At 42.2% G+C, this 72089-nt stretch overlaps 1 protein-coding gene across 1 annotated transcript; it reads left to right on the forward strand.

The window, feature by feature from the left end:
- The first annotated feature begins 18020 nt into the window (after positions 1 to 18020).
- On the forward strand, positions 18021 to 49306 carry LOC126146744 (uncharacterized). The gene is made up of 3 exons (XM_049915642.1): positions 18021 to 18034; positions 24407 to 25267; positions 48798 to 49306. The coding sequence occupies exons 2-3, from the start codon at positions 24425 to 24427 to the stop codon at positions 49212 to 49214; spliced, it is 1260 nt and encodes a 419-aa protein (XP_049771599.1). The 5' UTR covers positions 18021 to 18034; positions 24407 to 24424; the 3' UTR covers positions 49215 to 49306.
- Positions 49307 to 72089: the final 22783 nt, after the last annotated feature.

Consider the following 72089-nt stretch of genomic DNA (forward strand, 5'->3'; position numbering starts at 1 on the left):
TCAGAATCAGTTTTTACACAGAGAACAAATTAAAGAACAAAGCTATCCATAACATCAAAAATAACAGAAATCAATCAGGATTACACAAACTTGAATGCAATTCGTTTTCAGAGGTATACATTGGTCTAACAGGAAAAACTTTCAACATTGCTTTCGGGAAACACATGGATGCTCTTCCTTTAAAAAATTTAAGAAAATCCTCATTGGCCGGAAGGTAACAGGTATATCTCACGACTTGCAAATACTCCACAAGGCCAACGGAGAAAAGAAGGATGAACTAACTTGAAAAATTTGAAAGTTATTCTCACAGATCTGCATCCCGAAATGACATCCTAACCGTCCCGAGTTACCCGAAACAATTTACTAACGAGTTTCCATAATGCGCTCATACAGCCACACATCAAGTACAGCCATAAATAATCATAATCTATTATGATCTCATCCAATGCCAACAGTAAATCTACATCATATGTACCTGTGGTTTTGTCTTTGTAGCGTCCAATTTGCTGCCCATGTTTCAACGACGTATTTACTGAAGATTCAAATATGTATTAAGCTAAATGAAAGTATGTGAAAGCCCGAAACGCGTGTTAGCTTCAATAGAAATGCATAAAGAGTGACTAAATGCTCTATTTCCTGAACTAAAATAACCTACAACTATGGAGCTCGACAACCAGTAAAACGTGTAAGTTATTTATAATAATGTACGTAAACTGTAAAAGTTTTGTGCTAAGGACAACAACAACAGTCAGATCCAAGTTTACTCCGTCATCATATCGAATCTTTCTCGCTGTAATGCCCAACCTGGTGCTTATCAGTTTACAATAAACCTGGTGCTTATCAATTGTACAATATGAGCCGAATGTTAAATTATCAGGAGGCATGTGGTGGATTGCGTGAGGTACCAAATTAGCACGAAATAAATGTTTACCGCGTTAAGAACCACATGCTAATCAGGCGGTAAATCCAATGGAAACCAGATTACATTTCCAGCTAATTAGAACTTCTCAGATCTTTGCAGCTGTTATGAGCCAGATAAGTAAAGGCAGATTACGACCCAAAAGTATCCAGATAACTGTTACTGTGCTCCACCTGCTATCACGTTTCAATGAATGTCACAATACCCCCCCCCCCCTTAATAACATTGCTAACGTTAGTCACGTACCGTATCTTGAGACTGCATGCTGGTAAATCACTGTACTTAACATGCCAGATAATGCATTAGTGTCTAAAATTAAATGGAAAAATGGCAGAGCAATAACTGTAAAATACCGCCAAGACTCCTTTATATATATCTTTCCATAAATGGTCAAAATACTCCATATGGACAGGGCAGAATCCTCGGATGTTTTGGAGATCAGAAATGAACCAGATTCTCTGCAACAAGTTCCACGAAGCACGAAGCAAACTTGCTTTAAATAACGTAAAATGGCGGTTTCCCACGACTACAGCAACAGCGAGTCGCAGTTGCAGTCTGCCAATTTAGGTCCATAAAAGCACCTGGGTGTAACACTTTATAGGGGTATGAAATGAAGTGATCACGTACACTATGTGATCAAAAGTATTCGGACACTTGACTGAAAATGACTTACAAGTTCGTGGCGCCCTCCATTGGTCATGCTGGACTTCAGTACGGCATTGCCCCACGCTTAGCCTTAATGACAGCTTGCACTCTCACAGGCGTAAGTTCAATTCGGTGCTGGAAGGTTTCTTGGGGAATGGGAGCCCGTCCTTCACGGAGTGCTGCACTTAGGGGGGTATCGATGTCGCTCAGTGAGTCCTGGCACGAATTCGACGTTCCAAAACATCCCAGATGTGTTTTATAGGTTACAGGTCAGGACCCTGTGCAGGCCAGTCATTACAGGGGTGTTATTGTCGTGTAAGTACTCCATCATTGTGAACAGTTACTTGATCGTGTTGAAAGATGCATTCCCCATCCGCAAATTGCTCTTCAACAGTGGGAAGCAAGAAGGTGCTTAAAACGTCAATGTAGGCCTGTGCTGCGATAGTGCCACGCAAAACAACAAGGGGTGCAAGGCCCCTCCATGAAAAACACGACAACACCATAACATCACCGCCTCCGAATTTTACTGTTGGCATTACACAAGCTGGCAGATGACGTTCACCGGGCAGTCGCCATACCCACACCCTGCAATCGGATCGCCACATTGTGTACCGTGATTCGTTACTCCACGCAGTGTTTTTCCACTGTCCAATGCTTACGCTGCTTACACCAGGCGAGGCGTCGTTTGGCATTTGCCGGCATGATGTGTGGCTTATGAGCAGCCGCTCGACCATGAAATCCAAGTTTTTCCACCTCCCGCCTATCTGTCATAGTACTTGCAGTGGATCCTGATGCAGTTTCGAATTCCTGTATGATGGTCTGGAGAGATGTCTGCCTATTACACATTACAAACCTCTTCAACTGTCGGCGGTCTTTGTCAGTCAGCCACGCGGGGTAGCCGGGCGGTCTAGGACGCCTTGCCACCGTTCGCGAAGCTCCCCCCGGTTGGTGGTTCGAGTCCTCCATGGGGCATGTAAGTGTGAGTTGTCGTTAGTGTAAGTTAGTTTAAGTTAGATTAAGTAGTATGTAAGCCTAGAGACCGATGACCTTAGCAGTTTGGTCCCATAGGAGCTCACCACAAATTTCCAATTTCTATCAGATGAGGTCGGCCTGTACGCTTATGTGCTGTATGTATCCCTTCACGTTTCCACTTCACTATCACATCGGAAACAGTGGGCCCAGGGGTGATTAGGAGTGTGGAAATCTCGCGTACAGACGTATGACCCAAGTGACACCCAATCACCTGACCATGTTCGAAGTCCGTGAGTTCCGCGGAGCGCCCCATTCCGCTCTCTGACGATGTCTAATGACAACTGAGGCCGCCGCCGCTGATACGGAGTCCCTGGCAGTAGGTGTCAGCACAATGCCCCTAATGTGGGAAACGTATGTTTTTGGTGACGTCCGGATACTTCTGATCACACAGTGTAGGTTCAGACGCAAGCAGGTGAAGCAGGGGCTGTCTTCGTATCATTAGCAGAATACTAGTGAAATGCACTCCGTTTGCTAGGGATGTTGCTTACTAACACACGTGCAACCCATCCTAGAATATCGGTCAAGTGTGTGGGACCCATACCAAACAGGACTACTAGGCCGATATTGAACGTTTAAACAAAAGCGCAGCACGAATGGTCAATGATTTGTTGCGCCCATGAAACAGTGCCATGGAGAAGCTAAATTTACGAACTCCTGAACACATACGCAAACTGCCTCAAGACACCTACATAAAAAGTTTAAAGACACATCTTGAAACGATGACTCAAGGAATATGCGACAACCCGTTAACTATCGGTACCATTGGGACGTAAGGATAAAATTAGACTAATTACAGCGCTCACAGAGATGTTTAAGCAATCATTCATCCCGTGCTCCTTATGCGGATGGAACGGAAAGAAACTCTAATAATTGGTAGAATGGGAAGTAGCCCCTGCGAGGTGCATGACATGGTTTTCTGAGTAGAGCTGAAGATATAAACGAATATGAATTATTACCACAATCAAATAATATAATTTATGATACTTTTAGTTCCTTACCAAGGTGTATGTAGAATATTATGCTGTTTCTGAAGCCAAAGCACTGCGTTTGGATTTCAGTATTCTTTAAAAACTTTGTATATATCCGGTTGTTGACTGTAATATCCATACAACCATCAGAATAAATGATTGAAAGTGTTCGATACAGAATCGATAAAATTCCAGAAATTTTTGACGAATGGAATTTCAACAGCTTGTTTCTAATAAAACAATGTGTTTCCTTTTTACTCTACTTCCCTTGAGTGTCAAGTTACTTCAGTCAGATCTTTCGCAGCGGCACGAAAACGAAGATTTCGTCGACGCTCTGCACTGAGAGTCATAAATGACTAGGCTATGAGAGACGTGAAGCTGATGGAGCACTACAACAAATAACTTACAAAAGCGAGAAACGGTAGTAGCATATGCCTCATGTCTGCATTACAAGACATACAAGAAGATGAGAACTTTTAAAAGCATACATGATTTTTTCATCACATTTGCCTAGCAAACGTTCTATACAGTAGCTGTATAGGTTGCATTTTTAAGGTTAACAGAGAAATATTAATAACCAATTTCAAACTAATACAGTTAATTTTTAATCACCTACTTATGAACAATAGTTTTTAAAATGAGAAAACCCTTTTTTTTTTCAAATATAGAGGCCGATGGGCACCCCTTTGCCTTCAGCTTTTGAGCAATTTTACCTCATTGTTATATGTATAGAACAGAACGTGGAACCACAAAGAAAAAATATATTTAAAAAATGAGGGTAACCCCATTATGCATACTGAACATTCCAGTAAGAAAGATGTGATCCTGTTAACCAGAGCCTTGGCTCTGACGATTCCTCTTTCAATCCGGCATACACTTCTTGACAGGCTGCAAAACAGGCTGAAATTTCTGGAAAGTCTTACCTTATACAGAGGAGTACGAACTGTTTCGGAATTCCTGTCAGATTAAAACTCTGTGCCGTACCGGGACTCAGACCGGGAAACTTACCTTTCGCTCGTAGTAGACTTACTTTGTAGCTCAGTACGAGTATTGTCGCAGATCTGCATGAAATATCAAGGACGAATTGACATATAGCGTGTTGTTGTGGAGAAATTGATATCAGGAACAGTATTTCATGGACAACTGCAATTTCTTCACTCCAAAGTCTCTTAGAAGATCCTGAACAGTTATTAATTTACTTATACAAGACACAGGCACCTGATTAAAAACTGGGCATACTTCAGGGTAAATGAAGGTAGTTCAAAAGGAAAAATAATCATAATAATAACAACAACTTTATCTCTAAAATCATAAATATTAAATCAACATTTTATATGTATGTGTATCCTCCACCTACATTACATCGCATACAACCCATTTATTGAGAGAGAGAGAGAGGGAGAGAGAGAGAGAGAGATGACCGTATACATGATTTGCACGTTCCCTAATTTCTCTTTTCTCATAAGGTAGGCAAGATACATGTCGGTGGCATCATGTTTACTACACAGACTTTCTTTAAGGCCGGTTCTCTAAATTTATCCATCAGGGTTCGAGAGAACAATGTCATTTTCTTCCAAAGATTTCCGTTTTATTTATTGAATTTTTTTAGCAATATGCTAAAAATTCTTATATTTCCGTTTTAAATTCTCTCAAACGTTTCAGTTACACTTTCTTATCGACCATACCAGGCTGTATCCACGCTAGCAGGGCGTCTCTAAATACGTTCGATGTTTACCTTCTTCGTTACTTGGTACAGACTCCAAACATTGCAGCAGTACTCTAGACGTGGGTGCACAGGCATCTTGTATGAGATTTTCTTCGATACGCTGTGCTTTCCCAAAAGATGCCCACGAACTTTAAGCCTTCCATTCGTCTTCCCTCCTACAAGGGTTACGTGTTCGTACCGTTTCATTAAATAGTTAAATGATGTGATGTGTCCCAGACATTCAGCGCTAATCCTGCAGCGGGTTCTGTCGGTTTCCTTCTCTTTTGTTATAAGCATTACCCTGAAGATACACACTCTACTCACCATGACCAAGGTCAAGAATGCTGCAGATACCTTAGCATCTGTGTTAATAGACACATTCAGTTTTTCTCTCGTGAATGGAATATCACCATGGATAAGGAACCATAGTCTGACCTGTTCCTAAGAACGAAAACTCATAATCTCCTTATGACTTCCAACCAGTCAGCATCTTTTAAAGTGTGTTCAAAGCCCTGGATGTGTTATTGACAACCAAATTACTAAATACTTACGCAAATGCAACCTATAGGACAAATACCAGTAAGGGATTCGTAAACAACATAGCACAAACGCTATAGTAAGGTGACTGATGACCTGAAAAATTCCATCGTCAACCGTGAGGCCATAATATTGACAGTACTAGATTTTTAGGGCATTCGATATTGTCAGCTTTGACGTATTGCTCAGAAAAATGCGACAGCTAAAATATTCGGATACGATACTGAAGTGGTTTGAAAGCACAGTAGAGTGTTGTCTGAGGGAATGAAATGTCATTCTGAACATATGTTCTCTCAGCAGGGCCACAGGGCTCAGTCCTGGGCCTCTATTGTTGTCCTTGTATGCCAACGATATCTCGTTGGATCGCTTCTACAAGTATCACTTCCATATCGAAGATGTCCAGCTTTACCGAAGGACCAGAATCGAATACATCACTACTTCCCTCTAAGTCGCTAAAAATATCATACCATATTTCCACAGAACGTGAAAAGTAACGTGTGAAGTTACTCATAATAACCAAACTCCTCTATGATGATGTAATCCAACAACGCACGAGAAGTAAAAAAAAAAAAAAAAAAGAAAAAAGAATGAATGCTTGCATGCGTTACATCTACAACATCGTTGTGTAAAACCTTCTCAGCATTCAGACCGTGTCAAGTGATTTTATCTAGCGTATCGCTTACGGAATTATAGTTTATAAGTACATAAATGAGACTGATGCAAGGTTAGACAGGATAACGTGAAACATTATATGCTGCGTCCAGTGAAAGATAACACGGATTTGAGAGTACCTGTTGTATACAACTTGCGATGTGAATGTGACGGAAATTACGTAGGCCAGATAATTTGTCCAGTAGCTGAGCACTGAAATGCATATAGATTTCACATCAAGTATAGACATCTTGATAAACCAGCAGAACACAGCCTTACTGATCCCAAATATATTGAGTAACTGATATTCCATCAATGATTACAGAGTTATTTTGTGCCTTTCTGTACACAGAATGACCCAATTGTCCATCCAATGTTCGTTCAACAACACGTCCCAAAACCTACTTCCATAGTAAACGTGGTTTTCGTACGTATGGAATTCATGTAGGTCAAAAACATGAGTATTGCATCCATACCATGAGACCAATTAAATTTGTGTAACCACACACCGATAAAAACAATTTGGCCAGACAGAAGTTAGCAATAAGTAGTGATAATGGAGAGCCCAGCGCCATTCCAGCCATACCAGCAGTCATTTAGTAACAATTCCCACTGCGCAGAAAGTAAGTGATCATCAAGACCAGTTGAAAAACGTTTGGCAGTGCCAGCTGGAAAATGGGCTGCTGGAAGCTCCGAAGCATCTGCTGTCGGTATGATTGTAAATACAGACATCATGTCTAGGCTTACCATAGTGTCACTCGCGCCCTACCCCTGTACGTCTTTAATTACCTCAACGAAAACTTCCGGGTTTGAGGGCGGCAGTTGCCGACATTAGGTGCCAAGAGCTTCGTCAGAGATTTCACCAACTTGTAATTGAGAGGCCTGATGGCGCCAACGATTTGTCTAAGTGGAATGCCATCTTTATACATTTTTGCCAAATCATACAGTGTAGGTGGTGTTGTGGCACAATATATGAGGCCCTTAACCTCGTGAGCAAGGGCAGAGTTTTTCAAAATCTGTACCATTTTCTACTAATTGTTGACGTCGGATTCCTCATGGATTTGACATTTGACCGGACCTGACGTGCTTCTTATGGTCTTGGAGAACCTCTTCCGACCATTATAAAGAATGAACTTTGGTCTCAACTGTTATGATGACGACGAACGAATCGTCGCCAATGTTGACGTGACCAATGCTAAACAGAAACATATAAATCACAGCAGGTTTGTCGATAAGGTGCTGGCTGCATGGTCTGGATTTGCAACGACTTAAATAATTAGAAGTCGTTGGTAAAAAGTTACATATATTGAACTTAACTGGTTCTACAGGATTCTTCTTGGCTGCATACATATAATTATAAACAGCTATTGAGGCCTCACTTATGCAATACGTTACGAAGCGCATTGCTAGAGGTTACTTCCTATCAGCTGAAGGCTTTGCTACTTCACTACTTGACGTCCCTAGCAAGAGTTGCCGAGAGCTCGCTAGAAACTTGATACAAGCAGCGGAGCGGTGCTAGCGTCCCTGGTCGCGACTCGCGGGTCCGTACGGACCGCGGACTGCAGCCCGTAACAAGTGTGGTATCTAACGTTGATACCACATCAACACCAGAATCATAGACCACATCTCAACACCAGTTATGATGCTCTTAAGGATCATCTCGTTCTCAGATTGCGAGTTGAAGGTCTTTCTGGTCTTGACTAAAGAGCCGTTGGATGAACTTGGCGGCAACACGATGCATTCCAAGATGTTGTGTCGGGTTTTCATGACATAATCCAACTGAAATGTTACATTCTTCTTCAGTCTTTCGTACGGTCAGTCTTCAATTGACCCGCACAATTTCGTTGACGTTTCTGGCATGAGAGTCGTCGATGGGCATCCTGACCGAGGGTCATCTTTAACTTCTGTCCGGCCATTTTTAAACCGTTTGAATCATTTGTAACACCGAGTACGGCTTAATCACTCATCACCGTAGGCTTCCTGCATCATTTGATGTGTCTCTGTAAGGGTTTCCTTGAGTTTCACTCAAAGTTTAATGCTAGCGCGTTGCTCCTCTAACTCTGCCATCTCGAAATTCGCAAACCGTGCCACACTACGTTCTACTCATTGCAGCACTCAACAATAACAGACATACAACAATGAAACATCCGCCATTTATATATTAAACACAGGGGTGTACAGGGATGACAAACCTTATTTCGCGACAACACACCGTTTGCGCGAAATTACGAATATCCGGAATTTTTTGAACAGACCTCGTATATGGTTAAACCCCAACCGTCCAGAATGTAAACTGTGATGTGCGCATATGATCTGGAGAGTGAACTCAATTCCTGGCAGAAGCATAAGTAGCACAGCTGTTATTGGTAATCAGAAAACCCACCAGTTCTCTGTGTGCACCAGCATATCCCAACAGGCGCAGAGCAAGTCGTCAGTTGTCTTATTCTGAACCTTGTTTGGTAGCAAGAATGGTCTTGCTGACTTGACCTGTCTCTCAGGTTGCACCGGCAGGTCGCAGAAGGCATTGCATTGCTATGCTGAGTCGTCAGGTCTCTGATTTTACTGCAGTTGCACATGTTGTTCCAGTGTGCATTGTGATTCCAATGATAATGGTCCTGTTGGCCATGTAATCATCATGGGTGTATATATATGTGTGTAGTGTGGGAGGTAGACATGTGCAGAACGGAAATTCGTCCAAAATCACTCCAGAACCAATACCTCAATAAAGTTCAGCTCATGCGTACAAAACGCGGGAGGCTAGATTAGGGTCATTTCATGAGTTACCAGACGAACCAGTAAGACGATGAAACGGTTTGTTTTCGTTGCGATGGTGGTTTGAGCCATAGACATGACAAGGATTATCCATTGAAACCATGCTCTCTGTACTTCTCCAAATGCATGTTTGCTTCACGTAAAGCGAAAAAGCCTCCTTCAGTAGTTCTACAAACTTTTTCCTGACGTAATGTGTGTTTCATGGCGACATCTCGCATATACAGTAACACCTTTTATACTGCAAGGCAGTAAGGGTTAACTGTTTGACGTGAGTGGCCTCCAGGTGTAAAAATAATACTTACGTAATATATTACAAGTATCAGATCACAAGCCCAGGAGCGAGCGAAGTTATTGGTAACCATACAATGTAAGCTTTCACGGCCGGTATTGTCTTCACTTAAAACTTCCGGGCTGATAGGCCGTGGTCGAAGTATAAAACTCTCTCCTGACGTTTCGTCTCCGACTGCCGGAGATATCCTCGGAGGTAAAGCGGCGAACTGCGAAGAGAACTCGAGGAAGAGCTGATTATATAGGCAATACAGAGGGCGCCACTGTCGATCACGCGGCGTCGGCTATGAGATTGTCTCTGGAGAGACTGCCTATATAACCAGTGCTTCCTCGAGATCTCTTCTCCTGATTTTCAACCGCCGCCACCCTGTTGACCCGTCCCGTTCCCCTCCTCAGTCCAACCGCTGCCAGCGTTGTCTTCTGTACAATGACCACCTCACCCAAAACTGCAAGAATCCACCCACCTGCCCCCATTGTAAAGCCTCCCACTTCCTCAAACAGTGTCCCAACCTCGCCTCCCCCCCATCCTGCAACACCTGCAATGAACCTCACCCCACCTATTCCTCCAAATGCAAAGCCAAGCCCCCTCCCACCAACCCTGAACTCACTGTCCCCGTTCGCCCCATTGACCCACCCATCCACCCTAACAATTCCCTCCGCCCTCCCCCTACAGCAGAAGACATCATCCGGTTCCTCACCGTCGTCCTGCAGAACATCCACCCCTTCCAGCGCCCCCACACACTCCAGCAGATTTCCCTCGCTGCCCGCTCTGTTTTCCACTTAAACACCTACGCCACATACTCCCACAACCAGGCCCACTTTACCTTCACCCGCCTAGACACCCTCGTTTAAGCCCCTCTCTCCCCTTCCCGCACCCTTCCCACACCCGACTCATGGCTCGTCAACAGTATCGTCTCCTCTACCTCAACATTCGCTCCCTCCCTGCAAACAAATACCTCTTCATGCATACCCTCTCCCAGCACCAGGTTGACTCCTTCATCCTTAATGAAACCTTCCTCCAACCCCACCATGTGGTCCGCATCTCCCCTTATCTCCTTCACCGCACTGACAATCCCCTTCCCCTAGCTCGAGGCGGGGTCGCTATAGGCCACCTCAGGCATCTCCCTGTCTGGCCACAACCCTTCCTTAATGACCCAACTGAACACCTTCTCCTCAGCCTCTTTTTTCCCTCCCTCACCGTCACCTGTGCCACTATCTACATTCGCCCCGCAGCTCCTCTCCCCTTTGACTTCATTTCCCATGTTGACCGTACCTTCTCCACCTATGTGATCGCCGCTGACCTCAACATCCACAGCCGTGACCCTGCCACCCTTCGGCGGTGGCATCAGTTCCTTGCCACCCTCCATGGTGACCTTGTTCCTCTCCCACAGCACACCCGTCCTGAAAGTAACTCCACCCCTGATGTTATCCTTGCTTCCCCCAACCTCCTTGGTCGCATTGCCGTTGATGTCCTTGATCCCATCGGTAGTGACCATCTTCCTGTCCTTCTCACCATCTCCTCTACACGTCCCACCACTGCAGCCATCCGCCCAACTGCCCCTCCAAAGTCTGTCCATGACTGCCACCGTGCCAATTGGGATGCCTACAGGGAATCCATTGCCTTACAGGTCGAACGCCACCCCCTCACTTTCCGCCACCCTCATGACATCACCTATGTCTCTTCCTTCCTTCAGAAGACCATCACTGACGCTGTGGAGGATCATGTCCCTACCAAACTCATCCACCCTCACCGCCCTACGCTTCCTCCACAGGCCGTCCTTCTTCTGCGTGAATCCTGCAGGCTCTACCGCTCCTTCCTCCGCACTCGTGACCGGGATACTCTCACCCACCACCGGCAATTACAGCGCCATATCCAGAATCTCCTTCAGCAAAGAAACGCTGGGACTGGCGTCAGACATGCACACGCCTCAACTCCACCCTCCCTGTCAACTCCTCCAAGTACTGGTCAGCCTTCCACCGCCTTACTGGTAGCCATCCCACCCCGCATTACCCCATCCTCCATGAAGATCGCCCCTTTCCTGAAAACCTCAGTAAGGCTAACCATTTTGCTTCCCACCTATCTGAGGTCTTCTCCATTCCTGACGATCCCCATTTTGATTACTCCCTCTTCCCCACCGTCCTTGACCGCACTGACACCTCTGTCCCCCCACTCGCCCCTAGCTTCCAGTACTTGAATCGGTTATCCCCCTCCGACAACAACACTCCCATCACCACGCAAGACATCACACTCGTCCTCCGCTCCAAACGCAACACTGCCCCTGGTCATGATGGCGTCACCTACCGTCGCCTCAAGGAATCCCCTCCATCCTTCCTCTCTGTCCTTGCTACCCTGTACAATGTCCTCCTCTCCACTGGATTTTACCCTGACCTGTGGAAGACTTCCCGTGTCCTGCTGTTCCCTAAGCCTAACAAACCCCCCTCTGCTACCTCTTCCTATCGTCCCATCTGCCTCACCTCCGTGTTCAGTAAGGTCTTTGAGGCCATCCTCTCTCGCTGTATCCACCACCACCTTAACCAGCACCGCCTCCTTCCTCTTACCCAATGTGGCTTCCTGCCTTCCTTCTCTGCTGACGACCAGCTCCTTAACCTTACCCATCTTCTTTCCCTCCAACTTACCTCCCGTCGCTCTGCTATCTTTGTTTCCCTTGATCTCCAGAACGCCTATGACCATGTCTGGCATCCCGGGCTCCTTTTCAAACTCCAGACCTATGCTCTCCCCATCAACTTCGTCCGTCTCGTTGCTTCCTTCCTCTCCCATCGTCCCTCCTATGTGACTATCCACAATTCCAACTCCCGTACTTTCTACCCCTCTGCCGGCGTGCCCCAAGGTTCTGTCCTTTCCCCTCTCCTCTATCTCCTGTACACTGCTGATATGCCCAAACCTCCCCCTACTGTTCATCTTCTCCAGTTCGCTGATGACACCGCCTTCCTAGCCCTTTATCCTACCCTTCAACGGTCCCAACGTACCCTCCAAACCCACCTTGACCAATTCACCGCTTGGTGCAACCAGTGGTTCCTCTGTGTTAATCCCTCCAAAACACAGGCGATCATCATAGGCCACACCACCCGCTCCTTCCGCCTCCATGATTTCTACCTCACCATTTATGGCCGTCCTATCCACCTCACTCCTACCCTCAAATACCTTGGCCTCACATTCGACCGCCACCTCACCTGGACTCCCCATCTCCTTACCATCCAAAACAAAGCTCACAACCGCCTCCGCCTCCTGAAACTCCTGTCCGGCCGGACATGGGGTCTGCATCCTTCCACCATCCTTCACACCTACAAATCCATGTTCCGCCCCATCCTTTGTTATGCCAGCATCGCTTGGATTTCCGCCCCTCTCCAGTTCTATGAAGCCCTCCAAATCCTCGAACGCCATACACTCCGCCTCGCCTTCCGCATCCGCCTTCCGTCCCCCACGCGCATCCTCTATGACCTCATCCCCTTCCCCCACCTTCTCCTTTTCCTTGAACACATCCGCACACTATATATTGTCCGCTGTCTTGATCCCCCCCCCTCACCCCCTGGTGTCTCCCTTCCTCTCCGCTCCCAACCAGTTGCCGCGCCTTTACCATTGTGTCCCTCCCTCTCTCCATCTCCACACCCTCCATCTCCTTTCCCAAAACAACTTCCATCGTCTACCCCTTCCGGATGATGAGCTTCGCCCTGACATCTACCCTTCCTACCAACTCTAACCCCCTCTTCCTGCCTCCTCCTCAGGGCTCCCTCTCCCCCCTCCCTCCTGAGCGGATTTCCCCTCCTACTCCCCCTCCATCTCTTGTGCCTTCTTTCAGTGTCTCTGCGCTCCCTCCTGCCCTGTCTTCCCTTTTCCTCTGCCGCCCCATGTGCCTCCTGCCTCTTCGTGAACCCACGGTTGCCCCTCCTCTCTTCATCCCGCCGCTTCCCCAGCTGCCCCATGCTCTCACCTCCTTTTCCATCCTCTCTGACCTTTCCCTCGGCAGGCCCCACCTGGTAGTTTTATTCTTCGTCGTGTGTGCTCCAAGTGGGTTTTAAGTGTGTTGTTTCGGAGTGTTCGTAATACTGTGGCCAACTTTTAACCTGTGCATGCGCATTCCCCTGTCTTCTCTGTGTTTTAAGAATCGCCAACTGTGTTTTTTAACTTTCTGGTGACTTTTTTAACTGTCCCCAATGAACGTCTACGTGTCAGTGTATTTTTACCTCCATTTTCTCCCCTTACTCTGTTTTATGTTCCCCTTTTTATCTCCTTATGTATGTATTATTTTATTCTTGTTTTAGTTGCCATGTCACTCGGCTGAAGAGCGGCGGATTGTGCTGCTGACAGCCCTCCCCTGCCCATATGGGGCAGGGGAATGAAATTACAATAAAGAAAAAAAAAAGAGTTCTCTTCGCAATTCGCCGCTTTACCTCTGAGGATGTCTCCTGCAGTCGGAGACGGAAACGTCAGCAGAGAGTTTTATACTTCGACCACGGCCTATCAGCCCGGAAGTTTTAAGTTATTGGTAACCCCCTTATAGATATTACGAAGTGACCACACAAGTACTACAAGAAACCCTTTACGTTCACTTTCTCTAAAGAACGTGATGTTACCAGGCTGGAGACCACTACAGCATGGATCGATCACTGTGCAAGACTGTTCCGGTCTGTACACAATAAGTTGTATCTTTATTTTCTTCTACTCTGTTGTGAAATATAATTACGTCACTTTGGGAGTTATTGGTAATCCCTCACCACTTTTGCAGGTGTAATCACATTATGTCGTCCTTGTTTTTTATGCCCGCATCTCGTGGTCGTGCGGTAGCGTTCTCGCTTCCCACGCCCGGGTTCCCGGGTTCGATTCCCGGCGGGGTCAGGGATTTTCTCTACCTCGTGATGGCTGAGTGTTGTGTGCTGTCCATAGGTTAGTTAGGTTTAAGTAGTTCTAAGTTCTAGGGGACTGATGACCATAGATGTTAAGTCCCATAGTGCTCAGAGCCATTTGAACCAATTTCAACCTTGTTTTTTATGTATTACTTATCATTCTATTTGTTAAACATTTTCAGCGGAAAAAGTTGACGGCTGGAGCTTTAAATTCTGTAAACATGCATTTTTGTATTTTTTTTCCACAATTATGTATTCTATGTAAATACGTGTTCTCTAAGCCCACATAGGGTGCAAACTTTGGAGGCCAAAAAAACAAAAAAACAAACAAACAATTCATGTATTACGACGCAGGTATTTTCGTTCCTGAAGACGGGCACTGTCAAGCTGTCACACAGCAATCTTAAGACACCATACGTCGTAATATTTGGAGACATTTTGTTTAAGCTTTGCTTATTCGAGGTGTGAACGTGAACGGCTTGGTTCAGGACGTGATATTAAAAGTACATTTGAGCTGGGACAGCATCATGGCTTGGTAGAATCTCTAATGTCATATTTGATTGTGACCAAATTTTTTAGCTCGCGACCACTCCCACATCAATGTCTACATATCTGTACGTTACAGTGAATAACATCACCTTAATACATGTTGCGGCATTTCTTGAGCATTTATAGCAATGGAAGGTGGTCATATACTGTCTTGCATTAGGTGCTAGGCGTATTATGCTGTGTCTTCATGACTGCAAGGCATATGAAATCGAATTCTCTTAGCGACTTGGGTTGTAGTACGATAAACATATATTTTAATGAGATATACACACAATTTAGATGGGAAAATATTTAATTTGTCATTGCAAAGTGTGAGGCATCTCACAATACATGGTAAGTCGTTTTTCCGAGATACCGACTCTGATATTGTCTTTGTAAGTGTCACATCTCATGCATTTCCATGTTTGGTCGTGTGTTTAAAAGCAGTGAATATTCTTCTGTAGTCTAAGTAATATTTGGTAACGAAAACACCTATTTCCTTCCTTCCTTCCCTAATAAACCAATCTTGTTGTGTGTCTATTTGTGGGGTTGTAATTGGTTACAGGTTTTATTTTCGTGAGCCGTAGTTTCCGGAATTCGAGCTGCACAGATGGAATACACGAGGGTTGGAATTTTAATAATGGCAACTACTTATTTACACCTCTTACAAAGTAGATACGTGTTTCAAAGCTTTACTGACCTTGAAAGTAGTCACCAGCATTGTGTATAACCCGCTGGCAGCTATGTGGAAGTCATAGGATACTCTTAGTAGTGCCAGTTGTGTTGACAGTTCGAGCGGCGCGATCTATTGCCTGACGATTGTTTTGTTACGTCGTGATACAGTCCCACAGTTTACTGACACGTTAGTCATCGCTTAGATTAGCCGTTGTGGAATTTAAGGGACGTGCTGAAATGTGTCACCACAACATTTAAAGCATCGAATAACAATTCGCAGAATCAAGTGCAGTATTCAATCGAAGAAATTAAGCAAAGCTAAGTTGATACCAGCAACGACGGGAACGTTTGATTTAATAAGGAATTCACACGCACTAGCTGCCCTCACAGGACGAGGTGGAGGGCCGGAGGTCTTTGAGGCCACTCCAGATGGTCAGTTGAAACATCCCCTTAGGAAATTTTATATTTTACTGTGCTAGTAAAGCCCTTACGTTATTTGATTTTCAGACAGCTGAGCAAAACTGAACGTACTCAGACATTTCTCTCTTTACTAATTCTGATCATCACTAAACTGACACACAATATTTTTAGCGCCAGCTAAATGAAATATTCTAACTACTGAAGGTACTAACTACTGATAGGCATAGTTAGCAAATGAAAGATTTTGATAGAGAACAAACAATGTATTTACCTTAATAATGTTCAAAAGTCGTTTACATATATATCAGTTCATGATATCCAGTATTACAAATTTACTCTTTCTGATTGACACACGTCAAGATCGTCCGCTCTCAAAATTCTGCCATCTCTCTCCCCACATCCACCACTGCTGGCCACTCACCTCCAACTGCCCAACGCTACGCGCTGTTCACATCCAACTGCCCAACACTACAATAGCAAATATTCCAACAATGCAAACCAGCCACAGACTGCACACAGTACAGTCAGTGGTTTTCATACAGAGCGCTACGTGGCGTTAGCAACATAAAAACCTAAACAACATACTTACACAGTTTGTATAATCAGTCACTTCTCTAACGCGGTTGTCAAATGAACCCTCACATCAGTGGTAGAAAGCGATCAAATGTGGTGGAAATACCTTCTTCATATAATACCAAACAGCACAGAGTCGAGCAGTTCGAGGAACAGGTCCGTCGATTCGAAAAACCAATGAGCCACTAACCCCCTCCGCGCCGGCCGCGGTGGTCTAGCGGTTCTGGCGCTGCAGTCCGGAACCGCGGGATTGCTACGGTCGCAGGTTCGAATCCTGCCTCGGGCATGGGTGTGTGTGATGTCCTTAGGTTAGTTAGGTTTAAGTAGTTCTAAGTTCTAGGGGACTTATGACCTGAGATGTTGAGTCCCATAGTGCTCAGAGCCATTTTTTTGAACCCCCTCCGCCTGCTTCCTGCTCCTCTCCTCCCCCCCCCCTCTCCGCACTATTCATTGCACTGATAGGAGAACTTTTTATGTTTAAATCTGAAAGTTGTTTCGCTCACAGTCAAACACAGACCTATAGGACTGACATCATAAAGTATGTTTACTTGTTGGTCAAGCGTCTTATTTCTTTAATTAGTATTTCAGTTAGCATCACGAGGGTAATATGTATAGGTTTTTGATTTTCCCACGTCACCTAAACACTTTGTAGTACAGAGGTGCCAGCAGGTAGCTTCTGGCGCTGCCTACCAGCCCTGATGAGCATTGGGACATTTAATTCGTGATGTGAAAGACGCATTTGGAACTATGCGTCCGTTGTTTGCCAGCCTCGTCAACCGAGAAGTAGGTGAAGAGGCCCGGTGTCCCCAAAAGCTGACTTCAGTGATCACATGATCCAAGCTTTCCCAGATACTTTTCACTTAGTGTCCTGTATCTCTTGTTACCAATTTGAAGGTGCATCACTTGTATCAATTGATCATACGATCTCATAGATGAAAAACTGAACGCTCTTCAACAAGCATTACATACTTCTACCATGCCAGTGACCCTCTAGAATTTTCCACGACATCGCAATAACTAGTTGAAGATCGTTCGAAAGCTTGCTAATGAAAAATTAATTTCACTTTTAATTATGTGAACGGTCACAATGTCAATATAAGGCAATTTAAACTACAGTCGCAGGTTCAGTATCAGGTCAGACAGCAGTCTTATCATATCGAACAGAATGTAAATTGTCGCAATAGCTTTCTTCACTACTGTTGCGCACTACGCTTTATCTTAATCTTACGACACTGATGGAACTTGGGTGGCATGAAATTCCGAACATAATACAAGATCGGCAGTCAGTATCCCAGGAGGTGTTGCTAAGGAATAAATAACCTTTGTAATGTAGCTGATATTCAGGAAATCCAGATAACACATCAGAAGCGAGATAAGTGTGCTGCGAGCTATATATACGTAGTTGCAGAAAGCATTCGAGATTCGTGAACGAATGTTCCAGCATATCTAATCTGTCAGGTAAGTAACGCTGCACCTTAATTCTACAAATCAAACTGTTTGCCAGAGGAAGATTTTCATAATGTAAGCTAAAGTGATAAGGCTATTACAAAGATATAATTTTCACTATAAATTTAGAACGTGAATCCTGTGACCCAGGCAGATATTTAGTGAAAACATCTAAGATATAAAGGCAGTAATACAGTGCCAAAAGTTCGCAACATTATTTATTTTACTTCAGCTGCAACCATAACAGAAGTGACAAATATTACTTTAAGGAGTAGTGCGAGGTAGGGAGCGAGTTGAATCGCTTGCTAATACTGAGGAATTCCCGAACATCCCTATTACAATTCTAACTAAAATGACACTACGTTAGGTTGTTACCCCACTCCTGATGCTTGTGAACTTTTAGCGCGGATACCAGTACAACTGACAAGAGACATAGGCTTACTATCTGAGATTATTATCTGTAAAAATATCAAAGTCTAGCTCCAGACATTTTCAGTTTCGTGTTTGCACCACACAGCTGTGTCAAACATTGTTCATCAAGTCTCTCATGTGACACCCACTGTAGACGGGGAGCTTCGGTTCATTTCCCATTACAAAGAATGATTCTCAAAGCGGAATTAATACGTCGATAAAAAGTGTTTGAGTTGTTGCAGACAGATTTCTACGTTCACTTTCCTTAAATCTTGTGAACTTGATTTTTTTTTTCTTATAGTTCGTGCGTAAGCTGTCTTGTAACTAAAGGGTAAATTTGGGATTTCTACAGTGCGCATATATATTGGATTTGGAGTCGCAATATTAACGTTCCGAGTTCTATACATTTTTTGCGTATTATACCTGCATGCCTATATTGTCATTATATGAGCTTAGCATCTGTAACACTTTCTTCTTTAAAATCTGTAATTCTATTTCTGCAGTGTGATTATATATACTGTACCTGAATTTGATACATTACTACTTCAACAGAAACTTTCAAAATAAAATTGACTTTATCGTTTATTTGCAGTAAATTCCAACTTATACTACGCCACGTTGGGCTGCTAAACAAACAAATCTTGAAAATTCGGAAAGGAAGCAGTAAGCCAAAATCTTCAACAGGTGAGACGGGAAACAAAAAGAATGGAATTTTGGTATTTGAACGTCGTTTATTGCTAAATAATTCTGGAATTATTAATACTAATATGTTACGATGCCATAAATTATGATGGGCAAGTTTACAACTGACGTTAAATTGTAGTTAGTAAGCATTAGATTTGTATACAAAAGTAGCTTCACGAATATGAGAAATAAGCTAAAAAGTCTTAATAATCACGTCGAAAACATCTAGCTACGACTATCAGACTCGGTGTTAGTCCCTATCTACTTGCACACGCCTCAATGCGATACATTTTCTCAGCGACTGACAAGTGATGGTGACCTTGGCTGTACAGGTCTGCATTTTGGCTGTTGACGAAACGTTCTGTCTCTAAAATCACCTCGTGTCACACTGCAAATGCACGTCACGCTATAACTGGTTTCTTTGTCCGAAGAAAGAGTCAAGATTTGGCAACCCAAAGAAGCAGGATGAGTGGCTGCGCCCTGTGCATAATGAGGTGGAGTGTTGTCGTGGAGCAAAAAGAAAAAGAAACCATTTGTACAGCTTCCCCCGACATTTGTTCTTGACAGCCCCCCGTAACATCATTAGGAGATTTCAATTAACTCCTCCCGTGCACATTTTCTTAACTTCACAACATGACAGTCCCCCCCCCCAAAAAAAAAAAAAACATTCAGGTTCGCTTTGTCCGATGATAATGAGTGTACGTCTTTTCCGGCTATGGTGAATACACTTGTTTACACTGCTCGCTTTGCTGCCTTGACTTGGATTCATAGCGACGTACCTAGCACTCGTAATTCGGCGACTAAAGAAGTCTTTATGATTGACACAGCTGCAACATTTACGCTGATTCGTCTGTTCGAAGTGCTTTTGGAACAGGTGTGAGTAGTTGTGGAACACGGCGTGCAGCGAACTTTGTCATACTGAGAATGTCATCCAGGTGCTAAAATCGACCCGAGAGTAGTTTCAACTTTTTCCACTACCACTTAAACACAGGTCTTCGAGTACCAGCGAGACGACTCCTTTTGCGATCCCCGTTTCTTCATCGACCCATGGACTGCCACTTCCTTCTTTGTCATCGAGATTTGTTTGAGCACCCACGAGCGTGTGGGCCACCTAACAACGGTGTCATATGACGGTGCACTGTAGCCAACCCTTCCGCTACCACTCATACCACCATAAGTTCTGAAAATGTTCTGTAATCAAATAAGTATCTTTCACTATCATGACATATATGGTACATTTGTAGAATTACAATGCGTACTGTCAGTCGTAGATTATGTTCCTGAGCCTTCCTTTTAATAATCAATTCCCAATAATTCCTTTGCTTTAGCATCCAAATAGAAGACTCACTTGCTTAAAAAAGGCCTGTAATGCCATCATTTTACTGAAACACCGAACGCCTGTGGGTTCTTTGCGTCTTAATTTTATAACTTCCCACTTATTTTCTATATTATTTTCTCCATCCGTTGAGGTTTAGGTTTTCGCTCTATTTCCGTGTAACCAGTCATCACCCCACTTGCCTGGTTCGCTTTAGTCCCTTTTCTTACTGCGCTACACTGAACCTATTACCTCCATCATTTGTATGTACTGTTATAAACCTCTCTCATTTGCGAAGATTTGGTTGAGCACTGGACTCTAATCTGACTACTTCTGTTATGTAGATGATAGTTTAGTTAACGCTGGTACTATATGCCATACATTAAACAAACATGTTTCCCGTATTTCATCTGTAACATGAGTAGTAACGCAAACTGTTACGTGCATTTTCATTATGAGAGCATGCTGAGCGGTAAAGCCTCCGAACATTTTTATGAAAACTCTTAAACCTTTTTAAATAAAACAAAACTTTACTAATATCCTACACTTGTTTTCTTCATGTCTACATAAACTACTGCTACACAACGAAGATGACGTGTTACAGTTGCGAAATTTAACCGAAAGAAAGAAGATGCTGTGATATGCAAATGATTAGCTTTTCAGAGCTTTCACACAAGGTTGGCGCCGGTGGCGACAATTACAAAGTGCTGACATGAGGAAAGTTTCCAACCAGTTTCTCATACACATACAGCAGTTGACCGGCGTTGCCTGGTGAAACGTTGTTGTGATGCCTCGTGTAAGAAGGAGAAATGCATACCATCACGTTTCCGGCTTTGATAAAGGTCGGATTGTAGGCTATCGCGATTGTGGTTTATCGTATCGCGACATTGCTACTCGCGCTGGTCGAGATCCAATGACTGTTAGCAGAATATGGAACCGGTGGGTTCGGGAGGGTAATACGGAACGCCGTACTGGATCCCAACGACCTCGTATCACTAGCAGTCGTGATGACAGGCATCTTATCCGCATGGCTGTAACGGATCGTGCACCCACGTCTCGATCCCTGAGTCAATAGATGGGGACGTTTGCAAGACAACAACCATCTGCACGAACAGTTCGACGACGTTTGCAGCAGCATGGACTATCAGCTCGGAGACCATGGCTGCGGCTACCCTTGGCGCTGCATCACAGACAGGAGCGCCTGCGATGGTGTACTCAACGACGAATCTGGGGGCATGAATGGCACAACGTCATATTTCGGATGAATCCAGGTTCTGTTTACAGCATCATGATGGTCGCATCCGTGTTTGGCGACATCGCGGTGAACGCATATTGGAAGCGCGTATTCGTCATCGCCATACTGGCGTATCACCCGGCGTGATGGTATGGGGTACCATTGGTTACACGTCTCGGTCACCTCTTGTTCTCATTGACGGCACTTTGAACAGTGGGCGTTACATTTCAGATGTGTTACGACCCGTGGCTCTACCTTTCATTCGATCCTTGCCAAACGATAAATTTCAGCTGGATAATGCACGATCGCAAGTTGCAGGTCCTGTAGGGACCTTTCTGGATACAAAAAGTTTTCGACTTCTGCCCTGGCCAGCACATTCTCCAGATCTCTCACCAATTGAAAACGTCTGGTCAATGGTGACCGAGCAACTGGCTCGTCACAATGCATAAGTCACTACTCTTGATGAACTGTGGTATCGTGTTGAAGCTGCATGGGCAGCTGTACCTGTACACGCCGTCCAAGCTCTGTTTGACTCAATGCCCAGGCGTATCAAGGCTGTTATTAGGGCCAGAGGTGGTTGTTCTGGGTACTGATTTCTCAGGATCTATGCACCCAAATTGCGTGAAAATGTAATCACATGTCAGTTCTAGTATAATATATTTGTCCAATGCATACCCGTTTATCATCTGCATTTCTTCTTGGTGTAGCAGTTTTAATGGCCAGTAGTGTAGAATGTTAATGACGCTTCTTTTATTTAAAATGTATTAAGAGCTTTCACATAAAAATTCGAGGCATTACTTTCCAGCACGCCACGGTAAAATTGAACCACTGTGCTTTTTGGTTATCTTGATATGATCACTGTTAGACATCGACAATAGAAGAGGACGGGAATTAGTAATAACCTACTCATAGAACATGAAGGAATAGTGTGCAGATACCATGTAAACTAACTCATTCCACATCATGTCACGATTATGATACGCGAATTGAGGTGGCAATCATGAAAACAAAGGCGTTTTTCCTTGCGGCGAGATCTTTCCACGAAATTTCCATCTCCAGCATTCTCCTCCGCAACGCGAAAATATTTTGTTGACACCCACCTACATAGGAAGTTTTGATCATTGTCATAAAATAAGAGAAATCAGAGCTCGCGCGGAAACATTTAAGTGTTAGTTTTTCCCACAAGCTGTTACACAGTGGAATGGTAGAGAAATAGTGTGTGAAAGTGTTTCGATGAATCCTCTGGCAGGCACTTTAGTGTGAATTTCAGAGTAGTCACGCAAATGTAGGTGTCGACAGCTAGATGTACATGTCGATTGAAATCATGGAAATGATCACTGGAACATGCAGTTAACTCTAAATAAAGAAAAATGTAAGCAGATGTTCGAAAAATATTCAGTTACAGTACTAATGGTGCGCTGTTTGACACAGTCACGTCTATTAAATATCCAGGAGTAACGTTGCAAAATGGTAAGAAAGGGAACGTGCACGTAGCGTCGTTAGCAGGCAAGACCATTATTGCGAGTATTTTAGGAAAGTGTTGCTCATCTATGAAATAGACTGTGTATAGTACACTTTTCTGATCCATTGTTGAGAACTGTTGGAGAGTTTGGGGCCCTAACTGGCTCGAGTTAGGGAAAGACTCGAAACAATTCAGAGGCGTGCTGCTAGATTTATAACCGCTACTTTCGATCAACAGGTGAGTACTATGGAGATGTTCGTCGAGGGTAGACGATTAAGAAAGCTTAGAGAAGCGGCAGTTGTGACAGACAGAGAACTTTTGTATCCCGCCAGAAAGGCGGCGCGTGGGTTGGATCAGGAGAAGGTACAACACGTCGGTACTGCTGTATGAATTTAAATCCCCTTTACTCAATCAATAAGAATACATAACTTTGTACAGATTCGAAGTCTTAGTTAGACCCGTCGTATGGAGAGCAAACTGAGGCTGGCTGGCTGGCTGCACCTGATGAAAAGGGGCGAAGCAGTCGCGGAGCTCGTACAACATGACAGCACCGGCTAGAGGGCGCTGACGTCTGTGTCTCGTGGTAGTGCCAACCTTTGAAACTATGCGTTCCTATCGACACCACAGAAACAGCCACCACTAACATTTTCCTACATCTCGCATAAGGACCACGAAGATAAAATTAGAGACATCAGGGTTCGTCGGGGGGCACAAACAATCTAGTTACTCTCTTGCTCCATTTGCGAGTGGAACAGGAAACGGAGTGAGTATCAGTGGTACAAGGTACCCTGCACCATGCATCTATGTTAGCCCGTGGAGTATGTACGTAGACGTAGATGTAGAACATGTAGCCAACTGACCAACTTACCTTGTGCTTTATTAGGAACGGGATCGAAGACTACGTCTTTTCGAATTCAATAGAAACATCATTTCTACCGCGTGAGTTTTGTTCTCAGTAGGTAGGTATTGCCACAGTTTTATGTCATTTGGGGTTCAACTGGTAATTTGCATTTAAGGTTTCCTAGGCTATAGCTGTAAACCGTCGTTCATTCATTCCAGTTCAGAAACGATCTAGACTTGAGCTTATTTCTTTTGTTTTTCCTACAGTGTCGGTTTTTTTTTATCGAAGGAGGACTTGTGATTTAAGGGACAGCAAATATTTTGTTACTTACGTGATCAGCTGATATTAAGAGAATACAGTATGTTTAACCCTGTACTAACAAAAATAATACACTTCTTTGTTTCCCAGCTGTTATTTTCATTTCTCTTATTTTTTAGGCTGAAAAGTGTGGTGTTATGGAGAGTAAGACCGCCAATGACGAGTACTGGCCATCATGGGTGGACAAGAGCTTCATCGTGAACGCGCTGAAGAACGAAGATCCCGACACAGACGAGTCCAAAGTGGAGGTAGTTTTGAGGGAAAACGTGGGTGGGGGCTACCTAAGCGAGACCCTCCGAGTGGTCGTGCGGTCAAATAACGGCAGTAGAGCTTCTTCGGAGACGTCACTGATCGTGAAGGCCGCGCCGAACGTGGGCGGCACGATGCAGGACATCATAAACAGTGGCCTGTACACCAAAGAAGAGGTTGCCTACGGCCACTTCCTCCCCGCAGTGAACTCAGCGTTGAAGAAGGCCGAAGGCTCCAAGTGGCAGACGCTGGGACCCAAACTCTACGCGCTGGGGTCGCAGCCCGTCAGTTACTTGGTCATGGAGGACCTGGACGCTGCGGGTTTCCGCAAAGAAAAGATAGGCTTGGACCTGAACTTGTCACAGTGCCGAACCGTCATGCACAGCATCGCCAGGATGCACGGCGCCTCGCTTAAGGTGCTCAATGACTGGCAGTACGCCAGCAAGGTCTTCAGGCAGTCACTCATCTTCAACGACATGATGCTTGAGCACCAAGAGAGAGGAGAAGAGAACTTCAGCAAGTTTTTACAGGCCTTGGACAACTACTCGTGGTTCCACAAATATACCGACAAGATCCGCGCCTTCACTAGCAACTTATACGAGAAGTCAGTCGAGTTGGTTAAACAGTGTCACGTCGACTTCAAGGTCATGTTGCACGGTGACCTACACAAGAACAATATGGTGTTCCGTGCCGTAGGGGATGACATGCAAGTGCGCTTTTTTGACTTTCAGGTAAGTTCATGCGAGGTTCTGGCATTCTCATTAAGTTTTCACCAATACGTTATAATTTTGTAGTGTAAGGGGGCCCAACGAAATCAATGGAATACGAAGTTCGTCATGACACACGACATTTGTGGACGTCAAACTTTCCAAAAATGTAAGAGATTAACAGTACTCTTTCATTTGCCTTCTCAATGCTAATGCAACATTCTTTTTACGCTATTTTAATTTTTGTTTCCACAACACAGAATATTTTCTTCTGAGAACTAGATGTTGAGTTCTATGTTTCTCCTCTCTTCTTGTGACACACAGAACTGACCATGAAAAAGTCTTCCCAAACATAATTCTATTTATAATTTGAAAATTAATCACACTACATTGTACCTGTATTAGTAGTTGTTCTTGTTTTTGTCTACAGTCCAAAGACAGCTTTGGTGCTGTTCTCAGCGCTACTGTATCCTGTGCAAGCATCTTCATCTCTCTGTAACTACTGCCAACTACATCCATTTCAACCTGCATACCATATTCGAGCCTCGTCCGTAATTTTAACACCCCTCCTCCCCCGCTTTCCTACTTCCCTCCATTACCAAACAGACTATTCCTTGATACCTCAGCATGTTTCCTATTAATATATCAGCTTGTGCCCTAAATTTATTTTCTCCCGAATTTAATACAGGATCTCATAACTAGTTAACCAGTCTACCCAGCTAATCTTCAGGATTCTCAAGCAGCATCACATTTCAAAATCTTATATTCTTTTCTTGACTACATTATTGCTCTTACGCACATTTACTACAAATACCTCCACAAAAGACTTCTCAAAACTTTGATTTATATTAGAAGTTAAAATACTTGCCTTTTTCAGAAACTCTTTTTTTGCTGTTGCTCCTCTCTACTTCGGCCGTCATCAGTTATTTTGTTACTCAAATAGTGAAACTCTTCTATTACTTTCAGCGTCTTATTTCTCAATTTAATTTATCCGTATCGGCTGCTTTATTTCGATTACTTTCTATTACTCTTCTTTTACTTTTCTTGATGTCATCCTTAACACTCTTCCCACAACACTATCCACTCCGTTCGTCTGGTCTAAATTAAAGTATAATAGAAGTCAATTTTCTCATTGACTCATTTCTTCTTTCATTGAGTAATCCGTGCTTATGTCAGTCAAACAGTATTCTAATTTTTCTTGACTCACAGTTTGGATTAACATTAGTTTTAAACAAAATATGCAAATTTTGTTGTTGTTGTTCGTTTAGGGGGAAAATATGCAAACACCTGTACATGTAAACAATATCAGCGTAGTGCACAAAAACAATTGTTGTAAAAGACAAACGTACTATTATTCAAACAAATTAACTATGACGCAGAGCATGATGACATACCCTATCTTCAAGACATGTATGTCCATAATATTCGATACTATTGTTAGTGCCCTACCTATTCTACATACTCTACTCGTCAGGATGTTGGTTTTCACGTACACTGAAAGAGATCACGTTACAAGTACTTTCAGACAAAACAAAAAATGTAGGAAAACTTTATTTATGAATTTAGTTTTATTGGATCCTTTGGAAGCTTCTAACTATTACATTTTAAGAATCGGTTAACATTTGAGAATACACTGAGTTTAGTTCTTTCGTCTGCTTTTGGATATACTGTGATACTCTACCAACAATGAAAAATCCAGGCACTGCGTGACACACTTACCTAGAGCACCTCTATAAATGCAAGCATCCTACGGCTGCCAAAGTAAGTCTTTTACAGCCACACTTCGATCTCCTTCCTTAACCAATTTCTTTTGAGTACGTATAACCAGAGTCTTTTTGTCTACGAACACAGTGTTAATTAGTGTGTACCCCTGCATCATTGTGTCCTGTGCGTTCAGTCTCTGCTCCGAAAATTCATGATCTGAGCTCTGGTCCATATTTTACGCATTTCCAGCTATTTATTAATAATTCAGTCTGATCATCACACAAGGATGTAATTGTTGTAACGCAGTAGTTTGGTAGAGTAGGGTTGGAGCTGGGGTTATGCAGACGTAGGGCTCAGACAATGAAATATAACAATTAATACATCCTCCATACTATAAACTGAATTAACATTAAATTATTGCCAAAGAACATAACCAGAAAAAAGCAGCAACAACTGCAATAGACAGGTAATAAACAAGATGACAATTACTGAACTATGTGAAATAAAATCGTCATGACTTCTGAACGGTTTGCGTTAGGGCGTTCAAACTGCACAGTTTGTCGTGGGGCATGATGGGAATTTGTATGTGCCTACATGGATTGGTTCAGCGACGAAGCCCACGTTCATTTGGATTGGTTCGTCAATAAGCAAAACTGGCACCTTTGGGGCACTGAAAATCCGCATTTCGTGATCGAGAAGTCTCTTTACACTCACCCTGTGTGGTGTGCAATGTCCAGTCACGGAATAATCGGTGCGATATTCCTTGATGGCACGGTGTTTACCGAAGGTTTTGGAAGATGATTTCATCCCCATTACCCAAGTGACCCTGATTTCGACAAGATGTGGTTCATGCAAGACGGAGCTGGACCCCATCGAAGCAGGAGAGTGTTTGATGTCCTGGAGGAGCACTCTGGGGACCGCTTTCTGGCTCAGGGGTACCCAGTGGTGACTGACATGGGCCTCGCGATTGCCCGCCATACTCTCCTGACCTGAACAAGTGCGACTCCTTTTGTGGAGCTATATTAAAGACAAGGTGTAGAGCAATAACCCCAAAACAATTGCTGACCTGAAAAGGCACTTCAGCGGGATATGCAGAATTTCGCTATTCGTCTGCACCACACCATCGCCAGTGATGCCAGGCATATCGGTTATGTCATAACCTAAATCCGAATATCTGTAGAGACGTTTACATGTCGAATAAAGTGTGTGCAAACTGTAGTTTGTAAGTAATTTACTTCTTTTCATATAGCTCAATAAATGTCACCCTGTGACACAGCTTCTGTAATAAAGCATAAGATACGAAAACAGCTCTCAAACTTATTTATAATAATCTACATAGCACGTAATTACATAACAGTCACCAATTTGTTACTACAACAAGATACCATCATCGCCCTACCAGGCTTCCTACGTATATATAATCCAAGACAAAAAACACGAAGCCCACAAAGGAATCAGCTAAATAGCTCAAGTATCCAAGTTACTGACAAGAATAATATTGAGAAACATGGAAAAGAAAATTGAGGATCTGTTACATGACGATCAGTTTGACTTTAGGAAAGGTAAAAGCACTAGATAGGCAGTTCTGACGTTGCGGTTGTTAATGGAAGCGTGACAAGAAAAATCAAGGCAAATTCATAGGATTTGTCGACCTGGAAAAATGATCACAATTTTGGAACAATTGGATGATTTTTTCAAATAAAGAGCTTCACAAAGCAAGCAAGCCAATAAAATGTCGGTTCCCCTCTGCCTCTTATCCAAGCAGTTATCCGGCTTGGCACTGATTGATAGAGCTGTTGGATCTCCACATGAGGGATATCGTGCCAAATTCTGTCGAACTAGTGCGTTAGATCGTCAAATTCGATAGCTGATAGCTTGGCCCTGCACATAATGCAAGAAAAGTTCTCAACTGAGATGAGATCCAGCGATGTTGTCCGACAAGGTAGGTTTAGCATACAAGGAGACAAGCAGTAGAAACCTTCATTGTGTGGGAACGAGTATTGAGCCCTGACGACGAGCGAAGATGTGTCTGGAGACGTCCTGGACAGCGGTGGGGTACCAACCCAACTGTCTGCCGCCATAGGGTCTGACGACCTGGAGATCCTACCCCTTCTTCTTGTCAATATTTTGTCTTGTCAGTGTTTTTCATATATTTCTTTAATCACCGATTCTCTGGAGAAGCTCCTCATTTCTCACCGTGTCAGTCCACCTGATTTTCAACATTCTTCTGTAGCACCACACCTAAAATGCTTCCATTCTCTTTCGCTCCCGTTTCTCTACAGATCATGTTTCACTGCCACACAGTGCTGTGCTCCAAATGTACGTCCTCAGAAATTTCTGCTTCAAATTAAGGTCTGTGTTTGGTACTAGAAGACTTCTCTTGGACAGGAATGCTCTTTTTGCAACTGCTTGTCTGCTTTTTACATCATCATTCCTCCATCCATCATGGTTTATTTTACAGCCTAGGTGGCAGAAAACCTTAAAATCTTCTTCTTGATCACCAATTCTGATGTTAACCTTCTCGCTGTTCTCATTTCTGTAAATTCTCATTACTTTCTTCTTTCTTCGATTTACTCTCAGTTCGAATTTTATATTAATTACACCGTTCATTTCAGTTAATAAATATTGTAATTCTTCTTCACTGCCTCCGAGGATAGCAAAGTAATCAGCAAATGTCATCATTGATATCCTTTCACCCTGAATTTTAATCTCACTCTTACACGTTTCTTTTATTTCTGTCATTGTTTCTTTGATGTGTAGATTGAATAGTGGGAGCATAAGAATAGACCCCCGTCTTATACTATTTTTAATCCAAGCAGTTCCTTCTTGATATTCCACTCTTATTGTTCACTCTTAGTCCTGGTACAAATTGTACATCATCTGTCTTTCCCTAGAACTTACCCGTATTTTTCTCAGAGTTTCGAACGTTTTGCACCATTCTACACTCTCGACCGCTTTTTCCAAGTCAACAAATCCTATGAATTTGCCTTGATTTTTCTTGTCACGTTTCCATTAACAACCGCAACGTCAGAACTGCCTATCTAGTGCTTTTACCTTTCCTGAAGCCAAACTGATCGTCATGTAACAGATCCAAAAGTTTCTTTTCCATTTTTTCAATATTATTCTTGTCAGCAAGTTGGATGCATGAGCTATTTAGCTGACTGTGTGATAATTCTTGCATTTGTCGGCTCTTGCAATCTTCGGAATTGTGTGGATGATGTTTCTCCGAACGTCCGATGGTATATCGCCAGTCTAATAGATTCTACACGTCAACATGTATAGTCATTTTGTTGCCACTTCCACCAATGATTTTATAAATTCTGATTGAATGTTGCCTATTCCTTCTGCCTTATTTGGATCTAAATGTTTCAAAGCTCAAGACTGGGTCCCCTATCTGTTCCCGATCGACTTCTGTCTCATCTTCTATCAAGTCATCAGAACAAGTCCTCCCCATTATAGAAGTCTTCAGTGTGCTCCTTCCACCTATTCGCTCTCTCCCATTGCGCTCTTATTGTTATCGCTCTTGCTTTCATTTTACTGAATGTTTTGACGGTTCTGGACGCTGAGTCAGTTCTTCCAACAATAATTTCTTTTTCGATCTCTTCTCATTTTTCATGTAGCCATGTCGCCTAAGCTTCCCTGATCTTCGTACTTACTTCATTCCTAAGTTACTCATATTTCTGTATTCTTGTACTTCCCTGAACATTTTAGTACTTCCTTCTTTCGACGACCAAGTGAAGTATTTCTTCTATTATCCATGGTTTCTTTGCACTTATATCCCTAGCACCTATGTTTTTCTTTCCAACTACTGTGACTGGCCTTTTCAGAGATGTCCATTCCTCTTCAGCTGAAATTCCTGCTGAGCCACTCATTATCGCAGCAACTACAGCCTCAACGGACTTCAAGCGTATTTCTTCATTCCTTAGTACTTCCGTATCCAGTTTCTTTGTGCAATGATTTACCTTGATTAGTTTTTAAACTTCAGCCTACTCTTCATCATAACCAAATTGTGATCTCAGTCTATATCTGCTCCTTGGTATGCCTTGCAGTACAATATCTGATAACTGATTTCGATACATCGATGATAACGTACGCTTGCCCTTCATGGCAAGCCATCCTGGACTTTCATTTCAGCAAGATAATACCCATCCACACATGACGAGAGCTTCTAATACTTCAAATGGTTCAAAAGACTCTGAGCACTATGGGACTTAACATCTGAGGTCATCAGTCCCCTAGAACTCAGAACTACTTTAACTAACCTAAGGACATCACACACATCCATGCCCGAGGCAGGATTCGAATCTGCGACCGTAGCAGTCGCGTTTTCCGGACTGAAGTGCCTAGAACCGCAGGGCCACCGCGGCCGGCTTCTAATGCTTGTCTTCGTGCTTGCTAAACCCTGTCTTGGTCCGCAAGATCGCCGTATCTCTCCCCAATTGAGGAAGTTAGGAACGGTATGGGAGGGCCTTCCAACTAGGTCGGAATTTTGACGATCGAACGTGCCATTTATCCCTGAGGAGGATATCGAATCAATAACCAAACCGAATAACTGCTTGCGTAAAGACCAGAGGTGGACAAAGGCGTTTCTTACTCATTTTGTGAAACCCTTTCCTTTGAATAAATCATCCAATTTTTCTGAAATTGTACTCATTTGTTTACTGATTTCCATCTCATTCGGTTAATTCCTTCGTTGTTTTTTTATATCTACTTATTTATTTGTACTGTATCTCAGTACCTAAACAATAACACGTACAACTGATCACCTACACAACACAGATAGAATGAGATTTTCTTAGCAGCTTAAAAATAAAATTGCTCTCGCTCTCAGAGAACTCATCTGCACGTGCAGCGTGCCATCAGTCAACCACTAAAATTTCTCAAAAATTTTATACGAAAAAAAGTCTGGACCACATATAATAATTTTGTTTCTAAAAAAGTGAGCGGTTTCGGCCAGCGTTAGTTCGTCTTCAGAACTTTACTGTTTCTTGACTGCAGGAAATGGTGGTACGGAGCATTAATCGCTCTAAGATGGCGTAAAGTAAGAACCATTTTCAGGTGTATGAGCCTGTTGTCATCAAAGCCAATAAAAAGTTTATGAAAAAATTTGGGAAACATATTATGTGTGATATGCTTGTGAAAAAAGTCATCTCTGACAGTGCGATTGCGACGTAGCAGAACTCATTACACTAAGCATCAAATAAAAGAAAAATGAGCGTGAAATGCTGTCAGTAACGCAGAAAACGGAAAATTTCTCATTCTACACCTCTACAAAACTCTGTACTGAGCTGCACACCAAAGAAAAGTCTTGTGTAATTTCCAATAAGTCTTTAAAATACAGTCTTTCAGCCAAGCAGAAATATTGGCGATTGCTTCAGTAACGAACACTCTTATCTGTGATTGCCCTCGCTCCAGTCTCTCCCTCCGTACTTCATAACTGCACTTCTCTGTCTGATGTTGATCTCTTCCAGATCGTTTCGAAGCCCTTACTTCTATCCTAATCTTCTACTCGTAATAGGTTTCTGCTGATTTCACGGTTAAGTTTGTTGAAAATATCGCAGAGTAATATGCAATGCGTGCCGGTTTCTCCACTAATATAAATGTTGTTGACACAAAGTTAACGTAAGGAAAAGCACGCCAAGGACACAAAAGCAACATTAATGTAAAACTTATTTTTATTATGCTTCTTATTAAGTTTGATGGAAGATTTAAACGACTCCCACAACCGGGGCCAGCTTTCGGAGTCACCTGAAAAGGGCTCCACTTTTAGTTGTAGTAGAATCAGTGCATGCAGCCACAAACCGATGCATGGTCTACATAGGAGCCATCCGCGCGGGCCGATTGTGCTCCAAAGCTCGGCCTACCTTGGCTTCACTCGTTCCTTCCAGGAAGTATTCAATACGGCGCGATAATTCGTTTATTACTGCTGTGTGTTGCATTTTTCGGTCGAAAGAGCTTTTTTGCATTTCGGCAGAATCGTGGTGTCAGCGCCGCTTACCCCTGGCTGTTTGTTCGCGGTATGAAGGACGATCAGAGGTCCAGTGGCGGCTTGCGCAAAAACAGGCAGTCTAGCGATCAATTATCACAAGCCTTTAAAAAAGAAGGGGCATGATAGAAGCGAAGGATCCGAATTCTTAGTGTCTGTTATGCAGTCCCATAATAAACATTTAATATTTTTTGTGGGATTTGAAATTTAAAAACCTGTCTCAGACCAGCCTGATTTAGCTTCACTGATCACGATAGTAAAAAACATGCGTGTATTAAGGTAATTTTCATTCACAAAGCAGGCTTATCACGTTCACACAGTTCAATACTATTCTATCCTGATTAAATTGAGCTTAACTTAAATTTCATAAGGCAGTGAAGCAATTTCGAAGTCTCGGTGCGACGAAAATTGTCAGTCGATCTCCTTAAAACATTTGTAATAATTATTAACTTTCGGTGATCCCATGGGGAAGACCGGAGATCTTCTGGTAAGGCCGTGTTAGCCCATTTATTGAAATAAATGAACTGGATATCTTGAGCGTACAAAACGGCAGGTTCTTCCAGTGTAAATCAGACGCTGCCCACTGATCCCGTGCAACACAGCGTAGTAAGCAGACACTGTCAATAATAATCAGTTAAATAATACGCGAACTCAAAAACTTTAGTTTAGTTCATGCATTAAATTCCTTCTCATACAGAATCTCATCAAGATGGCGACTAGCTCAACAATACATACATATACATCTTCGTTCTTTCACGGCTAGGCGGCAAGATCTGAATCATTCTTTTCATAAGAGAAAACATAGATAGCAGAGAAGCTATTCCATAGAGTAAATGCACGCTCCAAGGAATAATAGGGCTTGAAACTACTTTGCATTGATAATCATCGTATATTAAACTTTAGGAATCGGTAAGATAAGAAGAGACATTTCGAGATATGTACTGAGTTTTATAATTTATAAAAATTTCTGAAAATATCGCGGAGAGACCGCTGCAAGAGACATTACATCGCCCCTCGCAGCGAGCAAAGTTGATATGTATCCACTTTGCGAGCTAACTATTGGCTTAGCTAACTCATTAGAATTTGTGGAACATATGTTCCTATAAATTTTAAGAAGTTAGTAAGATTTTTTGATTACAAGAACTGAAAGAGATTTGGTATAGGTAACACCGATCTTCGTTACCTAGATACCTAGTTGTTGCTTTCACGTGTACTGGGGCATACCCGCATCCCATGTACACAACCAGGGAAGATAGACTTATATAGTTGTTAATCAAGTCTACCTATTCAGGAACTGGCCTTCACAGGGAAACCCCGGAAAACCTGGAGGCTTAGACCCCAACTAGGTATCACAGATTATAGGAAAGACAGAATAATTTAGAAATTTGAGAGATGTTCTAGAATTCATAGGAAAGATAAAATCTGCCTCATAGCCAAAAAAAAATCTTTACATATGCAAATTTTTACAATCTTCTGAAAAATTTTCTTCATCGATGTCATTCTGAACTGCGGTGAAACTGATCGAACAGGAACATGGGACACGGCACGGAGGACGGGCGTCGCATTGGCGTACCGGACAGGACACGTAACGGATTTGAGAGACCAGAAGGAACCTCAGGAACAGGTACTCAGGATTGTGGCATGAAACAATCGAAATTCGTCTAAGGAATGGTCAACTATTAAAGATTTCTGGAAGAGAAGAGTTAGTCGAATTTCTCCAGATTCATTTTGAACTCAGATATGGACCTGATCCATCCCATCTTCCATCTGAAGAATGGGAAAATCCATTCGTCGTATACTTTCCACACCTAGGTGTCTTAAGCGATACTGTAGTTGCACAATATCACAACTCCAGATCGGAAAACAATTTTGAAAACATGGATAATTTCATCCATCTTCTTGAGTAGGCCGAAAGGTTCTAATCCTGGTTTTAAATTATTATTATTATTATTATTATTATTATTATTATTATTATTTGTTTCGTTGGCTTTTCCAGGTGGAAGTAGATCTGAATCTTTCCTAATTTGGTTTCAAGTACGAATGTGGATAGCATGTCAGAATATTAAAAACTTTATTATTTGAGACAATTTAAAAAAAAAATTATGTCTTATTCATACATGATTACAATGAAATTTTGCTGAAAGTGAACGTTTAATTAAGTCTTGCTGCATGACCTCTCCAGCTGAAATTAAGCTTTGTTAGTAGTGATTGACGATCAAATTTTTCTCTTTTATACTCCGATTGCCGCATTTTCTCATGAACATATATGAATGCAATATAACAATAAACAAATCCAACTGGAAAATGACACATTATTATAAATTCAATGAAGAACTTTCTTATTAACTCTAATTTTATAAACACACACTAAGTTAGTTAATTAGATTCTCTTGAATAGAATTTAGCTCGCGCCAAAAAAAACAGCGAGTCTTTATATCTGTGGACAGTTGCAATCGATTCTAATTTCCTAACGCGGTTCATTTGTTCTCCTGTGAACTGTCAGTTAACAAACACTAACTTCACACGCAAGCGCCGTATTCGATCATATAGTTTCAGTAAACTTATTATCACTGGAGATTAACACTCCCTGAATGTATATTATTTCACACGCACAAGCTTCTTTGGTGATCATCGCGTAGACAGATAACCCGTAAGTCTTCACAGCAGCAATAGCTACAGTTCCACTTACTTTTCTAAATATTCCTATACTATCACAGAAGCACTGTTCATTAAACTATCACAGATGCTTGGCATGCTGTCATTTAACCTATCACAGTAGCTGAGGCATACTGTCCTTCGCACTTCAATTTTTTTTCGACACCCAAATACTTCATACAGACTTTTCATTTAATTTGAAACACTTTCCTTAAAAGTACCTCTTTAGTTCTACATGGGGAAATGATCCTTTTATTCTTCCAGAATCCGGATATGCACCAGGATTCGGTATACCAACTATTATATATGGACCTGTATAAATTACATTCCATTTTCTGATGGTCTTCTTCAACCTTGATGACTTGATGTGTCTTCTTAAAAGAATTTTCTGTCCCATATTGAAAGTCTGAATCCGTTTGATGTTTCTATAATGGACTTCCTTCCGCTGTATTGCTGTCTCCGTATTAATAATGAGAGCATTGTGAAGTTTTTCTTTGCATGTCATTTTGGTGTCATCGAGTTTAGGCAAGTTATCTACCCAAAAGTTTCTTTCGTTATCTCTGAACATCAGTTCATTCGGGGTAAAGTTTGTAGAACTATGTGGTAAATTATTATAAATCTGCTCAAACTCGGTCAAATAGTTTATCCAGGTAGTTTGTTTATCATGACAGTACGTTCTCATGAATCTGTTTAGTTCTCGGAAAACCCGTTCAATTAAATTCCCTTGTGGATGGTAGCAAAATGTAAATATCTGTTTTATTCCTAGTTGTCATACTAATTTTCTCCATAAATATCCAGTAAATAACTTCGCATTGTCAGAGATTATAGATTTTGGAATTCCCGCATGAGGAATGTAGTCTACAAACTTTACTGTGGCAACTCTTGCAGTTGCTGATTTTATAGGATATAGTTTAACATATTTTGTAAACACATCACAGAATCCAATAATGTACTTAACACCACCTCTGGCTCTAGGAAGTGGTCCACAAATATCACATGATATAAGTGATCTTGGTGCTTCAGGTATTATTGAGTGAAGCGCAATTTTATTTCCCTTGTTGTCCGGCTTAGCCTTTTGACAGAGAACACATTTCTGTATGACTTTGTGCACTTTTCGCCTTATATTTGGGAAGTAACAATAATATCTAATCTAACAAGCACAGTTTACAACACCAACATGACCCCAGGTCAAATGTGTAAACCAAATTAATCGTTCTTCATATTCTTCGGGTATGCAGACACACCACTTTGGATTCTCAGTCTTCCCAGATTTAAAAAATAAAATATTATTCACAAGCCGGTAGTATTCCTAATTGACCGTAGGATTTTGTTGATTGAATTGTCGTATTATGGCGTTCCATCGCCGATCCTTCTTCTGAAGCTGAGCCATTGTCTTACATAAATGAATATACTGTAACTTGTAATTATTTTCTTGAAGAAGAAGCACTGGAAATTCTGCCTTATTATTTACATCCATTTCAGGTGTTCTTCCTTCTGGAGATCTTGACAACGCGTCAGCTATAGTATTTTCTTTTCCGGCTACATGAATAATTTGAAACTGATATTCTTGCAGCGCCAGCGTCCACCTTGACAAGCGAGGATGCAGCAACTTACAAGTTTGCCAAAAGACTAGTGATTTGTGGTCACAATAAACGGTTATCCTTGAGCCATATACATAATAATTAAACCTTTTCAAAGACCAAATAACTGTTAAAGATTCCAATTCCGTAGTTGTATATGCTCTTTCACAAGTGGATAATACTCTGCTAGCAAATGCAATTGGACAAAAGGTTTTTACACCATCGATATACCTAATTTGAAATAAACAAGATCCTAATCCCACATCTGATGAATCAGTTGCTAAACAGAATCCGACGTTCAAATCAGGGTGGTATAATAACGGAGCATTTATCAGTTGATCCTTAATTTCACAAAAGCCTTTTCACAATTATTAGACCATTGCCATGGTACATCTTTCCTCAGGAGCCGGTTTAGTGCTTCAGAGTTCATTGCTTGAGTTTTAATAAATCGACGAAAAAATGAAGCCAAGCCTATAAAGCCTTTCAGTTGTCTTCTGTTTCTTAGAGTTGGAAAATATTTTATCGCACTAATCTTCGCTTCTGTTGGAAGAATGCCTTTTGCATTAATCATATGTCCTAAGAATTTAATTCTCTGTAGAGAAAATTGGGATTTTTTTAGATTTGAAGTTATACCAGTTTGTTTGAACACAGCAAAAATCCTCATAATAAGTTGTACATGTTCCTCCCAAGTTTTAGAGGCAATTAATGAATCGTCCACAAAAATTGTTATTCGACTTCGTAGTTCTAGTCCAAGGGCATAGTCCAACGTAGAAATAAAAACTCCAGAGCTGATATTGAGACCAAACGGGACTACCTTGAACTGATAGCTTCTCCCTCCATATATAAAAGCAGTATATTTTCTTGAGTCCTTGTCTAACTGGACTTGCCAGAACGAACTTCTCAAATCAATACTGGTTAAATAGGATACATATTGAAATTTCTGTATTAACTCGTCGATGTTCTCCGAATGTGTGCGCACAGGTTGTTAATTTCCCTTGCATCTAATACCAATCGAACTTTTCCTCCTGGCTTTGGTACAACAAGCAACGGAGAACAGTATGGGCTGTTCGACGGTTCAATAAGATTCCAGTTTAACATTTTTTGTATCTCTTCCTCAACTGGTTGTTTTAATCGCCAGGGAATGGGACAGTGTGTGCGGCAAAACGTCTTATGGGGCTTAATCTGTAATATACAAACATATCCTCTAATAATTCCGGGCTTTTCATCGAAAACTGACTCATATTCTGTTAATATGTTGAATAATTGTTCTCTCTGACATTCCGTTAGGCAATCTGACTCAGCAATCTTCTGTTCGACTGTTTGTCTGAAATCTTCTACTTGAATTGACTTGATCGGTAGTCGGTACATATTATTATTTTCAGCACAAATCAACTGCACAGCAGCACCACGGAAGTATCGCTCATACACTGCCTCCTTTCTCAGTAAGATCAGTGTAACAAATTGATCTTCGATTTTAAAATGCACCTTTCCTTCTACCAAGTCCAACTTGCAATTGCAGGCTTGCAAAGTTCCAATGCCAAGAATACAATCTTCTAACAACTTTTCCACTAGAAGGAATGTGCAGTGTTTAGCTACATTTCCCAATTTTATTTCTATAAGCGTTTGTATCATGGCGTTCAGGGATTTTGCTCCAATTGCACTTATAACTCGGCAATTTTGTACTGGTAGGACAGGGATTTTCTTAATTTTACTGATTCTGCGAAACAAAGTTCCTGATACTACGTCTGTAGATGAAGCTGTGTCAAATACAACATTGGTTAAAATTCCTCCCACTTCTGTGATGATCTCAGACAAAGGAACCCTTTTATCTTCGACTACATAGGCCTATAAGTCTCTCGTCAATTCATCTGTCATTAATTCGCCTTCATTATATCTCAACATTGCCACGGAATTAATTTCGTTTGAAACAGGTTTGCCCCTTTTGAATTCCCCGGCCGACTTTACGGAGCATAAAGCTGCCCTCTTCTGTTTAAATGTCGATTATTATTTCCTCTTGAATCATATACTACTTCTGTTATGATTGGTTGTTGATAACTGGTTGTGTTACTTGCTTCAAATCGAGGGTCAGAATTTCTGTACGCATTATTATTGTTTGAAAACTGCTGGTTCTGATAATCTCTTGCATTTCCAAACATTGGGTTGTATCTGCGGCCTGTTCGATTGTCTCTGAACCTACCCCTCACAGCACTGTTATTGAAATTTGCATTTCCGATGCAATTGTTTCTGTTGAATCTCTAAGTATTCCTAGTATAATAATTATTAATTCCGTTTCCGTTCCGGTTTGCGTTTGGCGCCTCAATCGCTCTCCTCTGCATAACCGGTTGTCTTCGCCGATGTTCATCTTCCTCGATCATATCTATAGTGTCAAGCGTAGTCATGAGAGAGTCAAGGTCATGCTCATTAATATACAGCATTCTATTTCTGATGCTGGCCGGAAGTCGAGATTTTAATATGCCAATCACGTCTTGTAGAGGCATAGGCTTATCCCAATACCGCGATTTGTTTATATATTTCTCAAAGTATTTCTTTAAAGACCCACGTGAAAAGGAAAAAGGTTCCGGGTATAATACCTCCTGCCTTAAACGTTCTTGTACTCCTTCGGACCAGTATTTGGATAAAAATGCTCGTTCAAAGTCTTCATATGTGTCCCATACGTCAAGCAAATAATTGAGGACGTAGGTTGCAAGTGCTACTCTGAGATGAAGAGGTTAGCACAGGAAAGGAATTCGTGGCGGGCCGCATCAAACCAGTCACTAGACTGATGACCAAAAAAAAAAAAAAAGTCCCAACTTGATATCATATCAGATGCCTATATAGCTCCTGACCCCTGAATATAACCGGTCACGAAACTAACCTTTTGCCACTCACTCCAATTTTTTGGCAGTACTCCCCTAAAATATTTTATAAACACTACGGGATGAACATTTTTCTTGTCTGGGTTGTAGATCTGGAATAGACGTTGTTTCAGCATTTTCTCCTCAGTATTGCTTTTACAATTACACTCATTATGACTACCCTCATAGTGTTGTGATTGATGTTGATTGCAAAACCGAACGTGTGCATTACTGTCCCTTTCTGTACTTGATCGGTTAAATAATGTAGCTTCATTGATAGATCTTGTTAGGGGTTCATTTCCTTGCGTGGAACGCAAATCTTCTCGAGATGGATTTGAAGATCTCTCAATGTTTTCTTTTCATTGTTTAAGTTCTTCGCCTAGTTGTACTCTGGCTTCTCGCAAACCTTAATTAAATAAATTTTCTTCAGAACTCTCGGTCAGAGATTGTATAGCTCTTTCCAAACATAACTGCGAGAATTTTCCTGCAAGAATGTTTACCTTATGATCAACCTCGTCTTGTCTCTCCTTTATGTTATTTATGGATTTATCCAAATTTTTGATGTCCTTCGGAATCTTGTCTTGTGATTATCTCAAATCCTGCATGTCTGCTGATATCTCATTTACTTGTTACCTTAATTCATCTTGAACTTCAACTAATACTGGAATTACCGCCATAGAACATTGCATCTGTTCTTGTGCTTGAACTATCTGTGGGATTGACTGGACCTGCTCTTTAATAGTATCAAGCTTAGTAGCAACATACTCGGTTAGCTCTAGGCGTAACTTCTTCGCATTTTCATTACACTGTTGAGTGACTTGCTCAATTTGCGCAGTTAATTTTAATTCGGTCTTTTCATTCTGAATTTTCAAATCTTCCGCAGTTTTATTTAATTTATCATCAAGTTTCTGAAAACTCTCTACTAATGTATTATTTAATTCCGCTTGATTAGCTTCTAATTGCTCATTCAACTTTGTTTGATTAGCTAGTAATTGCTCCTGGACTTTCATTTGATAGGTTGCTAATTGTTCCACTTTCACTTGATTGGCTGCTAATTATTCATTCATTTCCCTTTTAGTCTCTATTTGCGCTTAAGTTAATTCCCTTTTAGTCTCTATTTGCGCTTTAGTTAGGTCTGTTACATTTTTGGCTAACAATGTTAACTGCTGGATGATTACAGTCAATGGGTTTATTTCGTCCTGCTCAGATGACATCGAAACACATAAGCTTTGTTGTGGGGCCTGAATAATGCTGCCGTCAGGCACTACTTCAGTTAAGCTAGCGTCTAATGTTTCACTAACCTCAGAAACAGCTGAGGGCTGTTGTGATTCGGTCTGCTGTTGCATTGCCATTTTATAACCCGCCCTAGTAAGAAAAATTAATACACAGAACAATAAATATATATAGTCACTCGCATCTGAGATAATAATGTCACTGACCTAAACTTTGCATAATATTCACTTATAATAAACACTTCCTATCTAAAGTTCAACCCAACAGTCACTCAATCAATCTGATTCAAAAAATATTCAAAGTCCACCGATTGACATTTAAAAAGTTATTCTAAATTTCTATCTACAAAAATTTAATTCTATATTGTCTGGCCTGAACGACGTTCTCGTAGATTGTGGCGAAATTGTGACTTCTGAAACGGGCCTCGTCTTCTTTTCGCTCGTGCACATGCAACATAAAATTCACACAATGTTTAAGTAATGCTCAAAAATGTGTCCTGTCACAGTGAAGCCATATTTCAAATTTTTTGTGGGATCTGAAATTTAAAAACCTCTCTCACACCGGCCTGATTTAGCTTCACTGATCAGAATAGTAAAAAACATGCCTATATTAAGGGAATTTTCATTCACAAAGCAGGCTTATCACGTTCACACAGTTCAATACTATTCTATCCTGATTAAATTGAGCTTAACTTAAATTTCATAAGGCAGTGAAGCAATTTCGAAGTCTCGGTGCGACGAAAATTGTCAGTCGATCTCCTTAAAACATTTGTAATAATTATTAACTTTCGGTGATCCCATGGGGAAGACCGGAGATCTGCTGGTAAGACCGTGTTAGCCCATTTATTGAAATTAATGAACTGTATATCTTGAGCGTACAAAACGGCAGGTTCTTCCAGTGTAAATCAGACGCTGCCCACTGATCCCGTGCAACACAGCGTAGTAAGCAGACACTGTCAATAATAATACGCGAACACAAAAACTTTAGTTTAGTTCATTTATTAAATTCCTTCTCAAACAGAATCTCATCAAGATGGCGACTAGCTCAACAACGCATACATATACATCTTCGTTCTTTCACGGCTAGTCGGCAAGATCTGAATCATTCTTTTCATAAGAGAAAACATAGAGAAGCTATTCCATGGAGTAAATGCACGCTCCAAGGAATAATGGGGCTTGAAACTACTTTGCATTGATAATCATCGTATATTAAACTTTAGGAATCGGTAAGATAAGAAGAGATATTTGGAGATCAGTACTAAGTTATATAATTTATAAAAATTTCTGGAAATATCGCGGAGAGACCGCTGCAAGAGACATTACAAACAGATATTGAAAGTTTACAATGAAACGGCAGTAAAATACCATAGGAATTTAGAGATTTACTTGACAATGGCAAAGCAAAAAATTACAATGATTGACACATAGGATTCATTGTTCTGTTCATCAAGAAGCACTTAGTGTACAATATTCAGTCATGCACAAGTGAAGAAACTGGTAGTGTTGTTGTTGTTGTGGTCTTCAGTCCGGAGACTGGTTTGATGCAGCTCTCCATGCTACTCTATCCTGTGCAAGCTTCTTCATCTCCCAGTACATACTGCAACCTACATCCTTCTGAATCTGCTTAGTGTATTCATCTCTTGGTCTCCCTCTACGATTTTTACCCTCCATGCTGCCCTCCAATGCTAAATTTGTGATCCCCTGATGCCTCAGAGCATGTCCTACCAACCGGTCCATTCTTCTTGTCAAGTTGTGCCACAAACTCCTCTTCTCCCCAATTCTATTCGATACCTCCTCATTAGTTATGTGATCTACCCATCTAATCTTCAGCATTCTTCTGTAGCACCACATTTCGAAAGCTTCTATTCTCTTGTTGTCCAAACTATTTATCGTCCATGTTTCACTTCCATACATGACTACACTCCAAACAAATACTTTCAGAAACGACTTCCTGACACCTAAATCTATACTCGATGTTAACAAATTTCTCTTCTTCAGAAACGCTTTCCTTACCATTTTTAATCTACATTTTAGATCCTCTCTACTTCGACCATCATCAGTTATTTTGCTACCCAAATAGCAAAACTCCTTTACTACTTTATGTGTGCCATTTCCTAATGTAATTCCCTCAGCATCACCCGACTTAATTCGACTACATTCCATTATCCTCGGTTTGCTTTTATTGATGTTCATCTTATATCCTCCTTTCAAGACACTGCCCATTCCGTTGAACTGCTCTTCCAAGTCCTTTGCTGTCTCTGACAGAATTACAATGGCATCGGCGAACCACAAAGTTTTTATTTCTTCTCCATGGGTTTTAATACCTACTCCGAATTTTTCTGTTGTTTCCTTTACTGCTTGCTCAATATACAGATTGAATTACATCTGGGATAGGCTACAACCCTGTCTCATTCCCTTCCCAACCACTGCTTCCCTTTCATGTTCTTCGACTCTTATAACTGCCATCTGGTTTCTGTACAAATTGTAAATAGCCTTTCGCTCCCTGTATTTTACTCCTGCCACCTTTAGAATGTGAAAGAGAGTATACCAGTCAACATTGTCAAAAGCTTTATCTAAGTCTACAAATGCTAGAAACGTAGGTTTGCCTTTCCTTAATCTTTCTTCTAAGATAAGTCGTAAGGTCAGTATTGCCTCACGTATTCCACCATTTCTAAGGAATCCAAACTGATCTTCCCCGAGGTCGGCTTCTACCAGTTTTTCCATTCGTCTGTAAAGAATTCGCGTTAGTATTTTGCAGCTGTGACTTATTAAACTGATAGTTCGGTAATTTTCACATCTGTCAACACCTGCTTTCTTTGATACTGGAATTATTATATTCTTCTTGAAATCTGAGGGTATTTCGCCTGTCTCATACATCTTGCTCACCAGATCGTAGAGTTTTGTCAGGACTGGCTCTCCCAAGGCCGTCAGTAGTTCTAAAGGAATGTCGTCTACTCCTGGGGCCTTGTTTCGACTCAGGTCTTTCACAGCTCTGTCAAACTCTTCCAGGAGTATCGTATCTCCCATTTCATCTTCATCTACTTCTTCTACCATTTTTATAATATTGTCCTCAAGTACATCGCCCTTGTATAGACTCTTTATATACTCCTTCTACCTTTCTGCTTTCCCTTCTTTGCTTGGAACTGGGTTTCCATCTGTGCTCTTGATATTCATACAAGTGGTTCTCTTTTCTCCGAAGGTTTCTTTAATTTTCCTGTAGGCAGTATCTATCTTGCCCCTAGTGAGATAAGCCTCTACATCCTTACATTTGTCCTCTGGCCATCCCTGCTTGGCCACTTTGCACTTCCTGTTGAGCTCATTTTTGAGACGTTTATATTCCTTTTTGCCTGTTTCATTTACTGCATTTTCATACTTTCTCCTTTCATCAATTAAATTTAATACTTCTTCTGTTACCCAAGGATTTCTACTAGCCGTCGTCTTTTTACCTACTTGATCCTCTGCTGCCTTCACTAGTCCACCCCTCAGAGCTACCCATTCTTCTTCTACTGTATTTCTTTTCCCCATTCCTGTCAATTGCTCCCTTATGCTCTCCCTGAAACACTCTACAACCTCTGGTTCTTTCAGTTTATCCAATCCAGGTCCCATCTCCTTAAATTCCCATCTTTTTGCAGTTTCTTTAGTTTTAATCTACAGTTCATAACCAATAGGTTGTGGTCAGAGACCACATCTGCCCCTGGAAATGTCTTACAATTTAAAACCTGGTTCCTAAATCTCTCTCTTACCATTATATAATCTATCTGATACCTACTAGTATCTCCAGGATTCTTCCATGTTTACAACCTTCTTTCATGATTCTTGAACCAAGCGTTAGCTATGATTAAGCCATGCTCTGTGCAAAATTCTACCAGGCAGCTTCCTCTTTCATTTCTTATCCCCAGTCCATATTCACCTACTTAGTTTCGTTCTCTCCCTTTTCCTACTCTCGAATTCCAGTCACCCATGACTATTAAATCTCCATCTCCCTTCACTACCTGAATAATTTCTTTTATCTCATCATACATTACATCAATTTCGTCATCCTGTGCAGAGCTAGTTGGCATATGAACTTGTACTACATGAATAGTATGAATAGTAAAACTTTCGAAGTCGGCCGCAGAATTCCAGTGTCAGTTGCTACAATTTCCGATGTAACTGAAGTCTGGAGACTACATATTACTGCAACGTGCGTTGATTAAGTAAGGTTGCATGCCTGGAAAGATTTCTGTATTTAAAACCCGTTGCTGTTGAATTTATGAAGGAAAATTAGAAAATTCGGAATGGATTGCAGACCTCGCATCTTAAGTGGACTGGACTCCACGCTGCCCACAGTAACACACTGCAAGGTGAGAAACAACTTCTTTCTGGTCTGATGGGGATCTATTTAAAAAGAAAATTGAATTTTCTAAAGTTGCCAAATTACATGGAGTGACTTTATAAATTCTTCTTCATTTGTGACAAGGGGCTTCGACAGATGCAGCCGTCATTTTCTGGTCTTCAAAAGAAAAATAGTTTTACAAAACATTCAAGTTCGTTATGGCATCAGATTCTAACTTACAGTGAAAGCGCTTTGTAACAAGAAAATTTTTGAAGATCAGAAAATAGTTATATTTGTTAAAACCGTTTGTCGAAAATAAAGAAGAATTTTTGCTATCTTGGCTGTAGAAAGTTTTTTATCATTTAAAAATGATATAGCATTATAGAAGGGACATATTCTGACAAACACACCTGCCATGGTAGCCGAGAGCGCTAACGCGCTGCTTCCTGGACTCGGGTAGGCGCGCCGGCCCCAGATCGAATCCGCCCGGCAGATTAACGACGAGGGCCGGTGTGCTCGCCAGCCTGGATGTGGTTTTTAGGCGGTTTTCCACATCCTACCAAGTGAATACCGGGCTGGTCCCCACATTCAGCCTCAGTTACACGCGTCGCAGAAACACATTCGCACTATTTCACGATTTACTCTAGATGCAGAGAGCTGGGGTACACTGATTCCATCCCTGGGAGTACGGGGTGGCGGCAGGAAGGGCATCCGGCCATCCCTCAAACAAACTTTGCCAAATCTGTTCTAACCACGCCGACCCTGCAATCGCTGTGGGACTATGATGTAAGCGAAAGAAAGAAAGAAAGAAAGATTCTGACAAACACAGTCCACCTGCTTAAACTCACTGCCACTAAAGAATACGTGAGGTCTGAAAAATTCATTGTGGCCTTGAACGAATTACAAGGATAGTTTCCTAAACGCTTTGAGGACACTGTCAGTCTTACATCCGGTTCCGAGCTGTCCGAGATCGTTTCCCATTACAGTTGAAAGCACTACTGTGTCGGTGGAGAAGTAACTCATTGGCTTGCAGGGTGATTCCCGTTTTAATGGCCAATCCTTTTACGTTAAAACTGCCAAAGTCGTCTACATGAAATAGCAAAAGAGTCACAATATTTTATACTATGAAATTAAATAAGTCACGATTGCGTGGCAACCTGGGTGCGAAAATCTATGAAACTGTGTAAGTGAGATGGTCGCTGACTGTTTGTACTAGATAAAAATTGTATTACGTATTCAGCGCGCCAAAGACAAATAAAACTGAAAATTTGTTTCGATTGTGATCTATGTTGTGGCAAAGTGTGAGATATAGAACCAGATCATATATATTGCTAGTGTACTGCCTTTTAAATGGGGCATGTTCCTCAGGTTCAGACTGCGTGGCATGACGACGAGGAAAATATGAAGCAAGGCTGGGCCCTATTACACTCGTGCCCGTGACCTGAACTCTTGATCGCCGCTGTGCTGTATGATTAACAGTGGAACAGACGTAGAGAGTTTGCTTCCAGTTCCCTTAGGCGCCTTGTAAATAGCAAGCTTGTAAGAAGGCTGTTTAGGTTTTGAAGTTCGTAACGCGACGTTCCGCTCTGTATGAAAATCACTGACTCTGCTGTGTGCAGTCTGTGGCTGGTTGGCATTGTTGGAATATTAGCTTGTGTAGTGTTGGGCAGTTGGATGTGAACAGTGCGTAGCGTTGCGCAGTTGGAGGTGAGTCGCCAGGAGTGGTGGGTGTGGGGACAGAGATGCCAGAGTTTTGTGAGCGGACGGTATGGACGTGTGTCCGTTAGAAACAGGAAATTTGTAAGACCGGATATCATGAACTGGTATATAGATGTTGACTTTTGAACATTATTAAGGTAAATACATTGTTTGTTCTCTATCAAAATTTTTCATTTGCTAACTATGTCTATCAGTAGTTAGTGCCTTCCGTAGTCAGAATCCTTTATTTAGCTGGCAGTATTGGCGCTCGCTTTATTGCAGTAGTTCGAGTAACGAAGATTTTTGTCAGGTGAGTGATTCATGAAAAATATAGGTTATTGTTAGTCAGGACCATTCTTTTGTAGGGATTACTGAGTCAGATTGCGTTGCGCTAAAAATATTGTGCGTCAGTTTATTGACGATCAGAATAAGTAAAGAGAGAAATGTCTGAGTATGTTCAGTTTTACTCAGCTGTCTCTCTTTCAAATAAAGTAGAAACTTACCAGCACAGTAATTGATAATTTTTCTGAGGGGACGTTTCAAGCTTCTCTTTGTCTATACATTTATAGCAAGCTTCGCTTTATCAGCGTACTCTTAGCATGTGACAATACTGGTGTCATAATCATCGACCGGCAAGAGTTCATGAACGGCCCTACCCACATCGCTCCAAACGTTGCCAACGGGTACAGATCCGTCTACCTTGTTGGTCGAGGTAAAGTTTGGCAAGCACAAAGAGAAGCACGAGAAACACTTACTGTGTGCGGGCGGGCGTTATCTTGCTCATGATGGCTTGGAAAGAAGGGCAACAAGATGCAGCGTAGAATATAGTCGACGTACTGATGCGCTGTAATGGTGCAGCGGATTGTAACCGAAGGGGTCCTAATATGAAAAGAGATGGCTCCCCTGGCCATCACTCTCATTTGTCGAGCAGTATGGCGGGCGACCGTCGGGTAGGTATGGTATCCAACCATTGTCTGTATGCCTTCAGACAATTCTTCAAGTGGTCACTGGAGCGGATCATAGAAGAAAACTGTACTTCAGTCAATGAGATTTCGAACCGAGAGTTTCTACTGCTTGCCAAACCTTGCTAGGGGATCAAGACCGCCGGACCTCTCCCCAACTGAGAAAGTTTCCAGGATTATGGTCAGGATCCTTCAACCAGCTTGGAATTTTGAAGATTGGACGTGCCAGCTGGACAGAGTACGGCATGATACTCCTCAGGATGAAATCAATACCAAGCCGAATTACTGCTTGCATAATGGCCAGAGGTAGACCAAGGCGTTATTGACTAGCACATTTTGTAAAGCTCTTTCTCTTGAATAATTAATCCATTTTTTTTCTGAAATTGTAAACTTTTGTTTTTCTGCACATGTAGATCACATCTCCCGATTTGCGTCCCATTCGGATAAGTCATTCATGGTGCATCGTTTTTTCTGTCTTAATGTGTTCATTTTCCATAGCCGAGCAGCAGTTAGCAGGCATCAGGAGACTATGAATGTTTTATCTAATGTGTGCGCTGTGTGTTGCAGGGCATGCACATCGGGTCTCCAGCGGAGGACTTGCTTTACTTTTTGCACACGAGCGCCAGCGCGGAGCTGCTGCAACAGCACATGGACTTGCTGCTGTCCGAGTACCACAGCACGCTGCAGCAAACGCTGCGAGCCCTGGGGCTCCAGCAGCAGGCGGACGCCTACCCACTGGAGCAGCTGCGCCGGGACATGGACCACTTCGCGCTGATCGCTGTCTTCATCACTTTCGGCGTGCTGCCAGTTATTGTCTGCACGAACCAAAAAGATGTACCTATAGACATTACAGCTGAAGATTACGACGAAAGGCTCGAGAGATTTCGTCAGAAGACCTGCAAGAATAAGAAGTTTCTAAAACATGTTGAATACCTCCTTCGTACTTTCGACTCCAGGGGACTTTTAGAGACACAAGTTGCTTGAAGTTTCCTTTTCTCCTAAGTTGACTTTCCTCTGCCACATTCTAAAACGCCTGTGCTCTGAGTGCGGTTGCGAGAGATCTGAATTCGTAATAATAAAATCTTCGTCTTAAATCTTATGATATCGTCACTTTTTCTCTTAATTCTCGTTTCTTATATATTTCAAGTATACTGTAATATTTGAAGTATTTACAGAAACTTTCACTTATGATGGTGGAAAAACTACACTACTGGCCATTATAATTGCTACACCAAGAAGATGACGTGCTACAGACGCGAAATTTAACCGACAGGAAGAAGATGCTTTGATATGCAAAGGGTTAGCTAGAGCATTCACACAATGTTGGCGCCGGTGGCGGCACCTGCAACGTGCTGACATGACGAAAGTTTCCAGCCAATTTCTCATACACAAACAGCACTTGACCGGCGTTGCCTGGTGAAACGTTGTTGTGATGCCTCGTGTAAGGAGGAGAAATGCGTGCCATCACGTTTCCGACTTTGATAAAGGTCGGATTGTAGACTATCGTGATTGCGGTTTATCGTATCGTGACATTGCTGCTCGCGTTGGTCGAGATCCAATGACTTTTAGCATAATATGGAATCGTGGGTTCAGGAGGGTATTACGGAACTCTGTGCTGGATCCCAACGGCCTCGTATCACTAGCAGTCGAGATGACAGGCATCTTATCCGTTTGGCTGTAACGGATCGTTCAGCCACGTCTCGATCCCTGAGTCACAGATGGAGACGTTTGCAAGACAACAACCATCTGCACGAACAGTTCGACGACGTTTGCAGCAGCATGAACTATCAGCTCGGGGACAATGGCTGCGGTTACCCTTGACACTGCATTACAGACAGGAGCGCCTGCGATGGTGTACTCAACGACGAACCTGGGTGCACGAATTGCAAAACGTCATTTTTTCGGATGAATCCAGATTCTGTTTACAGCATCACGATGGTCGCATTCGTGTTTGGCGACATCGCAGTGAACGCACATTGGAAGCGCGTATTCGTCATCGCCATATTGGCGTATCACCCGCCGTGGTGGTATGGGGTGCCATTGGCTACACGTCTCGGTCCCTTCTTTTTCGCATTGACGGAACTTTGAACAGTGGATGTTACATTTCAGATGTGTTGCGACCCGTGGCGAAACCCTACTTTTCAGCAAGATAATTCACGACCGTATTTTGCAGGTCCTGTACCGGCCTTTCTGGATAAAAAAAATGTTCGACTGCTGCCCAGGTCAGCACATTCTCCAGATATCTCACCAACTGAAAACGTCTGCTCAATGGTGCCCGAGCAAGTGGCTCGTCACAATATGCCAGTCACTAGTCTTGATGAACTGTGGTATCGTGTTAAAGCTGCATGGGCACCTGTACCTGTACACGCCTTCCAATGCGTATCAAGTCCGTTATTACGGCCAGAGGTGGTTGTTCTGGGTACTGATTTCTCAGGGTCTATGCACCGAAATTGCGTGAAAATGTAATCACATGTCAGTTCTAGTATAATATATTTGTCCAATGAATACCCGTTTATCATCTGCATTTTTTCTCGGTGTATCAATATTAATGGCCAGTAGTGTATTTGCCTCCCTCCTGTTAATGTAATTAATAGTGGCTGTGCGAGAAGCCTGGACGTTAGTGTTTAAAAGAGTGGTGAAACTGTGCCCAGCTTCCCTAAGAGATCTTTCACGACGGGCAAGATGACTTATGCTGGTCCCTACCACCACAGATCTAGCGAAGCACGGAATTCGATTAAGCTGATGGTTACCGTGCGGTTGAACAATGTGCATTGGATAACAGCCCCATTGCATGTGCTGTGGCTGTCACACATCGGCTTGTGGCTCAGATTACTCGTTACTAATAATTCCGAATGTGAAACTTTTAGCTACTAAATGAGATAATTTGGTCTGACAAAAGTGCAGTTTGTATTGAATTGTACTGTATTTTTAACCGGGGACCTAGAAACGACGGAGAGGCTCCGTCCCCGCCGCAGCCGCGGTGGTCCACAACCCCACGACGACTACTGCAGTCCACTTCACCCCTCCGTCGCCCCACACCGAACCCAGGGTTATTGTGCGGTTCGGTTCCCGGTGGAGCCCCCAGGGAACGTCTCACACCAAACGCACCAAACGGGTGTAACCCGTATGTTTGCGTGGTAGAGTAATGGTGGTGTACGCGTTGAGAACTTGTTTGCGCTGCAATCGCCGACATAGTGTAACTGCGGCGGAATAAGAGGAAGCATCCCGAGACAGATGGAAAACCGCCTAAAAACCATCCACAGACTGGCCGGTTCACCGGACCTCGACACAAATCCGCCGGGCGGATTCGTGCCGGGTACGAGGTGCTCCTTCCCGCCCGGAAAGCCGGAAAGCCGGAAAGCACGGCCAACCGGGCGGGCAAAAAAAGTGCAGTTTACTAACGCTTATCCAAGAAATAATCAACGAAACTGCAATTTACACTACATTAATTTTAAAATAAAAAGGATAACATTTGGATAGGCAACAGCGATGTATAACTGGAAAATAATGTATGCTGAATTAAAATTCTGCGATCACAGATATCACCATTTACCAAAACATTAACTCAGTCTCGTCATCAATTTTTTTCTTCTTGCTATTATATGCTTCACAAAGCTGTCTCAAAATAGAAAGTTTAAACATACATTGCACTACAGTGGGTCTCGGGACACTCTTAACAGATAAAGGAAAACGAACTCATAACCAACTGATATGACCAGGCAGCAAACTCAACACCAATACACGTCTTGAAAACACAATATGTAGTAAGAAATACTAGACTCATATAACTACACCTTCGTCGATCAGTATGTAATTATGGGTTAGTAAAGCTTTTCCTTCCTTGAAAGCAGTCATGGACTTTATCACCACTTTACTTCATGTTTTTCAGAACAAAACAGTTATTAGCCTGCAACAAATGCTCATGCGATGCACTAGTTCTTCTAAAGAAATAAGGAACTGACTTTCAATTTCCGCACCACGAAATTTCTCAGTATCAAGTATGACCGTGCATACTCTCTCTCTCTCTCTCTCTCTCTCTCTCTCTCTCTCTCTCTACAAATGCAAGATGGAAAGAATATATATATATTCCATCTTGCATTTATACTACAGATCGCGCCTTATGTAGCTCCTTTCTTTGGGCAACACGTATTTTACATGTTACTGAATTTGTATTTTATATAAATCGCTGTTTTACGAAAAATTTGTGCGAATTTCTAAGGAACCAAACAGCAGACGCAATCGGTCCCTAGACTTACACACTACTTAAACTAACTTATGCTAAGAACAACACACACAACCATGCTCGAGGGAGGACTCAAACCTCCGGCGGGAAATGCCGCACGAACCGTGACGTGGCGCCTCTAACCGCACAGCCACTCCGTGTGGCGCTGTGTCACAAAAATGTTGTGATTTCATAGGATTAAAAAAAATTATATCATTCTTTCCACTTAGCTGCACTCCATAAAAGGAATTAAAGCCTGAAGTTGGCACTGTTACTAACCCACCTATATATTCGTAAAAGAGTCACACACATGAACTCGAGTAAATACGGGGTGACAATTATTGAAGTATATTAAATAAAGTCCTCATAGCTTCTGAGGGGTTTGTGTTAGGACGTTCAAACTGCACGGTTGGCCGAGGAGTATGATGGGAATTAGTAAATGAATATGGTTTGGCTTAGTGACGGAGCCCCCATTCCTTCGGATGGGTTCGTCAATAAGTAAAAGTAGAGCAATTGGGGAACCGGAAATCCGCATTTTGCGATCGACAAGTCTCTTTTCCTTCAAAGGGTGACTGTGTGGTGTGCAGCGTCCAGTCACGGAATAATCGGTGCGATATCCCTTGATGACAAGTTGACTACCGAACGCTACGTGAAGGTTTTGGAAGATGATTTCATTCTCTCATCCAAAGTGACGCTGGTTTCGAGAAGATGTGGTTCATGCAAGACGGAGCTCGACGCCATCGATGCAGGAGAATGTTTGATGTCCTGGAGGAGCACTCTGGGGACCACTTTCTTGCTCAGGGGTACCCAGAGGTCACTGGAATGGGCCATATTCTCCGGTCCGGATCTGAACACATGCGACTTCTTTTTGTGGGGCTATATTAAAGAAAAGATGTACAGCAATAACCCCAAAACAATTGCGTAGCTGGAAAAAGCTATTCAGCAGGTAATCGAGAGCATCGATGTTCCGACACTTCAGCGGGTCATTAAGAATTTCGCTACTCGTCTGCGCCATATCATCATCAATAACGGCAGGCATATCGAACATGTCGTAACCTAAATCCGGATATCTGTAGGGACATTTACATGTTGAATGCAGTATGTGCACGCTGTTGTTCGTAACTAAAATTTACTGTTTTTTCGTATGGTTCAATAATTGTCACCCGGTAAGATTGTACCACGTGCGAAAATGTGGTAACTTAACTTTTCAGATTTGTTTCATTGAATCTAGCTGAAGTTGTTATCTGTTAATTGGAAGAACAGTGTGCACCAGTCTTACGATGTCACATGTAACAATCGACGAGCACACATCCAACACTTGGTTGCAATGTACCAAATTTACAGCATTCCCTAAGTAATATCGTCTAATTCCAATACGATGGAAAAGCTGTGTCGTTTTATTGATCGAGCAGGAGAAAATGGCTAAAAAGCATGCAGTTCTTTTCATATTATCTAAGTAATCTCTCTGACGAGGAAGCCAGAGAAAAACCACAGCTTCCTGTAATGTTACTAGAAGCTACTATACCACCAAATACGGTGGACCAAATTTCGTTTATTAGGTTTCATCCTCTCATATAAATACCAGGTGCATATAATGAAAGTGATGCTACTCATGGAGGTCCAGTGTGGGCTGTATTTATCGTATTGCAGAGAAAGTTGGTTGATATGCTAATGCATTAATGCAGAATCGACTTACGTTGGAAAAAAGATTAGTTCAGATTTTGGCCACCAGGTGCAAATCTGGTGCCTTACTCCGTTTGTATAACGATATGATACCCAGGCCGTCATATGACAAGCCAAAACGTGAGTGAACACTACGATTATCGAGAAGAGAGACAATGCGCTGTTATTGAAATTGTTTTATGTGAACGGCAGCAATTACAGTGCTACGTTGAGAGGTGATCGCTGACTTATGGATCTGAGGAGAGGCTGAATGTTATTAAATGCCTACAAGAAGACGAGAATGAAATTCGAAAACGTGGGTGACCTTCGGTGCGGCACCTGGAAGACGAAGGCGTCCTATCCCTGTGGAAGTTATTGAGAGGCTGCAGTTGCTGTAACTGCCCATGCAGCACATCCCCCGGTGCAGTGCTAGTACTCGTGCAGTGTCACGAGAATTGTCCATCTCGTGGTCACCAGTATAGAAAGTTTCACGATCTGGTTTACTCTGGTGTCCGTACATGATCCAAATGGTGCAGCAACTGTGAAACCTCGTGATTTGCAGCAACGTTCTGAATTTGCTCTTCGATTTCTGACACATATCGAAGTGGCGGGACAACATTCTATGGAGTGACGAGGCACATTTTACACTACAGGACGCAGTGAATACACAGAACCGCCGAATTTAGGGTGTAAGTCGGCTGTTTAGGTTTTTTTATTGGTAACGCCACATAGCGCTCTGTATGAAAATCACTGGCTGTGCTGTGTGCAGTCTGTGGCTAGTATTTCGCAGCTGCGCTTGCAATTAACTAGATATTATTTTCAGTGCTATGTTAATGTATTCCCCTATTTTTGCTCTTCAAATTGTGTTTTTCTGTGTTGTTGTGTGAAATATTGTGACAATAATGGCGTGTGAAAAACGTAATACTAGGCTCCAAAGTAAACTGAGAAATGACAGTGAAGACGAAAGTAGTGTGTTAGCGCCACCATGTAATGAATTAACTAATGTTCAACATAGTAAGTTGGTAACTGTCCATAGGGAAATGGAGCGGGCGGCAAACAATGGCGTAGGCAGTGAAACAATTAGTGAACAGGGAAGCATTATCGATCGATCGCTCGGCAACAGCTCGCCTCAGGAATCCGAAATGATAGGACACAATTTTGCAAATACTGTAGATTCAGGTTTTGCGTCCTCACCCTTTTCTCAAATAAGTCAAGATACATTTTCTGCTTGTCAAAATGTGAATGTTGCTGGTGCAAACGCACTGCCGAAAAGCGTAGAGGAACAGATTCCAGACACTAATGCATTGTTATTACAATTAATGCAACAAATGGGACAAAATCTTCAAAAGTTAGACACAATGGAACAGAATCTTCTAAAGTTAGACACAATGGAACAAAATCAGAGACAAACACAGCAAAAGCTTCAAAAGTTAGACACAATGGAACAAAATCTTCAAAAGTTAGACACAATGGAACAAAATCTTCGGAAGTTAGACACCACACTTGAACAAACACGTGAAGATTTAACTACTGAGTTACATAACATTGAATCGAAGTGTCAAAAAGTCTGTAATGACGTAAAAACACAAATTTGTGAGCATTTTCAACATATTTTTTCGCGGCACGAAAATGCATTACAGAATCACGAAGCAGCCATAAAAGAACTGCAAACCATTGTTCATGAAAATCATGAGACCTTGTGGGCTAAAATTGACTCAGTTGCATCTACCGATTCGGTTACGCAACTTGCAAAAACTCAGGAAAACTTAAAGGACACAGTAGATTCGATTTCAACACATATGGACACTCTGAAACTTGGTTCAGAAAAACACACTGAGGAAATGTGTTCACTATCGGAGAAAGTAACCGAACTTTCGGATCAGGTCACTAACTTATCTACAAAGGTAGATGATGATCTGAATGACACAAGACCTGTAGCCTTCACTGACACAGAAGAGTATGAACAAATTAGAAAATTCAAACAAAATCAAAATCAAATCAATACACAGTACAAAAGAGAAATCCGGGTAGTACAAGATCAGTTGACGCAGGTAATACAAGAATTACATATTTCAGAGGACACTCGCGCTCCAGTACGGGAAGAGGGACACAGAAATACGGAACAACCACAAAATAATAACACAGGACACTTCGGAAATTATGAAAGAAATTGGCAAGGCGCATTGGATTTTGAGATGGAACCGCCGAAACGAAGTAACAATGAGCGATGTGTGACTCGCCGACACGATGATTTCGACTATAAGCTGTTCATTACTACACGTAAATTCAAAACATTTAAGAATTCTGGCAACGACATTCATCCACAAGCATGGCTTCATCAATTTTCTCATTGTTTTCCTCCCAACTGGTCATTGGAGCACAGGTTAGAATTTATGTGTTGCGACTTGGAGAATGAACCAGCTGTAAGAATGCGATCGGTCATTCACGATTGTCACAGTGAAGAAGAATTTTATCATGCCTTCCTCTCAGCATATTGGTCTCAAGCTACACAAGACCGAGTAAAGCATAGCATCATAATGATGAAACATTTCGAACAATCTGAATTTTCCAGTCTTGTGAAATATTTTGAAGACATGTTGCACAAGAATCAGTACCTGTCAAACCCATACAGCCCCTCAGAACTCATCCGCATTTGCTTAATCAAACTGCCTGAACATTTGAGACATAGTATGTTAGCAGGACGTTGCAAAGACGACATTGAAGCTTCTCAGGGACTGTTACAAGAACTGGAAATTGACATTGACAATTGCAGAACGCGAAAACAGGAGCAAAACAATTACAGATCACATCCGTCACAATTCCGCGATGACAGAAATAATATACGACAAGGTTATTCTTTCTATGTAAATCGTGACCGAAACAGACACCACCCGTATGACAACCGTTGGCAGAGTAGTAATAATTACAGGGGAAAGATCACCTCTCCGCGGTAATGACTATCACAGAGACAATCAGAGAAACAGACAATATGGGAACCAAAATAATTATTATCAAGGGAGACAGAATAACTTTAAACGCAATGGTCCAGCGCGCAGTTACGATTCAGGGAGAAATTCTCCACCACGTGACCGACAAGAAAGAAACTATGGAATCTACCGACATGATGACAGACGATATGATCGCAATGACAGACCTGAATTGCATCAGAACTGGCGGGATTCAAACAGAGCAGACCCCTTGAATTTGTAGAAGTTAGGTCTCCAAATCCCAATAACGACGCGCGCCAACAAAGACACAATAGGCAATGACTCATACCGCTGGCAGCCACAAAACGTACTTATGAAACTGACGACGCAGCTGCCGTAGCTAGTAATTACGTAAAAATTGAAGACATTAGGGACATCTTACTCCAGGAACACGACGTAAAACATAACAACATTGCGTATCCTGTGATTCACATTACTGTAAATGACGTAAAATTTACGGCAGTACTTGACTCTGGCAGTCCCATTTCAGTAATTAGTGAAACATCTTTTAGCAAATGCAACGAACGATTGCCCCACACTTCCGTCACATAAGATTAAATTACAAGGTGCAATCTTTGGAAAAATGTAGATGTACGCCAACAAACCAATTTAGAATTCTTTTGCCAAAGCCACAGCTTCTCTATGAACTTCCTTATTGTTGCATTATTGTCGACGGAAATCATATTGGGAGTAGACTTTTTGAATGAATACAAAGCAATCTTAAACTTTCACGATGCTGAAATAAGTTTAGAGAAGGATTGAAATTTGAAGATTGGCTCTCAAACCATGACGAGGAAATTAATCGGCTTTACCTTCTGTTAGACAACAGTTCGGAATTTTCTACGGAACTAGACACTAACAATCACTCTGCAAGTACTGACAGGGATGATATCGACGGCATATTTGAAATTAATGAGTTAATTCAGAATAAAATTCAAACAATTGAGAATTGTAATGACATTGATAGGCAGGACATTTTTGAGATTTTACAAGCATATTCCACAGTTTTTACTCACAAAACAGGAACAATCAAGGGATTTCAATACCAATTTCGTGTTCGTGAGCATACTAAATTTTGTGTTAGACCATACGTAATTCCAGCACATTATAGGGACCATGTTAGAACAGAAATACAATCTATGCTTGACGAGGGCATTATTGAGCCTGCAGTAAGCTCATACAACAATCCATTACATGTTGTTGAGAAGAAAAATGGATCGATCAGGCTTGTCTTAGATTCGAGACAAATCAATACTATCATTATTCCTGAAACAGACAGGCCGCAAACGTTGGAAGAACTTCTTCAAAATTTTAATGGTGTAAAAGTGTTGTCTTCCATTGATCTCAGATCCAGCTTCTATCAGATCGAACTTCATCCAGAATGTAGAAAATACACAGCTTTCCTTTGTTTCGGCGTTTGTTATCAGTTTCGGAAACTTCCTTTTGGTTTGAACATTTCTTTGGCAGCATTCATTCGCTGGCTAAATTCCATACTACCTGAGTTCTTAAAACGTCACATCACCTTATATGTGGACGATATTCTAATAGCGGAAGCTTCATGGGAACAACATAATCGCATCCTCAACAGTTTGTTACGTATTTTTGCAGAATCTGGAATTACAGTTAACTTGGAAAAGTCTGAATTCGGTAGGTCAAAGGTGAGGTTTTTGGGACATATTATTTCTTCTGAAGGCATTCAGCCGGATCCTGAAAAGTTAGAAGCAATCAGAGCCATTCCAGTTCCATCCACAAAAAGACAAGTCCGCAGTTTTCTAGGTCTCGTAAATTTTTACCGCCGTTTTCTGAATATGCAAATTCTTGTTACACCAAAACTTTGTTCTCTCACTGGAAAAAATACTATTTGGAACTGGGACGAACAAGCACAGTTGGAATTCAATTCTTTGAAAGAATCGCTACTTAACGCGCCAATACTAGCTCATCCAGATTTGTCACAAGATTTCTGCCTTAGCACGGATTCTTCTAAAGTCGGTCTTGGTGCTCATTTATTTCAAGAAGCCACAGAAAATGACACTACTGTTCAGAAAACCATTGCTTTTGCTAGCCGAGTTCTAACAAAATCTGAAAAAAATTATTCCGTTACTGAATTAGAAGCTTTAGGTATCGTTTGGGCATTTAACAAATTCCGTTTCTTTCTTTCTGGTAAGCACGTAGAAGTATACAGTGATCATCGTGCATTACAATTTCTTATGTCTTCAAAATTAAATCATGACAGGTTAAAACGTTGGGCATTGTTTCTGCAAGAATTCCGCTTCACAATAGTCTTCATTCCCGCCAAGGAGAACACTGTTGCGGACGCGCTGTCACGCGCACCGGCTGGGCTTGAGAAAAGTAACACAGAAGGCAACCTCGAAAAAAATTTCAGTATTCTTTACATTCAGAAAGTCGCCTTTGAAAACTTCATCACCACATCTTTAAAGGACATTGCTCATGAACAAGATAAAGATCCGATTTGGAAAGACATCAAAAGTACATGGCATCAAAAGACACACACACAGATTCGACATTATTATCTGTTGAGAAACAACATACTGTTCAAACGCTGCACTGTTGATGACAAGCTATGGGTACTTTGCATTCCAGACGATTTTGTTAATAAGCTCATTTGGTACATTCATTTCATCTACGCACATTTTGGTCCACGAAAATGTTATCATATTCTTCGAACGACTTGTTATTTTAACAATATGGAAAAGAGAATTCGAAGAGTCTTGTCTATTTGTAAACTTTGTCAAAAGGCGAAACCATCTACTATCTCACATCGTGCTCCGCTGTTTCCTATCATTCCTTCTAAATTAAAAGAATTTGCTGCTGTTGATCTCTTGGGACCGCTTGTCAGAACATCTAATGGATTTTCGTACGTTCTAGTCGCTGTTGAACTTACTTCAAAATTTGTTTCTTTCACTCCGTTACGTAAAGCCACTGGACGGTCTGTATCCAACGCCTTTGTTAAAAATTTCTTACGTGAAGTAGGCCACGTTGCTAAAGTCATTTCAGATAACGTACCCCAATTCAGATCTGCTGTTTGGTCACGCATGCTTCGGAATCATAAAATCAAACCTGTTTTTATTTCATTGTACTCACCACATTGTAACCCGTCTGAACGGATTATGAAAGAAATCAATAAGCTTTGCAGACTTTATTGTCACAGAAAGCATCAGCATTGGTACAGATATTTACACTTATTTCAAAACGTGCTGAATGAAATGCCTCATGACTCCACTGCTTTACCACCTACTCTTGTACTGAAGAATGTAGAACCACCGAACAGAATCAGAGAGCTTGTACCTTTCCCGAATACACGTAAACTTCGACACAAGGACGTAATTGATTTGGCTCTTAAAAATATAAAATCTGCAGCAGACAAAAGGAGAAAACTACACGTTAAAGCAAATGCAAAGAAATTATGTATTGGTCAGAAAGTTCTCATTAAAGCTCATTCATTGTCACATAAGAAGAAACACTTGAGCCACAAATTCTTTCTAATTTACAATGGACCTTACAGAATCCGACGTATACCACATGATAATTGCGTCGAAGTTGAAACACTACGTACTAGGAAGAGTAAAGGTTTACACCACATTTCACATGTGAAACCGTTTATTGAAAGATAATCTGCCTTTTAACTTTGTCTTTGCCATATAACTTTTCACTTTACATTGCTAGTATGCTTTGTCAGACTTAGAATATGTTAACATGCAATAATGTTGGAAGTTAAATATCAAATCAAGAACCAAGAGAACTTACTTAAACAGAAATTACGAATGCATTGTTATAGTGAACAGACGTCACAGTGATATTGTGTGTGTACATTCTTGCTTGTTAGTTGCACGATTACGTAACGACTATCAGGCTTACATACTTAGAACATACACTGCAAATGAGATTTTAATGCAACATTTTGGTTTACTTGAAAATACATTCTGGATTTAAAGTACTTTCTGTGAGATACCAGATGAGACAGTGGTTAGTTTATGTGACAGCTACACGATTTTATCACGACGCTACTAATGAGTGAGAATTTACAATGTTGCTTTTGCGGTGTATCTGTTTTATATCTGCACAGTTTTTCTGAATTCTTCTGGAAAGTAAAACATGTTTAATAGTAACTTTTGTGGTATAGCTGCAATGAGACAGCCTTTTCCGTCGCACAACAATACGTTACAGCACAGTAATTTCTTCATCAGAACAATAAGCGTAATAACTAAGATATCTATATGCAAAGCATTTCACTTTTGTGTATCATGAGGTAAGTACATTGACTTCTGCAGAACTTAGCTTTCGGAGGACGATAACTACGACACTTCCACAGAGATTAACTTACAACAAGACGCACAGTTTAGCGCTACAGTACACGTATTTGAGTGATTAATTTTGTACTTAAAACATTTATTTTTAAAGATATTTGAAGTACAATGGTACAAAGGTTTTCCGTGATACATTTCATTCCATTGCTGTAACCTGTAACACCTGAAGGTATAATTACATTAATCCTCAGGGGGGTACACGCCTACTTTGTGTACCACGTGTTTGGCAAGCACAAGGAGCCCTAGCTAATATGGTATTTGCTTTTACAACTTTACACATCGGTACCATATTCCTCTAACACATAAATTACACAGCCATCTGATCATTTAACTGAGAGATAAACATTTTTTTTACTACATCAGTGACACATGTTTACACAATTAGACAGTTGGGTAACTTCACACTTATGAAATTGTATTTTGTCTGTACTGTGTGAACCCTTCATATTTTTCGGAACCATTGTGATACTATGAGAGCTTTGAATGAAGTATTTGATAAGGGAGCATGATTTTAAAGTACGTTTGAGGTAGATGACTCAACTGAAATGAGCAGAGAATCTTCTTTAGGTTTTGAAATTATTGCAGAAAGCTACGACGTTTTTGAGATTTGACTGAGGTGTTATGATGTTATTTTTACGACGACGATGTGTATTATGCTGTTGAGGTATGGTTATGATCAATAAGCCGATATTATATGAGGAATTTGATTATGCTACATATTTATTAAGATGAAATATTGAAGAAGTGTCGACGAATATGTATATGTGTAGTAAGGTAAGGAATAAGGAGTAGTGGTTAGGGACTCTGGTTTGTGAAAAAGGTTGTTGGAAAACAAGAATCGTACTTTAAGAGTTATGAAATGTATGTAAATGCGTGAATGTATTACAATGCCGACGAAAATTTTTTGGACACTGTTATATTTATAGGATTTTGTTTCTACAGATTTGTAACGCAAATTCTTGACCTGTGAAATATTTTTATATGAGACTGCCACTGTAGTAGAAACTGCTGTCGTAAATATTTCAGTAAGAAAGGTAAGTGACCTTGACGTAATGCGTTTTGGGCGCCCAGCTGAGAGGTAGTCGTCTGACAAAAGAAAGCCATTAGGCGTAGAAAAAAACAGGCCATTATCCTCGCCATTGACATTCCTTTAGAGAAAGCATCGCAAATACGGCACGCTCATTTCTTGGGAAGATACATCTGCACACCTGATTATGACAAGCGTCTTTCTACGAGAGTTGAGAGAATTTCTACTGACTTATGAAATGCCACATGACTATTGAATGATATTTTTATGCTTTACTTTGTACATAGTTGCTTATTTAATTTGATATCTGGTTTCCAGCTGTATTGCAGCACTGGTTTCATAAAATAAAATTAAATGCATTTGCTAATGTGAACACTTTTTGTCAACAGATCTATTAACTAATTATTTTCTTATCCACATTCTTCGAAAAAGGAGCTCTTGGAATGGAAAGAACAATAAGAAGGGACTGATAACAATAACTGCATATATAATTTTCTTTTCAAGTACTTGGTAATTTTTTGTAGAATTAGTTTTTGTGGTGCACCACTTTAATTACATAGACATTAATATGTGAATATACATTTCCCTTGTCTGCATTGTTGTCTTTAGTGTACTATTTTTTCTGCTTGAGCTTTGTCATGTTTAGGTATAAGTTATTTCTGCTGCTGTTTGCCAGGCATAGTGTTACTGAATTTGACTTTGTGTTACTCTGCTAATCCAGTTTATTACTGATTTATTTTTCTTGTTTGCTGCTCATTGCATATTAGTTGTAATATTGTTGCTTACTTTGCCAATTTGAATTTTTTTGTCATTGCTGTTCATGTTAATTGTTTTGTGCTGCTGCATTGCCTCGTCCCTTAGTTTAGCATCTGAGCTCAGTAGATTTAAGTTAGCTTAAGAGGGGTAGACTATATAAGAAACTGACTATGGAGAATAGGTAAAGAATGCATTGCGAAGTTATATGAAAAAGATTTAGGTCCAAATGAGTCTTCTACAATGAGAAATAATTATTTTGAAAGAAATATGAATAGAATACAGGAAGGAGGTATAGATAGAACATTTTGGGAATAATGATGAATGAAGGGAGATCTCCAAGAAGCAAAGAAAGTTTTGTTTGCAAAATACTGCAATAAAACAAAACCTGTCCTTTCCTTGTGTTATCCCACTATGTGTTTATGTACCCTTGTTTAATTGTCTTTTCCTGTCTTTATGTGTTTAGCTGATGATAGCTATGTTGTAGAATTTTTTTGATAATATGTTATTTTCTTTGTAAAGATGTTTAAACATTATTTATTCTGTTTTGTTTTAATGCTCATGTGTAAAGTTGATGTTTCAAAAGTTCTTCTGATCTTTTATGTATTTAATTATGTCATAATTCCTGTAACACTGATGTATATGTTAGTTCGATTCTTTTGTAAAGCCTGTACCACAAATGTTATCTGTATTGTTATGTTCTTTAATGATGTATTTTGTACCTTTGTTATTGTATTCTTATGCTATAATTGTAATTGACACCAGTTCATCAAATTAAGTAACTTGTAAGCATTCATTTCACTGCACACATTTCTGTTGGTCATAGTAATGCACAATAAGTGAGTAGTTGGGACTGTTAGTGTTTGCATGTGTGTTACTAATTCAGCAAGGGACTGGATAACAGCATTGCTGGTTCTAAGGACAATTCCAAAAACTTTGTGAGTGTGCAAGTGGTGGTTTATGGACTTGCTATATTGTCTGCAAGACTTCAAAGGACAATTCCAAAAACTTTGTGAGTGCACAAGTGGTGGTTATGGACTTGCTATATTATCCGCAAGACTCTTCAATGGTGATTGTGCACCTGCACAGTCACAACAGATGGCTGCTGGCCATCTCTACAAGGACTACAGTGGGTCTGCACCTCTGGTGGCCCACCAATACCGTAATCTCTACCAGGACTACAGTGGGTTTACTCTGTGATGACCTACCTACCAATCTTCTTCAAATGGTCGAATGACTCTGCTGTGGGTTTCCTCTGTTGTGGCCCATTACCTGTCAGCATGTCAAGAGTCAGCACTGTCTTTCCGTTGGAAGGACAATACTACTTCTTCAAGACTGCATGGAAATCCACTACTTCTGTGTGCAATTTCTTTTACTAATGAGACTTTGTGAAAAAAAACTGTAATTCCTATTATGATGAATGATCAGGACTATCTTTGTGGACTGTGAGAAAATTTTAGCTTTTGACCAACATTGTATCAATAAGTGTGTGCATTTTATATCTTTCTTACTGTAATTATGAAAAATTTTTTCAAATCTGTATTGGCCAGTGCCCAAAACAATTTGTAAAATTTTTTGTGGGGGGCATGGGGGCTATGTAAGTAGGCTGTTTATGTTTTTTTATTGGTAACGCCACATAGCGCTCTGTATGAAAATCACTGATTGTGCTGTGTGCAGTCTGTGGCTAGTTTGCATTGTTGTCTGCCATTGTAGTGTTTGGCAGCGGCAGCTGGATGTGAACAGCGCATAGCGTTGCGCAGTTGGAGGTGAGCCACCAGCAGTGGTGGATGTGGGGAGAGAGATGGCGGAATTTTGAAATTTGTCATGAACTGCTATATATATTATGACTATTAAGGTAAATACATTGTTTGTTCTCTATTAAAATCTTTCATTTGTTAACTATGCCTATCAGTAGTTAGTGCCTTCCGTAGTTTGAATCTTTTATTTAGCTGGCAGTAGTGGCGCTCGCTGTATTGCAGTAGTTCCAGTAACGAAGATTTTTGTGAGGTAAGTGATTTGTGAAAGGTATAGGTTAATGTTAGTCAGGGCCATTCTTTTGTAGGGATTATTGGAAGTCAGATTGCGTTGCGCTAAAAATATTGTGTGTCAGGTTAAGCACAGTCGTGTATAATTTTTCTAAGGGGACGTTTCAAGGGTATTGTTAAACCGCGTATTGTGCGTTAAGAGTCATTGGTCATTGCACTCACCGCATGTGACTGTGTGGTGTGGATTCTCTTCTTTGTCAGGTGTACCGTGACATCTGCACATTATCGAGACCGCATTGCACAGCATTTGACTGTGTAGAAACCGCTGTTTTCATGCAAGATGGAGCAACACCCCATTTCCCTCACCCAATGAATGATCTGCTTAATGCAACAGTCCAGACATGTGTTGTCTTCGGAAGTTTCCCAGACACATGACCTGCAAGATCACCTGATCTGGATCCATGTAACTTTCGGCTCTCAAGAGATCTAAAAGAAAGCGTTTACGAGAGATAAGTTCGGTCACTACTCCACCTGAAGGCCACTATACAGGGAACGTTGTTGAGATTCCACCGAAACTGCCTCGTGCAACTGTTGATCACGTCGTTTTACGGATGCAGCATCTCGCCGTCGTCTCTGGTGTCGACCTTAAACAAACTGTTTAAGCGGCGTTTAATATTAAAATCAACATTATGTCCTCCTCACTTATTTGACCTTTTCTTCCCACGTAGTGTTCCTAAAATATTACATATGGAACCGTCTCTACGCGTCTTTATTGCTTCACAGTGCCAGATTTGCAGCTGGTGGCTCAAAATTGTAAGCTTTTCTTTTTTCATCTTAAACCGGTACTGCATCAACGCTTTAGAATTTTTACCACGTTTCGCTGCCACACGATAATTACAGGCCGTACTGGATCTCTCTAAGTAGCTGCACTTTGATCATAGCCACCTGGTATATTGCGACTTCGTAACACTGAGAAAGCATGAAAAGTTTACAACTCAGAAGCCAAGTTGAAGCACACTCTTACACGTATACAAAAGAACAGCAAAGATGGAATGCATGCAATGAAACTTATTTAAGTATTACATGTAAATATCACAAAATATTCAAAATGAAATAATTCGTAGCTGTAAAAGGCTAAATATACAGGGTGGTCCATTGATAGTAACCGAGCCAAATATCTCACGAAATCAGCATCAAACGATAAAGCTACAAAGACGGAAACTCGTCTAGCTTGAAGGGGGAAACCAGATGGCGCTATGGTTGGTCCGCTAGATGGCGCTGCCGTAAGTCAAACCGATTTCAGCTGCGATTTTTTTAAACAGGAACCCCCATTTTTATTACATATTCGTGTAGTACATAAAGAAATATGAATGTTTTAGTTGGACCACGTTTTTTTACTCATAGATAGCGCTGTAATAGTCACAAACGTATAAGTACGTGGTATCGCGTAACATTCCGCCAGTGCGGACGGTAATTGCTTCGTGATACATTTCCCGTGTTAAAAAGGACCGTTTACCAATTACGGAAAAGGTCGATATCGTGTGTATGTATGGCTATTGTGATCAAAAATGCGCAGCAGGCGTGTGCTGTGTATGCTGCTCGGTATCCTGGATGACATCATCCAAGTGTCCGGACCGTTCGCCGGATAGTTGCGTTATTTAAGGAAACAGGAAGTGTTCAACCACATGTGAAACGTCAACCACGACCTGCAACACATGATGATGCCCAAGTAGGTGTTTTAGCTGCTGTCGCGGCTAACCCGCACATCAGTGGCAGACAAATTGCACGAGAATCGGGAATCTCAAAAACTACGGCGTTGAGAATGCTACATCAACATCGATTGCACCCGTACCATATTTCTATGCACCAGGAATTGCATGGCGACGACTTTGAAAGTCGTGTACGGTTCTGCCATTGGGCACAAGAGAAATTGCGGGAAGATGACAGATTATTTGCATGCGTTGTGTTTAGCGACGAAGCGTCATTCACCAACAGTGGTAACGTAAACCGGCATAATATGCACTACTGGGCAACGGAAAATCCACGATGGCTGCGACAAGTGGATTATCAGCGGCCTTGGCGGGCTAATGTATGGTGCGGCATTATGGCAGGAAGGATAATTGGCCCCCATTTTATCGATGGCGATTTAAAAGGTGCAATGTATGCTGATTTCCTACTTAATGTTCTACCGATGTTACTACAAAATGTTTCACTGCATGACAGAATGGCGTTGTACTTCCAACATGATGGCTCTCCGGCACATAGCTCGCGTGAGGTTGAAGCGGTATTGAATAGCATATATCATGACAGGTGGATTGGTCGTCGAAGCACCATACCATGGCCCGCACATTCACCGGATCTGACGTCCTCGGATTTCTTTCTGCGGAGAAATTTGAAGGATATTTGCTAAAGTGTTCCACCGGCAATGCCTGACAACATACGTCAGCGGATTGTCAACGCATGTGCGAACATTACGGAAGGCGAACTACTCGCTGTTGAGAGGAATGTCGTTACACGTATTACCAAATGCATTGACGTTGACGGACATCATTTTGAGCATTTATTGCATTAATGTGGTATTTACAGGTAATCACGCTGTAACAGCATGCGTTCTCAGAAACGATAAGTTCACAGTTCATGTATCACATTGGAACTACCGAAATAAAATGGTCAAACGTATTTTTTTTTTCTTTATTGTAATTTTAGCACCTCATACAGGCGGGCTGTCAGCAGCATAGTACGCCGCTCTTCAGCCTTAAGTGGTACAATCATATGACAAAGAGGCGACATAGACAATACAATGAAAATGGCGGGCAAAAAAAAAAGTAGAGACAAAAAACGATAAACATGAAGCCGTTCACGCTGGACGATAAAAACACTAACACTTGTTGGCACGGCGCACAGAACACGGAGGACGGCGACGGCACATGTGAACAGTGGAGTTGTAACTGCGAAAGAGCGCGAAACACAAAACAAAGCACACACACACGACACTGATGGCGATGATCTCCGGCGCGCGAATGTTCACTAAGCGTGTACGAGTCCGGGGACCTGCCATGAGAGGAGGAGGAGGAAGGGGAGTGGGAGAGGGAGAGGGGAGAGCAGAGATGCCATGGGCGGGGGAGAGTGGGGGAGGGAGGAAGGGGGAGGGGAAGCCCGGGGGAAGAGGGGCGGAGGAAGGGGGACGGGGGAAAAAGGAAAGAGAAGTGAGGGAGGGTGCCTAAAGGAAAGGAAACAGGAAGTGGGGGGGAGGATCAAAGTTGATAGGAGGGGTAAATGGAAGGGAAGAGGACATCATCAGGGAGGGGGAGCTGGCGGAAGCCACCTCGGGAGAGGGTAAGGAGGGTGGAGAGATGGAGACCGGGTGGGACGTGGGAATACAGGCACGGCAGCAGGCGGGGGTGGGAGAGGATTGGGGAGACGAGCGGGTGAGGAGGATCGAGTTTACGGGAGGTGCACAGGATCCATATCCTTTCAAGGAAAAGAAGAAGGTGGGGGAAGGGGATGAGATCGTAGAGGATCCGCATGGGGGAGGGGACACGGATGTGATAGGCGAGGCGGAGAGCATGGCGTTCAAGGATTTGGAGGGATTTGTAAAAGGTAGGGGGGGGGGCGGAGATCCAAGCCAGATGGGCATAACAAAGGATAGGGCGGATGAGGGATTTAGAGGTGTGGAGGATGGTGGAGGGGTCCAGACCCCACGTACGGCCGGAGAGGAGCTTGAGGAGACTGAGGCGGGAGAGTGCCTTGGCTTGGATTGTCCGGAGGTGGGGAGTCCAGGAGAGGCGACGGTCGAGGGTGACGCCAAGGTACTTAAGGGTGGGAGTGAGGGCGATAGGATGGCCATAGATGGTGAGATAGAAATCAAGGAGGCGGAAGGAAGGGGTGGTTTTGCCTACAATGATCGCCTGGGTTTTGGAGGGATTGACCTTGAGCAACCACTGGTTGCACCAAGCAGTGAACCGGTCAAGATGGGATTGGAGAAGGCGTTGGGAGTGCTGCAGGGTGGGGGCAAGGGCAAGGAAGGCGGTGTCATCGGCAAACTGGAGAAGGTGGACGGGGGGTGATGGGTGCGGCATGTCCGCCGTGTACAAAAGGTACGGAAGGGGGGAGAGGACAGAGCCTTGGGGCACACCGGCAGAGGGGAAAAAGGTGTAGGAATCTGTGTTATGGATGGTGACATAGGAAGGACGGCGGGAGAGAAAGGAGCCGATCAGACGGACGTAGTTGATGGGAAGGGCGAAGGTTTGGAGCTTGAAGAGGAGACCAGAATGCCATACACGGTCATAAGCTCGTTCGAGGTCCAGGGAGAGGAAGATTGCGGAGCGACGGGAATTAAGCTGGTCGGAAAGGAGATGAGTGAGGTGAAGGAGAAGGTCGTCGGAAGAGAAGGACGGCCGAAAACCACACTGGGTAACGGGAAGGAGGCGGTGCTGGCGGAGATGCTGGTGGATGCGTCGGGTGAGGATAGATTCCAGGACCTTGCTGAAGACTGAGGTAAGGCTGATGGGATGGTAGGAGGAGACGGCGGACGGCGGTTTGCCAGGATTTAGGAACATGAGGATACGGGAGGTTTTCCACAGGTCAGGGTAGTAACCGGTGGACAGGACTACATTGTAGAGCCTGGCCAGTGTGGAGAGGAAAGAGACAGAAGCTTCACGAAGGTGACGGTAGGTGACACGATCATGACCAGGAGCGGTGGTGCGTTTTGTGCGGAGTGTAGCAATGAGATCCTGTGTAGTGATAGGGGCATTGAGTTCCGTGTGTGCAATGTTGTCCAAGTACTGGAAACCAGGAGCGAGGGGAGGGACAGAGGTGTCAGTTCGATCGTGGACATCCGGGAAGAGGGAGTAATCGAACTGGGGATCATCGGGTATGGAAAATACATCGGAGAGGTAGGAGGCAAAGTGATTGGCCTTACTGAGGGTGTCAGGGAAGGGATGATCATCATGGAGAAGAGGATAGTAGGGGGAGGGTTTAGTTCCGGTAAGGCGACGGAATGCTGACCAGGACTTGGACGAGTTGATAGGTAGGGTAGTATTTAAATGGGTGCATGTCTGTCGCCAGTCCCGGCGTTTCTTAGCCACGAGCAAATTACGAATGTGTCGCTCGAGTTGCCGGTGGCGTCGCAGTGTGTCCGGGTCACGCATGTGGAGGAAGGCACGGTACAGACGGCGGGATTCACGGAGGAGGAGGATGGCCTGTGGGGGTAAGGTAGGACGGTGGGGGTGGATGGCGACAGTAGGGACGTGGGCCTCCACGGCCTCAGACAAGGTCTGCTGGAGAAAGGAGGCAGCATGGGTGACATCATCGGGGTGGTGGTAGGTGAAAGGTTGGCTATCGACCTGGGTGGAGAGGGTATCCTGGTAGGCATTCCAGTTGGCACGGGAATAGTCATGGACGTACTTAGGGGGAGGGTCATTACGAGGGTCGGGTCGGGGGCGACGTCCGTCTGAAACGGTGAGGAGGACAGGGAGATGGTCACTACCAATAGGCTCCAGGACATCCACCGTTATGCGACCAAGGAGGTTGGGGGAGGAGAGAATAACATCGGGAGTGGAGTTGGATTCAGGACGGGTGTGCTGGGGGATGGGGATGAGGTCGCCTTGAAGGGTGGAGAGGAACTGATGCCACCGCCGTAACTGGGCAGCGGAACGACTATGGATGTTGAGGTCGGCGGCGATCACGTAGGAGGAGAAGGTACGGTCGATGTGGGAGAGGAAGTCGAAGGGAATAGGAGCGTTGGGGCGTACATAGATGGTGGCGCAGGTAACGGTAAGGCCGGGGAAGAAGAGACTAAGGATCAGGTGTTCGGTGGGGTCGGGAAGGAGAGGTTTGAGCCGTGGTGCCCAATGGCAACTCCGCCACGCGCAATCGGGAGGGGATTATCGGAGCGGTGGAGAAGGTAGGGCGAAGTGTGGACTGTGTGGTGGGGTTGCGAGAAGGTTTCATTGAGGAGGAAGGCATCCACGCGGTGGGTGGCAAGGGTGTGCAGGAAGAGGTTCTTGTTGGCGGGAAGGGAGCGTATGTTGTTGAAAAGGATACGGTGCTGTCGCGCCATGATAGGGATTTAAACGAGGGTGTCAAGACGGGAGAAGGTGAAATGGGTCTGGTTGTTGGAGTAGGTGGCGTACATTTTGAGCTGGAAAACGGAACGGGTGGCGAGGGAGATCTGTTGGAGGGTGTGCGGGCGCTGGAATGGATGGACACTCTGAAGGACGATGGTGAGGAAGTCAAACGTACCTACGTTCTGTATTTTAATTTAGAAAACCTACTTGTTACCAACTGTTCGTCTAAAATTGTGAGCCGTATGTTTGTGACTATTACAGCGTCATCTATCACAAAGTGAAAAGTTATCAAACTAAAACATTCGTATTTCTTTACGTACTACTCGAATATGTAATAAAAAATGGGGGTCCCTATTAAAAAAAAAAAATACCCGTTGATATCCATTTGACCTATAGCAGCGCCATCAAGCTATACAAGTTTCGTTCCTTGTAGTTTTTTCGTTTGACGCTTATTTTGTGAGCTATTTGGCCCGGTCACGATCAATGGACCACCCTGTATACATAACTTTGCGTGCTGAAGTACAAATTATAAGCAGTAAGGAAATTCAATTTAATTAGAACTTATTGACACAGTTTACTAAATGAAGTTGTGCAGTACATCGAATATAAAAGCAGCTACATTTTCACCAAAATTATAACTGTACTTCCACGTCCTAGTTAACAAGTGTACTATTTTTTATATAATCTTTAAAGCTCTCCCCGAGACGTAATATACGTACGACACCTACGATACGGCAGTCGTGTGAACAGAGATTAGTCTGCAGAGCGCTCCAAATTGAATTTCGTGACCTGCAGTAATCTGTGTTGTCAGCCGCTCAATATGTTGCTCA

Source organism: Schistocerca cancellata, chromosome 2, assembly GCF_023864275.1.
Source record: "Schistocerca cancellata isolate TAMUIC-IGC-003103 chromosome 2, iqSchCanc2.1, whole genome shotgun sequence".
Taxonomy (NCBI): Eukaryota; Metazoa; Arthropoda; class Insecta; order Orthoptera; family Acrididae; genus Schistocerca; species Schistocerca cancellata.

Coding starts and splice junctions, on each gene's coding strand:
- LOC126146744 (XM_049915642.1), top strand. CDS start 24,425: ATGGAGAGTAAGACCGCCAATGACGAGTACTGGCCATCATGGGTGGAC. Junction 25,268..48,797: donor TGCGCTTTTTTGACTTTCAG/GTAAGTTCATGC, acceptor TGTGTGTTGCAG/GGCATGCACATCGGGTCTCC.